Below are 60,770 nucleotides of genomic sequence, written 5' to 3'. Positions count from 1 at the left end.
CCTCTTCCTCTCCTCTTCTCCCCTCTTCCCTCCTCTCCTCTCCTCTTCCTCTCCTCTTCTCCCCTCTTCCCTCCTCTCCTCTCTCTTTGTCTCCTCTCCTCCTCCCCCCTCTCCTTTTTTCTCCTCTCCTCATCTCCTCTCTCTTCCTCTCCTCTCCTCCCCCCTCTCCTCTTTTCTCCTCTCCTCATCTCCTCTCTCTTCCTCTCCTCTCCTCCCCCCTCTCCTCTTTTCTCCTCTCCTCATCTCCTCTCTCTTCCTCTCCTCCTCCCCTCTCCTCTTTTCTCCTCTCCTCTCCTCCTCTCCTCTCTCTCTCTCTCCCCTCCTCTCTCTTCCTCTCCTCTTCCCTCCTCTCCTCTCTCTTCCTCTCTTCTCCTCTTCCTCTCCTCTTCTCCCCTCTTCCCTCCTCTCCTCTTCCTCTCCTCTTCTCCCCTCTTCCCTCCTCTCCTCTCTCTTTGTCTCCTCTCCTCCTCCCCCCTCTCCTTTTTTCTCCTCTCCTCATCTCCTCTCTCTTCCTCTCCTCTCCTCCCCCCTCTCCTCTTTTCTCCTCTCCTCATCTCCTCTCTCTTCCTCTCCTCCTCCCCTCTCCTCTTTTCTCCTCTCCTCTCCTCTCCTCCTCTCCTCTCTCTCTCTCTCTCCCCTCCTCTCTCTTCCTCCTCTCCCCTCCTCCCCTCCTCTTCTCCTTCCACTATCTCGATCCAAGGCCAGGCACAAGGAGAATGCAGGGAAAGCCGCAGCGTTTTGTAACGCTGAGACAGAAATGGGTCGTATGAAAACAATACGCATGAGATGAGATGTTTTCCCTTCATTGAAATTCATTTCAGCAGCAGCGGTTTGGTCTTGAGGTCTTCCAAACTTCTTCCCCAAATGAATCGTACTCTTTCTCTCAGGAGTTTGGCTTGTCCTGTTAAATGCGGACCCGAATTAAGACCCATGACCCGTTTTAGATCCTTACCCATAGTTTGAGCAACCAGGCTGCAGGCGGGCTTGAATCACCTCTCCAATACTCACTGCTGCCATTGTGCCTTTCCGCAAGGCACCGAAACCCGAAGCCGCTCCCACACTGTCCCCGAATGGCTTTTCCAACTCTCACTCCTTCTGACCAAAGCACCAAAAATAGATCATTTCCCCTTATGGGCTTCCCCTTAATAAAGAGCCTGCATGTGGGAACTGTGGGTCATTGCTTACGTTTATTTCTCAAGATAAGGGAGTGGAGCTAATGAAAGAGCCTGGAACTGACGTTAGAGCCATGTGGCAAGAACACAGATGTTTACTCAATGTGCACCAACGAAGAAGACGAACTGATGCAAGAACTGAAACTGATGTCAATTATTTTTTAAAATAAACATACATACAAATGGACAAAGAACAAAACATTTTCCTCTTCCTTTTCCTCTTCTTCTTTCACAAAATCAAGCAAGTTTCAAGGTTTCAAGGCTAGTTTTAATGTGACGTTTAGGAAAATAAATCGTTCAGCAGTCTTTGTGGAGGGATGTCAGGTAGTTTTTTTATCCAGTTTAGTAGTGATATAGTTCAATAAAATGCAAATCTCTTCTGAATGCAAACTCAGTGTGTACAAACTCATCTCAGCCCTCCTCAGACTTATAGCATCAGCTGACTGCAGTCACACACACACACACACACACACACACACACACACACACACACACACACACACACACACACACACACACAGGGTTGGGTCAGGTGCCTGGGCCCTGTATTTACCTAGTAAATCACTGGGACTCAGAGCCACAGGGCGGCTGAAGTGACACAACAACTGATAGCGGCACATAGCTGCATACCATAGGCTTGTATACACACCTACACACACACATACACACACACACATACACACCTACCTGCGTCATTGGAAAGTCATTACTCCCCGTCTCCTAAATCATTCTCCCATGCGTCTAAATGTCACTGAGGACACATTTTCCATATGTGCAGCAAACTGGAGGAGCGGCAGACTAAATGTTACAGAAGTATACTAGGCTTGTAACTGGATGATTGCTGGTTTGAATCCCAAAAGTTCAGCTGCAGCTGGACGAGTTGTAGCATTCAGATTTTTACTTCCAATTCATTTGAATGAGGCCACGAAAATAGCCTGAAAACTGACATTTAACACGTTGGTGAACAGATTCAACAACAGATCCTGCTAATGTGATTTTCAACTGACGTTTGGTCATATTTTTTAGAACATAATTTCCCCAGTGAGCTCATTAATAGACAAGAACATAGCGGAGGGATACAAGCCTCCGCTATGTTCTCTTCTATCAATAAAAATGCTTTTTGTCATGTGTTTTTGTCATGTTTTTGGCATAATTTGTCAAACAGGTCTATGGTATGATAGTTAGAATGAGCTAAAATGATTGTGACTTTAAGGGTATGAGTAAATAAGTGAATGAGTAACACTTTGCCCTCCCAGAACAACCACTGTCGATGTTCCCTTGTGTAAGCCACTTAAACTCCTCAAGGTCTGTGGAGTTTAAAAGGCCTCAAGGTAAAAGGCTAAATGTCCTGTATTCTAGTAAGAACTCTGGGTATAAGATCAATGTGCAGTATAGTCCTTCTTATTTACACCAGTTACAATGGGCTCACATTCACAGACCGACATGTTTTCCCCCACCAATACGTTTTGACTGGAATAATCCTTAAACTGACTGGTTTCCTGGATCCTAGAAGTAGAGCAGAGACCATCTCCACTGCAGCAGTTGTTTGGTTAAATGCCTTGCTCAATGGCATTTTGACCACATCCACACTGCAGCTGAAAGTGTCCCAATTTGGATCTCACAAGACACAGATCTGATGTCTTCTAATCATCTAATCAGTGTGAACAGCAAAAAGCTGCATGGAGTCGCATTTTCCAATTTCTATCTGAACCACATTGATATGTGGTACAAAATCAGATCCCGACTGAATTTGTCAGCGTTGCCATGACAATAGGTAATTCATCAGTTGTCAGTGAGTGTTAGCATGGAGGACAACGAAACACAGCAGCAAGCAAAAATAGACGACTTGATTGGTATTTGGGGAGACGCATCAATTCAGTCAAAACACACACTCCGTAATCGAAATGTGTTTGAAAAGCGCAGATATAAAACAAGACGTCTTTTGTTATTGTTACTCTGCGTGCACGTGTGTATTTTCAACATTGCTGATTACAATCAGACATCTAAAAAAAAAATCAGATATGAGCATCATGTTGGAGCTGAGCATGAAGGCCTGCGGTGTGAACGTAGCCTTTCACAGCCATCAGTTAAGGAGGAGAGAAGTATCTTTATTCACCTCTGTTGATTTCAACCTTCCTGTCACAAGACCAACTGCTCTAACAGTTAATCTCACCGCTGTTGATTTCCTCCGTTTTTCCGAGATGGCCGGCAGCAGGCAGGCGAGGGGGGGATGTCCGCCGTCTGCAGCGCAGCGCTGACATCCTCTAACTCGTACCTCACTTTCTCATCTGTGGTGCTGTGTTTCTTTCATAACAACCCTTAGAAGAATATGCTGTTGTCTGACTCTGGCGGGCTTTTCTCAGTTCATAGAAGTAAAGCGTCAAACCGCGGAGAAACCACCGAAGTTTCTGAGGTACTGTACTCGCCCAGCAGCTTCCTCATAACGTGGTACGACCCAGTGCAGCACTTTCCACTCAGTGGGTCTCATTTATCATAATATGATACGACTGTTGTCAGGCAAAAACCACACATCTACCAAACAGCTTGTCTTTCAGGAATGAAGAAAAGACTCTTGCTTATTTTCTTGTTGATCCCCATGCAGATTTGAAATTATACAATTGGGTTTGAACAGATTTCAGCAGCCCAAGGGTTCTGGATCCCACTTGACACATAATGATCATGTGAGGTTTCAATTCAAGAAAACACCAAAATTGCAGCCATGTGTTTTATTTTATTTATTTTTTTCCTACAATAGCAGCAATATGCCATTGGATGGATGCTTTTATTCAAAATGCCTCACAGAACTATGGGTGCATATGTTCTTAGTAAGCGCCGGTCCAAAGGGAATCAAACCCACAACCCTGGGCTTTACTGCAGCTACACAGGACTATTATTCATATTTGAAGAGTTCACTTCCAAAATGCTATATATCCATTTTGGAAAACTCATTGCCTGAAGTTCATCATCCAACATCTAAAATATAGAGGATCCATTGGGACGATCTGCGATATGAGGTTCACGATTCAATACAACCATGATACGATGTAATACATAAAAGTTCAATGACGACAAAGTATGACTGTGCAGAATTATGTTTATTTCTGAGCCACAAATCTTTCTAGCGATGGCATTGGTTTGCTAGAACGAAAACAACAATTTAAAAATGTCATTACAAAGTGAATGAGTAATGAGTGTAATTTGGATGCAGAGCTTGTGAAATTGTGATGGTCAAGCGTTTCATTTGTGATTACTACAGCAGAATAAAATGGAGCTAATATCGCGATTCATTTTTCTGCCCCACGATACGTACTGCCACATTTTTGTATTACGATATAGTGAATTTCGACATATTGTCCCATCCCCAAGTAACCTTTATAAAGTACAATCATTCCTTTATACTTTTGTGATATCAATAATTTTGAAAGAAAATTAGGTGGATATCTGATTTTAGGACAAAGCTCTTGAGTTATTTTTATGTTTGGTTAAAGTTCACCTCGACCCGCTCCAGCTGGACTAGGGATTCATTTGTCACTTCCCTGCTCTTTCTGTCATCGCGCAAAACAAAACACTGAACACTGAGCACGGCTCATTCTGTCACTTTGCGCTCTCGTTAATCAAAGTGCGAGAGTCTTTGCTGTGAACAAGAATGTGTTTATATTCTCGTACCTATTAACCGAACTCGGTGTTGACCTAAGCTTTGATTGGTAGTCGTCGCTCAATCAAACTTCACTTGGACGGCACACTGCGTACAAAAAATGTGCCGCAAAGTTGTTTCCCAATGTCGACAATGGACAGGAATCAGGAGAATAAAAGTGATTACGCTGGGTAAATATGTGTTGGCACATTCTGAACTATTTCTCTTTGACCTCTTTCTGCTCTTGGAAGCTTCTCCTGCTCTTGGCTCTGCTCTGCTATTCTCATGTATAAATAGTCAAGTTTATTTAAAGACACATTTCGCAATCAGGATTTTCACAATGCTCTCGACAAACAGTCGAAAAAAACATACGACTCTGTTTTACTTGGGCATTTGTGTGCGTGTGTGTGTGTGTGTGTGTGTGTGTGTGAAGTACATCATGTTCGTGAGATGTATGGCAATAAGGAGAGATCAAAGAGAAGGAGAGAACTGAAGAAAAGACCACATGGAGGGGGGGAGTCTCTCCTTCACAGCACTGATATTGTGGATACAGTATGCATAGCAGATTAAAATAGACTAAACAAAGACTGGTAGTTATTTGGCTGTTTCGTAACACATACACACACACACACACACACACACACATACACAAATCCAGCCGTCCTTTCTCTCTCTCTCTCTCTCTCTCTCTCTCTCTCTCTCTCTCTCTCTCTCACTGCTTCATGTAACATGATCTCCCAGGTCATGTTGGGACTGGCAGGCTCACCTGATCTCCACCTCCTCCCTCGCTGTTTTTTCTTTTTCTATACCTACCTCCCCTTCCCCCCCTCCTCCTCTTTTCTTGCTCAAGTCACTTTTTACAGGACAGGATGATCTACTTATGCAGATTTGAAAGTTTTTTATGGAAAAATGTACGCATTTTATCACTATACCCTAAGGTCCCTTATGCAGGACCATCATTACAAACACATGTTTCACAGCCAAGCTTTGTTCAAACCCACAGAACTTTATTTTAAATTCTAGTCAAGATCCAAAGATACTAAATGTGTCATGCTGAATTACAGGGTCTTGGGTATAAAATGATGCACAATCATCTAGATTGTTTTCCATTTGTTGTAATGGTGCAGCCATAAAAAAATGGCACCTTGGGTTTGAACATTTCACTCAATATAAGCAGCTGAGCTTCAATGAAGCATTGGAACAAGCAGATACAGAATATGTATGTGGCGCTGTGATGTTTTTTCTAACTTTGAAGCTACTTAAGAGGAAATTTAAGGGGAAACTCAGGGTGCGAGGGGTTTAATTATGAAGTGAGGCTGCAATACAGAAGACCGTCACATCCCCCTTTATTGAGACTCAGTAGATTGGCCCCATATTTGCCCAAATTAAATTCTGATGTTGGGTTTAGACACTGGTGGGAAACAGGAGGGGACGAACCAAAACTTGAGAACAAAATACAAAACTTTCTCCTAAACCGCAGCAAGCGAGCGTTCCGTCCAGAGACACCAGGACTCCGCAATGGAGGCTGAACTCTACTAGCCACTAAGAAGAGGAAATTTAAGTTAGTTCACTGAAATTTTGTTATTTTTTGTTTCCATTTGGGGCCCGCCAACGTGCAAAATTGCGTTGAAGCTGATTGCAGCTTAAATGTCTATCATGTTGGATGTGGATCATGCACAGAATCCCGGGTGAGGCCAAAGACCACCATTTTTGTACAACGATGCTCTATTCTATTCTGTTCTATTCTATTCCAGTCTGTTCTGTTCTGTTCTATTCTGTTCTGTTCTCTCTTTCTTATGTGCCCTCCTCCCATCTGTATCTCCCTCCATCCTCTTTCGCCTTCTTTGGTCTCCATCCTGTCTCTTCTTCCCTCCCTCTCCTTATCCCTCTCCTCCCTCCCCCCTTGCTCCTCTCCCTCCTCCCAATATCTGTCTACACCGTTCCCTCCCTCTCTCTATCATTCTCCTTATCTTCCCCTTTCTTTCGAGAGTATTTGCAGGTTTCAGTCAAATTTAATCTAATGAAAGTTCTGAAACTGTAAATGGGAAGTATAAGGAAAATGACAACAGGAAACTAAGGGACATGTTAAGGGACATGAAGTCCAATTGTGTTTAGTAAAGCAGATGAGATGAAAGAAACATGTTTTGCTTATTGTTCTGTATCTATGATTGGACAAGCAGTCACTGCAGACCTCTAATGTATTTAAGACATTTTAATACCTTTTAAGGCCTTAAATTCAGATTTACAGCTCCAATAGTCCGTCAAACACTAAACACTCTTATTATTACAGAATACAAATACCATTTACATTTTCAGTGTTTTTCAGACTTTTCAAGGACCCGTGGATACCCGGCTTTCTCTGCTCCTCTCCTCTCCTTCTTCTCTCCTCTCCTCCCTCCTTCCCTCGCTCCCTCTCTTAACACCTCCTCCCCTTTTGTTTGTAGGAATGCAGGACTTCAGATCAAGTTCCTATACTGTCAGAGAGAGAGAGAGAGAGAGAGAGAGAGAGAGAGAGAGGGAGAGAGAGAGAGATATTATTACCAGACCAGAGAGAGAGAGAGAGAGAAGGGGAGAAAGAGATTGGGATTGATAGAGAAAGAGAATATGTGACAGAGTTAAAGGAAAGACAAAGAGGACAGGAATGGAAAGGGAGAGACGTATATGTAGAGAGAGACTAAACAAAGAGAGAGGGAAAAAGAAAAACAAATTTGAATAGAGAGACAGAGGTTTTCAGAGGAGGAGAGAGAGGGAGGAAAGGTTTGGGATTTGTAGCTCTGGAGCTTCGCAATAAGAATCAGCGGCTTTGGGCAACAACAAGTGAGGTTTGTGTAGTTGGTTGTTGGGAAATGTGTTGACATGGGTTGGTTTAGGTAATTAGCACGTTGTTTTGACATGTGGTTGGGTTGAGCTGAGGTGTGAGGTTAGAGGAGCGGCCTGGAGCCAGAAGGTGGCCTGCCTGAATCCCAGACCGGCTGGGAAAGAGACTGAAAAATTCCCTCAGCTAAGCAAACTACTGCCGAAGTGCCACTGAGCAAGGCATTTAACTCCCGGTTGCTCTTTCTGAGACACACTGAAAAAGAAACACGCAGGCTCTGTAAATCTGGAAAAATAAACATTAAAAAGAACATAAAAGAAGTCTGGTAAGGTCAATCAGAAATATCTATCATTATATAAAATAGACACCTCCTCTTACAAAATAACAGATAGCACAAAATAACACAAAAATGATGGTGCTTGTTCAAGAAATGTAGGTAACTTGATTTTCCAAAGTGGTAACGAGTACACACACACACACAGCAACAACAAAATTGAGTTTATCAAAAATATACAGTGATAGTAGCTTAGCCCAAACAAACACAACTGAGCAAGAAAGAAAGAAAGAAAGGAAAAAGAAAGGAAGAAAGAGGGAGAGAGCCATGGATGGAGAGGTGTTGTGTTTCACTGCCTGTTTGTATTCACTGGGAACTGGGAAGTGAATAAACGTGTTTCCTGTCTCCTCCCTTGGGACCGAGCTCCTCCTCTCATCTCATCTCGTCTCCTCTCTTCTCCTCTCCTTCTCCTCTTCCCTCCTCTCCTCTCCTCTCCTCTCTCTTCTCTCGTCTCCTCTCCTCTCCTCTCCTCTCCTCTCGTCTCCTCTTCTCTCCTCTTCTCTCATCTCTTCTTCCCTCCTCTCCTCTCCTCTCCTCTTCTCTCCTCTCCTCTTCTCTCGTGTCCTCTCCTCTCCTCTCCTCTCGTCTCCTCTCCTCTCCTCTCGTCTCCTCTCCTCTTCTCTCGTCTCCTCTCCTCCCCTCTTCTCTCGTCTCCTCTCCTCTCCTCTCGTCTCCTCTCCTCTCCTCTTCTCTCGTCTCCTCTCCTCCCCTCTTCTCTCGTCTCCTCTCCTCTCCTCTCGTCTCCTCTCCTCCCCTCTTCTCTCGTCTCCTCTCCTCTCCTCTCGTCTCCTCTCCTCTCCTCTTCTCTCGTCTCCTCTCCTCCCCTCTTCTCTCGTCTCCTCTCGTCTCCTCTCGTCTCCTCCTCTCCTCTCTTCCTCTCCTCGTCTTTCATCCTCTCCTCACCTCGTCTTTCATCCTCTCATCTCTTCTCTCCTACTGTTGTCTCCTCCTTTGTCTTCATCTTCTTTAAGCTACATTAAAATGTTGACCTAAAAAGTGATACAAATTTCCATGGAATATTTAAGTTGTTGGCTATTACAAACAGTAACATTTTAGAAGCTATAATAGTTAATAATTGAATAATTGAAATATTGAGCAATGCACATAAAATGACTTTAAAAATGATTGAAAAATGATCAATTGAAACTGATTACTTACTGTTTTGCTCTGGATAAAGACGCTTTACTGGCGTCTTGGAGTCTAATCCACAAGATCTGTATTATTTTTTTTTTTTTAGCAAAAAAAAATCTTGCAATGTCCTTTTCCTTGGATTTTCTGTTGATGCAGATTGAGTTTCCCTTTTCTCTGTCTGTTCAGTCGCTGCTCATGCTAACTACCCAGTTCTTCTTCTTCTGTTGATTCCAAACAAACCAGAAACGTAAAACACATCACTCACTGTTCGGCAGTTTTAAGTTTCAACACTTGTTAAGATGAATGCATTTTATGCCGGGTATTTTTAAACTACACCTTTAGCTCTAGTTGATAACTTTAATATCGTCCTTTTTGCTGCTGGTCTGCCGTTGTCTCCTGGGGCCGGGAGTCTCTCCTGGGGTTCGGCCCTCTCACTTGACCTCTGACCTCTCACCGCCCGGTTCACGGCCCTCTCAGGGTGGCGCTCGGGGGTGACAGGGGACACGGTGATTTGGGCTGCCAGCTCTAAATGCTTCCACATGCTTCCGCTTTCATTGTGTGTGTGTGTGTGTGCGTGTGCGTGTGGGTGTGTGTGTGTGTGCGTGTGCGTGTGGATGTGTGAGAACCAAAGTGAAGGGAAAACAGAGTCGAACACAGCGCAAAAAAATTCCTCCAGGCCAGTTTGACACTATGGCACCATCATAGTTTTTAGGGTATGAAGATATTTCTACCCTTTATAAAACAACAACAACAACAACAACAACAACAACAGCAATTCCATATAAATATAAATATTAAAAAACATAGTTTGTACAAGTGATTGCAGCCTCTAAATTGTTAATGTTTTCTAAGTAAGCGGCTCAGGAAAGGTCGTATATGGATTGGCGAATGGGACAAAAATACAATATTTATGTTACAGTAAGACAAAGAAGCAAGAGTGATCACAAATACTGGTGGTGATGATTGTTAACCGTAATCGTCCAGCGATATTGGTTCACATTTTGCCCATGCAGCATGGTTTGTAGAAATGAATCTTGTTCCAAAAAAAAAAAATCCTCCAGGAAAGTTTTTACACTATGCTACCATCACAGAGAGATATTTATACCCTTAGTAAAAAGAAAAAAAATGAAATTTATATTGTACATAGTATTTAAGTATACTGTATATAGTAGTATATTGAAGTCATTTTTTGCAGAAATTAGTTTGTAGAAATGAGTATTGTTCCAAATATGAGATATCCACCGTTTGATATCTTATAAAATGATGAAATCATACAGTCTGTTCTTTTCTTAAGGATAGTAAGACATGTAAATCCTTAGAATATACAAAATAACACCATTTTTTTCTTTTACTGGAACCTCTTTATTTTACAACTTCAGTTATTTCATTGTTCATTTTGTATTCCCCAAAATGTAAATTCAGCGTTTCTGAGAAGAACTACAGATCTGTCCTGACAGAGTTTGCAGGCAGCGCAGTGTGACTCTGTGACCCCGTGACCCCGCTCAGGTTCTTGTTGACCCCTGCTACTTCCTGGTTGACCTCTCACAGGTCAGCACAGACAGGAAGAGGGTCATTACGCGCGTTTCTGGCCAATCAGAGGCCATTTACGAGTCAAATGTGTTTACCGAAACACGCAAAGACCAATTTGTGAGTGTCAGGACCACCTATTGTAGAGATGTGTGATTAAACATGAACAAATACCTCTTCCTCTCCCTCTTTCTCTCTCTCCCTCTTCTTTGTAAGCACTCTTTGAACTCTTTTTTTCTCTCCACTCGTTTCCAAATATCCAGGCGGACAAACACACACACACACACACACACACACACACACGCACACACGCACACACACACACAAACACACACACACACACACACAAATGAAACAGGCAAAGACCAGTTTGTGTGCATCATGACCATCCTCGTACGATTAAACACAAACACATACCTCTCTCTCTCACACACACACCCCCTCTTTTACCGGCAGACAAACACACACACACACACACACACACACACACACACACACACACACCTTCTTCCTGTAAAGTATGACAGTAGGCTTGTCTGAGTTGCTCTCTTGGTATTTGGTTATACATGTCCTCAGGCCGAGGCTTAGTCACTTCAACAAATCACAACAAGTAAAGGTGTTATGGCTAGCGGGAGGGTGAATACATAACACACACACACACACACACACACACACACAAAACACAGCACAACAACAGCAGCTCACAACCCTGTCTCAAGCGCTCCTCACTAATACGTTTTCGTTTTAAAACGCATAACTTTTGCTACGTTTACGCCTAGCGTCCACACTACTCCGGCGTTTTCGGACCCCTAAAACGGAGACTTTTGAAAACGCTGCTGACCCCGTTTTAGTTCGAAAACTCCGGGATCGCGTTTTAGTCTGGACGGGCGGAAACGGAGACTTTTGAAAACCATGACGCAGACACCCACGTTCGCTTCCTGATCGGGTCTTATCAGTCACGACGTCCGCCTCGACCGCCTTATACTCGTGTGTTACTGTCAGTAACAGTTCCACCTCGTCGGTCCAAGCAAAGAAATCTCTGCTCGTACTTTTCGCCATTGCTGTTCTTCCTCCGTAGTATTTTCTGCAACTAAGCAACCAACCGCAGAGTAGACAGTCTGCTTCCTGTTTACACCGGCACGCGCATGCCCAGTGTACGTGAATGGTCATGTGATATGCGTTTTCAGGCGTGTTAGTATGGACGGAGATTATTTCTGAAACGCTCGTGTGGACGGAGATTGTTTTAGGTTTGAGTTTTAAAACGGCGTTTTAAAACGAAAACCTAAAACGATCTAAAAACCTATTAGTGTGGATGTGGCCTAACACTTCCAACGTACAGTATATATCAGTTTTTGGGGGTGTTTGGTTTCTCCTCCACAGCGGAGTTGAGTGCACTAACCCTTTAATCCACATCCGCATCAGAAGTAAATATTATGGTGAAGACTGCCAGGAGTCAGACAGAGCCCCACTGTACTATGAATAGATCCCATGTGTAGTTACGCATCTCTGATTTCACAAGGGTTTCTGTGCGTGTCTTATCTGAGCAAAACAGAGATTTGATTTAATGAGAGTTAGTTCTACTTGTCTGTTTTGGTTAGAAATGAAGAGTTGGGATCCCCAGAACTTGAAAACAGTGACACTGACTCTTACAAAATGATTTATTACACAAAATGAAAACAAATTGTATTACTTTTTAAAGGATAGTGGGTAGCTGACAAAATGATTGACTGTTATAGATGGGATCCTCTATATTTTAGAGATTATTTTTGTTTGTTTTATTCAAAATGGATAAAAAGCATTTGGAATACAACTGTTCAGATGCACTGGAATCATTGCAGGTACTTGAAACAGCGTTTAATTTAACTAATCAGGTGCTTTCACAGTTTAAAAAGTGGGAGAATCACACGCAAAGTCAGTATGAATTACAGTAAGCGCTCCTTGGATTTTCCTGTTTTCTTCTTTGGTTGCTATTTCTGTCCTTGTCTCATATCTGGGAATAATAATCCAAAAAATACACCGAAGGACACGCAAACACATATTACACTCACCCAAAAAAAATCCCAAGAATCCAAACACATGCACACCCACGCCCCCATCCCCACCCACTCACTCTCATTCACGCACGCACACACACACACACACGTACACCAACACCCACACAGCTTGACCTAGTTGAGAGGAATTCGCTGCATTAAGGGGAAAAAAGGGGGAAAAGGTTTTTCAGCACGTCACCGGCGTCTGCGGCCTCGTCCTGTGAGTGCGGCTGGATGTTCTGCCTGGCGCTGGCTGCTGTTTGCTCAGGCTGAAGAGGCTCTTTGATGGCCGGCTCGCGTGCTGCGGGGCTGTGGACTCAGGAGGCTCGGCTAATCCTGAGCCTCGGGTCTAAAGCTCCGTCTCAACACAACACACGCACACCTGCACAGAGACAGAAGCACAGATAGACACTTTTTCATTTCATTTAACGCTCTTTAAAGGCATACTGAGCAGGATTTTCCCCCTTGAAATAGCATAAACTCATCTAAAAACGATCCTACTCAATCATGACTTATGGTAGGTAGTGTGTGACAGTGTGTGTGTCTGTAGAGCCCCTGCCTTCTGCCTGGATTTTCTTATTTCTGAATGTTCGGGACGTTTCTGGGCATTTCTGGCAGCAGGTGTGTCCGCCTGCAACCAAAACCACTGCTGAATCGTTTTATATCTAAAAGCCACGCTGTCCAAAGTAACTGGAGTTTGTTCAGTGTGTGTCGTGAGCTGGCAGCTAGCTACTGTTGTTAGTGTAGCTTCTTTGTAGTAGAAAAGCTGATACCTAGCTAGCAGCTAAGCTAACTGGCAGCTACCTGTCCAACAAAAAACAGGCCAACTCCATCGCTCTTCATCCCCAGCCTCTCCCTCAATACTCACCAACGGGTGAAAGACAACACCAGACTCACTCTCGTTTTGGAACGAGCCTTGTCTGCTTGGTGTTTTGCCTCACTGTACTTTTTTTGGTACTTTTTTACTGTTTTTTATTGTTCTGGAAACAGCGTTCAGTTGGTGTGCGTTATTGAGATAGGGACGCGGGATCGACTTTGAAAGTTGTGTTTACAAGCCACAACCGGCAAAATCCTACTCAGTATGCCTTTAAAGATGCTATGAGTAGCATTTTAAAACATATTATCATTGTCAAATTAATTGTGATACATTGGTGTAATTACCGTAAACAAATGAGACCATGGTCGAGATGATTGGTAGCCTCTATCTCACAGGAAACTTGGTTCTTCACACACCTTTATCGAAAGACAGGTGCGTATGAGAGGACATGGAAGCCTACAGAACATGCAAAGAGACTCCTGCACACTGTCTGTACTTGCTATTCGTTCTTCGCACGTACATCCTCTATCTCACGGCAGTGGGATTATGTTAATCAAAGTTAAAAGACCACATTTCCCATAAGCCCTGTTGTTTCCCGTCACTCCACATGTCTTTGTGTTCTCTCCCCCCCCCCCCCCCCCCCCCCCCCCACACACACACACACACATAGGCTAGACACGCATAGGCATGTGCGCACATTACACACGCATGCAAAAATCATCACACGAAACATTTCACAGAACTCACGCTTCACACACGCAATCACATTCACACTCATGCCTCAGAAACATACACACACACTATTGCACAAAAAACACATTCAAACACATGCATGCCACACACACACACACACACACACACACACACACATAGGCATATACTGGCACACACATACACACAACGAGAGAAAGAGAGGGAGAGAAAGAAAAAGAATCGTATTACTTTGACTCCATACATAAAGTATGCTGCATTTACCTCTTGATGTCTCCCCTGAGGGTGGGGACTCTCCAACAGCCTTTAGTTAGCTTAGCTGTTATCCCACCCGCCTGACCTGAACCCTGGGTCAGAGTGCTGGATTTACTGTACCTTCAAACACACATGGTGTCCATTTAGCCTGACCCATACAGGAGACCCCGAAAGTCTAATACCTCATCCACACCTCAAACCTGCTCTCTCCGGGAGATTACGGTGTCAAGTCCAATTTATTTCACTCGTGCTTTAATGCGAGTAAAGGAGACAAATACACTTAAAATAAAAACAAGCGATAAAAACAGAAGTGTGAAGAAAAACAAGCACATTTTAAGATATGGGGCCAGAACTTGAGTGCGTCTATGCATGCATTTGTGTGTGTGTGTGTGTGTGTGTGTGTGTGTGTGTGTGTGTGTGTGTGTGTGTGTGTGTGTGTGTGTGTTTGACCAAGTACAGTGTCAGCCCCTTAACTGCAAATATCAGGTCTTGGTTTCTTCTTTAAAGTCTCTCCTTAAAACATATTTTTATATAGATGCGTTTATTTTATAATGATATTTATTCTTATTTTCTATTCCTTGTTTTGATCTACTTTTCGATCTATTTTGACTTCATTGTTCTTGTTGCTGTAGTTGTGTTTTTATCGCTACTACTTTCTTTGTATTTTTAATCTATGCTTTTATTTGTTGTTAAGTGCTTTGTAACAATGTTTTGAAAGGTGCTATATAAATAAAGTTTATTATTATTATTATTATGTTCGTGAACCTACTCTTACAGGTTGCAGTCCCATTCAAAAAAAGGTCAAACATCTAGTAAAATGCTCTTCAGTCTCTACAGTAAGAGAGAGCTGAGTTGTGTGACGGACACGATGCTTTCTGATTCCTTAAATGTCCTTAAATCACGTTGAACCTCTGTCATATTTGAATCTTATGTATTATAATGTATTTAGCGGATTCAAATGAAGCATTAAAAACTGTGTAGATGTGTGTGTGTGAGCATGTGTGTGCTCACACGTGTGCTTACGTGTGTTTCCATGTGTGTGAGAGTGGGTACATGTGTGTTTGTGGACTTGTTTATCATCCGTTTTTGTCACTGGTCATTGTTCGGCGGGTCACACCTCTGTGTAACTCCATCCTCCCCGGGCTCCGGCTGATTTGGAGAACAATGCAGGAGGTGAAACGCGTTTGCATTGTTTCAGCGGTGCACACGGGACGCCGGAGCGCCTGAGCGGCTGTAAAACGATCCTTACTGCCAACCATCCCACACAGGCTCGCTTACAGGTGAAACTCAACAGGAGGAACTATACAGTGAAACGTCTCAGCTGGGGAACGGCTCAGCAGCTCTTAGGAAAACACTGCAAAACCATTTTGGCTAAAATGCAAACTTAAAGTACTAGTCTGTGACATTTTCATGTTGATAAATGTCCATTTTACTTCTCTCTGTCACCCATTCATATAACACAATAGTGATTGAACACAGCCAGTTCATGAAAGCTTTTACATTTGCTGTTCTGGTAGCTCTTTCCTGGGAAAAATCATCTGCCACACAAGAAGTGATGCGTTTTCTGTTTCCATCAGCAGCAACAGTGGTTTGTTTGTAATAAACAGAAGAAGAACTGGGTAGTTAGCATGAGCAGTGATAGCCACCATGGCTGAAAAGACAAAGAAACTCAAACTGCATCAACAGAAAGTCCAAGCTCCGCCCACACTGTTTGATTGACAGGTGATCTCTGGGAAGTGCAGTGCAGAAACACCACAGCAATGAGGCTGAGCAACAAAGATGGAGACAAAACAAAACAAAAAAAAATTCTGATATAAATATTAAACATACAAGGCTAAAAGATAAAGATAAAAGTAAGTAATCTTTCTTGGAGCCAGAACAAACCGCTTTATACATAATGCTAGTGGATCAATAAAGCATTTTATAAAATCCCGTAATTACAAGCTAATTATCATCATTCTAAAAACACAAAAGATTAAGAGGAACCTACATTTAGATTTAAAGTGTGCGTCTCGTCATAGTAGTCATAGTAGTAGTACTATAATCAATTTCATTGTATTGAATCGTCCATTACTGTTATCAGTAATTTATCGTGTCTTGGATCAGGTCAGTCAAGTGTGTCGCTGCTGAGAAAGATTCACTAGGTTCAATTCATCTGTATAAACAGACAGGAGATAACAGACCGAAGCTTCCAGCTAATAGATTACATCCACATTTATCACAACGGCTAATTTATAGCTTTTGGAGATATATATATATATGTAGAGAGGGAGAGAGAGAGAGAGAGAGAGAGAGGGAGAGAGAGAGAGGGAGAGAGAGAAAGAGAGAGTGAGAGAGAGAGAGGGGGAGAGAGAGAGAAAGAGGGAGAGAGGGAGAGAGAAAGAGAGAGCGAGAGAGAGAGAAAGAGAGAGGGAGAGAGGGAGAGAGAGACATTGCTGTTCAGGAAATTCCAGTCATTCCTCTGTAATTCCTCCTATCATTGCCTCTGTCTATCTCTCCAGTTGCTGCTCACACTCACACACGCACGCACGCACACACACACACACACACACACATGCACACGCACACACACACACATATACACACACACACACGCAGAGAGAGAAAGAGACGGACTCTGTGTCTTTCTTCTCTTCTCCTCCTCCTTGTCAACACTGCGTCTGTCTTCCACCTCTCACCCTTGACCTCTGACCCCGAGCGAGACTTAATAACAGGAAGTGATTGACTCCCAGCAGTTGATGCTGCAGCGGGAAGAAAAACGAGGTGAGGACAACACAGTCTGTGCCCATCAAAGACAGGAGGGGTGTAGAGGCTCATTTGGTTCTCTACTAAAGACGGGGAGGTGTAGAGGCTCATTTGGTTCTCTACTAAAGACGGGGAGGTGTAGAGGCTCATTTGGTTCTCTACTAAAGACAGGGGAGGTGTAGAGGCTCATTTGGTTCTCTACTAAAGACAGGGGGGGTGTAGAGGCTCATTTGGTTCTCTACTAAAGACAGGGGAGGTGTAGAGGCTCATTTGGTTCTCTACTAAAGACAGGGGAGGTGTAGAGGCTCATTTGGTTCTCTACTAAAGACAGGGGAGGTGTAGAGGCTCATTTGGTTCTCTACTAAAGACAGGGGAGGTGTAGAGGCTCATTTGGTTCTCTACTAAAGACAGGGGAGGTGTAGAGGCTCATTTGGTTCTCTACTAAAGACAGGGGAGGTGTAGAGGCTCATTTGGTTCTCTACTAAAGACAGGGGAGGTGTAGAGGCTCATTTGGTTCTCTACTAAAGACAGGGGGGGTGTAGAGGCTCATTTGGTTCTCTACTAAAGACAGGGGAGGTGTAGAGGCTCATTTGGTTCTCTGCTAAAGACAGGGGAGGTGTAGAGGCTCATTTGGTTCTCTGCTAAAGACAGGGGAGGTGTAGAGGCTCATTTGGTTCTCTGCTAAAGACAGGGGAGGTGTAGAGGCTCATTTGGTTCTCTACTAAAGACAGGGGAGGTGTAGAGGCTCATTTGGTTCTCTACTAAAGACAGGAGGGGTGTAGAGGCTCATTTGGTTCTCTACTAAAGACAGGGGGGTGTAGAGGCTCATTTGGTTCTCTAATAAAGTAGAAATGCCTCAAAATATTTAAAATACAGGTAACTGAGGGCACAAGTGATGGCCAGTTAGAAGGGAATTGGTTTTATTCACTTGACAGCTATATTTGATTTAACATCACACTCAGAGAGGAAAACTCAGCCCCTCATCATTGGTATACAGGTGTTGTCATTGACATATCTCTCTGTTTCTGTTGTCAGACAATTGCACAACTATAAAAAAGTGATTTGATCAAGGGTCACAAAATGCTAACAGCCCAGAAATTACCGTTAGCCTTGGTCAGCCAGTTAGCATTTTGTGACTTTGGGTCTATACTGTCCTCTCTTTCTTCTTTTAGAGAGATCGGATGGTCAAAAGTTTGATCGCCGTAGCAGCCAGTGTGTCAAAGTGGTCACTTCATGTGTAATACTTCTTCACTGAACTGTTTCATTTTCATGAGGGAAATGACAGAAAGCACAAAAAATGTGGTTGGTTGTCGATGGCCGATGTCACCAACAGTCAATCAGCAGTGGTCAACTTTCTTATGACGACTGACTGGTCGACCACCGTCACATTGGGTGAGTTTCTTGTGTTTGTTCTGATCTATAGTAAATAAAAGGTATAAATGGCCTTCCAGGGACTAGTTGCTTGAGTTGATGGCGGTGTGTTCGCACAGTAAAGTCACTTCACATCAGCAACGTCAGTCCTTTACATCAGATCAGCTTCCATGATCTAGAAAAGTGAGCATAAGCCCAGACTGCAGCTCAGTTCTTACATCAAAAATGTGATAAGTACTATCTAAAAAGTCATCTAATAACTCTAATAAGGGGAACAGCTGCAGCTGACAAAGGTTAATTTCCACGTACTCTAGTTACAGTTTAAGGTAGTTCATCATTTTTGTGGCATAATATTTCATTTCTCTCTCCTAACTTTCCAGTGACTCGAGTTTCTAAACTATGAAATAAAACAGAAGTGCCTTGAAACATCGCCTGTTAAAAACCACAAGCTTCCCTGTAGTAGTTCTTATATCAGTTCCTCATAATAACTCAGTAAGGAGAAGTCAAAGGTATGTTTAGGTCACAAGGTTAGTGAGTTTTGTTCTAAAATGAGATATCCACCATTTGAATAAAAAAATGACACCTACTCTCACAAAGTGATTGCTCCTGATTGTTCACCCTAACCTTTACACTATATTTTAGGTTTTAGTCATTTAGCTGATGCCGTTATCTAGAGTTTCTTACAATCAGGGTAGGAAACAGTTACCTTACGAACCAGTAATCCCATTAAATAACCTTACATTTACATTATTTCACCCTTTTATTCATGCAAAATCCCCTTAAAATTGATTAAAGGAGTTGTTAATGGAGGAGACCCCATCGAAACCACCTTAAACTCCCCTTAAGTTTTTGACTCCTTACTTTCTAATTTGATGTAAAATTCAGGGAGACAGGAACTTTCCATTAATAACTCATTAATAACCCTGTAAAAGGCATGAAAAATCCCTTAATTACTAGAGTCTCCACAAATCAACCCATGACAAAATCCCTTATAAACCCATGATACTAACCTTACTTATTTAAAGCTGTGTTATTGTTAATGGATAATTTGTGTTTATGTAATGAGAAATAAGGACATTTCAGGGATAAAATTAAGGGGTTTGGTTTCGTAGTGGTGGCAGAGTAGCTGATAAAACGCAGAATTAACCAGCAGGTTTTACTACTTCAACAGCCGGATAGATTTATTTTCGAACAGAATAAAACATCTAAATGATTTAATGAATGATTGATTATCTGTAAAAGTGACTGGTGGTGCAGACCAGCCATAGCCAAGATTTCTAAGCATTTGTTTAGTGGCTGGTGTTAATTTCCCATCCTGCTTATAATTGTGCAACAGCAGAATGAGTGTAAATCCCTAGATTGCCAATATTGCCAGTAGATCACAGAGCTGAGCAACAGCAGAGACGCAGCGGTAAAATGAAACAGCTGTTTAATAACTGAAAAATGTACATATGCTATTAAAAAGCTGTCAATAGACTGAGTGCTAAAGAATTTCAATAGCGAACATTTATACATTCTTTGGCATATACTTATAACTACACGCAATGAAATCCCGTTTCCTGAATTTTATTGAAAAAGTGGATCGGCCTAATTTCCCCACGGTGAAGCGAATAATTGCTCGATTCTTATTTCTGTCCAATTGTATGTGGAAATACTCCAGGGAGAATAATGATCTGCGGCAATAAAATCTCATAATGGTAAACTAGAATCCAATACTAATACGAATCTTTAATGAGCTCTGCTGGGAAATTCACTTTTCACTTGCGGGGTCAGAGGTCAGGGTCAGCTGCAGCACAGCACCTCTGGAGCCGGTGGGGTTCAGTGTCTGTGTGTTTAAAGGAATACAGTACGTTTTTGGGAGATTGGTCTTTTGGTCAACTTGGCCGTTAAATGATGAGAACACAGACACCAAAATCATCCATGTGCCCCTGGTAGATCATTCGCTCTGGATTTCCATGCTAACACTTTAGCATACAGTGTGTTGAGTGATAGAAGGTGATTAGCATTATCTCCAAAGTGAGAAAATGAAAACTTGTAGCAGCTCTAAAGCTAAGACTCCCATCGCCTTCCTATGGAAACAGGGAAAGTCCCTCGCAGTTCAAAACAATACTTTATTATTTTTAACCATATTTCGTGTACATTTTCCCAGTCTCCTACACAAACTGCCAGACTTGGCCGCATATCATTTAAAATTACTTTCTATTTAGTGTTAGAGCTGCTACATGTTGTTATTTTCTCACTCACGTTACCACAGCAACACAGTCACGCAAAATTTGGTGAAACGAGCATGAACTCTGAAACACAGATTATGTGTTGTGGATGCAAATAATGTGAATACGTTCCTCCACCACTAAAGGATTATCTGACAATAACATACATTTTCACATGTTCTTCACATGAAAAGGTTAAGTAACAGTTAGGTGTAGTGGAGTGAAACAACTTCAGTTAAGGTTAGAGTTAAGATTAGGGTTAAAGTTAATGTTAGGTTTAGACAGCTGGAACTTTGGATAAGATTAGGCAGCTAAGACTTGGTTTTAGCAGCTTGGTTAAGGTTAAGGTATGGTTTTGGTCATGGTTAAATAAGAAAAACTTGCTGAAAATGAAAACTTCACTCACAGTAGAAAACTTGTCATGAGTTGGGAATGGAAGGTAAATGTCTCCACACCCTTACTTTCCACTGTGTGATTACAATGTCAAACTCCTGCCTGGTGGGGAAACATATGTATTTTACCTTTCGTGCACGGATCATGTATTTGCATTTTAAGACATAGTGCTTTCATGACATTGAGACCAGGCTGTATTGAAGCCAACAGGGAACACATGGATGATTTTGGCGTCTGTGCTCTCATCCCCTAACAGGTAAATTGACTAATGGGTCAATCACCCCAAAACCTTTTTTTTTTTTTATTCCCTAAGTGAATCCACTTAAGCAGGGAGGATTGTTGCTGAACCTCTGGTTGGATGACCTGTAACCACCAGCTGCTCACTGATCCCCAGCCTGTTTGCAAAACAGTTTACAACATGAGGAGGGGAAGGGATTACAGAGGAGCTGTACATTTCCCGTGTCCTGACGTGTGTGTGTGTGTGAGCATACATGCTCGCATGCATGTGTGTGTTTGTTTAGCGCAACGGAGAAAAAATGTCTCAGAGGGAAGGAGGGAGGAGGGAGAGAGGAGTGTGTGGGGTGAGCAAGTCCAAAGTTCAGGTGGGTGTGACGTTCACCCCCCTCCTCCCCCCTCCCTCCCCTTGGCTGATGACTCATTTTGAGTAAAGAAAAGAGAAAAAAAACACACACCTCTTCAGGCGAAGCGGGAAAAGAGGTGTAGTTACGGGAAGGGGTGGATGAAACAAAAGGGAGAGGGAAGTGGAAGAGGGATGGAGAAAGAAAGAAAGAAAGAAAGAAAGAAAGAAAGAAAGAAAGAAAGAAACAGGGAGAATGGATAGACAAAATCAACAATCAGGGGTGTGGGGGAAGAGTGAGAGAAAAAAGGAGTGAATAATAGAGGGAGAGAGAGAGAAAACGACTTTCCACAGAAAAAACGAATCATATTCTGCGGGTCACGTGTCAAAAACCTGCAGTTAGAAAGAGGTTTTCTGTGAAATGGAGACAGACCACTTTCGCCGATCATCTTAAATTATGTATTTCTTTAGATGGATCAATAAATTCCATCAACAGACTTTAAGTATAACTTAATTTATTGCTTAAGTAAAATAATAACAATAGAAGGCCTGTAGGCTGTCATAAAGCTGTAATTTATCTTAACAAGTTAACTGCATTTGAGTAAATCAAAGCTGCAAAAACAAATTCAAGTAAATGAAAACAACTCCATAACCACATTATAAGATGCTTGGGATAGAAATGTAGTATTTCTTTAATGCATAAATTATGTTTGAAATTGCTAAAGCCATGCCCAATATAACCTATTAATCAAAGGATAATGTTTTAAGATTTATTGTCATAGTTAACATAGGTCAAATATGACAAATTACATCACACCACAGCTGCTTTACCCTCAGTCAAATGTTTTTTTTTTTTATGCAAATAGAAAAAGAACCACTTTTTGAACTGTATACACCAGTGGTACTTTAGCCAGAGAAGAAGAAAACTGGACATAAAAAACTGAAACATGTCCTGGGGAACTCTGAGGGTTCAGTAGATTTCAATAAAATTGACTCTATGTTGTAAAAATGTCATTTGAGGGAAAAAGTTTTTTTTTGTCAATAATGAAAGTATGTGATGAATAGAGATGGAAACACATTTGGTGAATAAATAATGGCGTAGGCTGAGTTCAATCTCACTGCACAACAATTCAAAAGGAAAGGTCGCTCCTGTGTATAAACCATTTGTTGTCTGGCCATTACTGGAGTATTGCTAAGTGCATTTCTTTGTCTTTATGTGTGAAAGCATGACATATGGCCAACATTAGCTGACTCCCCCCCCCCGGCCAAAAAAAACAACAATAACAACTTTCCCAATAATCAGCAATTTTCAAAATATTCACAATTTTTCTGGTTGATTTGTTTTTCTTTTCTGACGACCAAGAAGCATATTCATTTGTTTTAACACAACTGATGGAAGCACACCTAATTTGCATTTCTGCTAAATTAGCTTGACAGTTGGATGGAAACGTAGAATAGAAAAACAGAATCAGAAAGAAAGAAAAGGAGAGGGAGATTTAGAGACAGAGACAGAGAGAGGCAGAGAAACACAGAGAATAGCAGACAAACAGAGAGGGAGGCAGAGGGGTGAAATGACATTTTGGCGTCTTGCTTCTGTTTGATGTCTTTCCGGCTGAAACAGGATGTTGGGCGGGACATGAAGTGGGGAGGGATCATTCAAAAATGGTGTAAACCGATGGGATAGCGGTATCCGTCAGGGAGAGAAAAGCAGTTTTATTTGAAAGGGGGGATTGTTCAAAAATCTGTGATATTATTATTGGTTGGAATTTTTATGTTCGCCTGCTGGGACGCCATAACCACTAAAAATACACCGTCTTCCAGGAGGGTGGCTTTGATATAAAAATACAAGAATATATATTTTTTGTCAGTGTTTTTGGCCTGTATTAAATTAAATAGGTGTGTATATAATGACGTGGAAAAGTAGCGAACGAGGTGGAACATTTTTCATTTCGTTGTGATTTTAAAGAGGGAGAGAAGAAGGGGGGGGGGGGGGGCGGAGGGGGGGCAGAGTCAGGCAGGTGCAGCAGGAACAGTCATGTTGTTGCAGACTGTTGTTGCAGACACTTTGTCATTCTTTCCACTAGGATGAAGTTAAACTACTGCAGTAACACTCCCTGGGTCTCTCTTTCTTATTAACGCACACACACGCACACACACATACACACACACACACACACACACAAACCCACACTCATGTACACACACTCACTCTCTCTCTCTCTCTCTCTCTCTCTCTCTCTCATACATACACACACATTTATTATACCCTATGCCACACACACTCACTCTCTTTCTTATTAACACACATATTAACTCATAAATACTCTCTCTCTCTCCCTCACACACACACACACACACATTTATTATCCCCTATGCCACACACACACACACACACGCACATACACTGACATACAAACAGTATACTCATATGCACTCTCTCTCTCTCTCTCTCTTTCTCTCTCTCTCTCACACACACACACATACACTGACATACAAACATACAGTATACTCATATGCTCTCTCTCTCTCTCTCTCTCTCACACACACACACACACACACACACACCTACACACACACATACACACACACAGCGCAGTGTGGAGGCATCCGGGCCATCTCCTTGTCCCTTTAATCCAGCTAAGCAGCTTTGGACTCAGAGAAACAGTGAAGGTGTCTCACTGACTCCCTCTTCCCTCTGGTCCGGCTGGAAACTGACTGCTTCGTCTCAGTATTTCATACAGTGAGTGCTAGAGGTTAAAAATATTTTAAAAGTGTCCTGCTGCAAATGGGTTTTCATTAGTCCCATAGCAGCAGAAGTCACAGCCGCCGCTTCCCACTAGCAGCTGTTTAGCTGCTGGTGGGAAGTATGGGAAGTATTAGTATGAATACTATCACCTCTTTCTACACCTATATTTATACTACTGCTACTACTTACTACTACTCTTATGATGACTACAACTAGTACTACTACTGGTACGACTACTAGACTACGACTACTAGACTATGACTAATACTACTACTACTATTACTACTATAACTACTATCACTAGCTACTACTACTACTTCTACTATGACTACTACGCTACTACTACTGTTACTGCTACTCCTAAGACTATTTCTACTACTACTACTACTACACTATGACTACTAGTACTACTACAACTAGGCCTACTACTGCAGCTACTACAAATAGAACCATTACTAGGCTACTTATACTACGACTAGTACTACTACTATCACTAGCTTTCTACTACTACTATTTCTTCTTCTATTATTAGTACTACTACTGCTACTACTACTATGACTACTATTACTATTACTGCTACTTCTACTACAACTACTATTACAACTAGTAGTAGTCTACTATTAGTAATGATACCAGTAGTACCATTTTGACTGCTACTACTACTGCTATTTTTATTACTGCTACTTCTACTACTACTAGTACTAGTGCTATGACTACTACTACTTCTAGTACTACTACTAATATGACTACTACTGTGAGTACTTCTACTACTACTACTACTACTACTTACTGCTATACTTAATACTATTTCTACTACTTCTACTGCTGCTGCTACTACTACTATTACCACTACTTCCAACACTACTACTACTATTACTATTACTAGTTCTACTAATACTACTACTAATACTTCTTCCACTACTACTATTAAAACTACTGCTGCTGTGCCGATTACTGAATATCCCCCGCTTTCCCCAGCGTCAAGGAAAGTACACACACCGTCTTTTCGCCCTTCGCCAAAAAACACTCAGGAGTTTTTCCTCATACATCTGAAGTGAGAAATGGCTTCAGAAAATGATGACAGGTTCACACTGGCAGTTCAAAGGCTCGAGCCATAAAGGCCTGTCATTGAGAAGGAGCTGGCCGGGGGCGAGGCCGCGCACGGCTCCGCTTAGGAAGGCACGCAGCTCCTCTGAATGTGGGTTAACTCACTGAGCGCTCGAAAGAAAAAGGAAAAAGCACACGCTAAAATTTCAAACGCTTTGCAGGTGTCCCGCCGTCAGAATACCTGACTTTGTTCTCTGCTGTTGTAAAAAGAGAAATGGGATTTTTACGAGCCGCTCTCTTATGTAAGCAGGTAGAAGCACGCTTTCTCTTGGGATGGATGGGAGTGAACTGGCCTCAATAAAAAAACACACACAAAAAATGTACATATGGGACGTATCACAGCAAAATCGAGGGAAATGAACATAACCCTCTGCTTTTGGCATCAATTTATCATCGATCACAACTGTGGTTTTGGATTCGGTGATGGGAAAATTCATTTTAAAACATGTCATCCGCTCTATATGAGAACTTTACTGAATGTATGTATGTATGTAGTCTACAGTAATGCTGTAATATAGTCTCCAGAGACAGTGGGGTGCATGAGATTATGTATAAGACTCTAACTCTACTATTTAAAAAATGCAGCGGCAGAAAGTTATATTTTGCCCTCCTATTTGTGGTGTTGTCACTTTCATCTTCTCCTCTTTTCTCCTTGTCCTACATTTCCTCTCCTCTCCAGTTCTCTCAGCTCCTTCTTTTCCTTCTCCTGTCTGCTTTCCTCTCCTCTCCTCTCTTCCCCTCATGCTCTTTCTTTTCTCATCGTCTCCTCTTCTTTCCATTCCTCTCCTCTCCTATCCTCTGTCCTCCTTTCCTTTTCTCTTCCTCTTTCCTTTCCTCTTCCCACAGATCCTCTCCTCTCCCCTCCTTGCCTCTTCTGTCCTCTCCTTTCCTCCTCTCCTCCTCTCCTCTCTTCTCCTTTTCTTTCCTCTTCTCCATTGCTCCGCTCCTCTCCTCTCCTCTCCTCCTCTCCTCTCTCCTTACATTTCCACAGCCACCAAACTTTGGGCTTTGAATCGTGACGATAAGGGTTGAACAAAAAACAATAGAAAGTCAGGTGCCTTTGAAAAAATGTAGCCTCTTTGTCCTTGGATTGTGTGTGTGTGTGTGTGTGTGTGTGTGTGCGCGTGTGTGCGTGTGTGTGTGTGTATGTGTGCATTATGGGAACACAAACCACACAAAGTACAGCTGCCTGCCTGACTACCAACCATCAAACAAAAAAAAAAATCTTTTCAAAACCAACCTCAAGAACCAGCGGAGAGATGATTAAATTCTCCATGCGAGGAGTTCAAAAGCAATAAAAAATGAAATGAAAACACGGGCGGTGCGCTACACAAAAGGCCTCATTGTTGCTGGGCACAGGAATGCGTGTGTGTGTGTGTGTGTGTGTGTGTGTGTGTGTGACTGCGGGCAGGGGCTGTGAGGAATTTGAGTTTTTGCATGCAGACAAAAGATGGCCTATGACTAGGAGGGGAGAGAGAGAATGCTGTGAGGCTGAAGCCTAGCAACCACAGGGCCCAGAACAGGGGAGAGAGAGAGAGAGAGAGAGAGAGAGAGAGAGAGAGAGAGAGAGAGAGAGAGAGAGAGAGAGAGAGAGAGGGGGGATGAGGCACAGAAAGGGAAATAGAAAGATAGCAAGAAAGACAGAGAGAGACAGCAGCTGTGTTTCCATCCAACTGTCAAGCGAATTTTAATTGATTTTTTGAGATGTCACAAAAAATATAATTGGACATTATGTGTGTTTCCATCAGTCTGGTTGAAGCAGAAATCATCCATGTGTCCCCGGTAGAAGACTGACCATTTATCAGTAAAAAAGTTGTTAGTTGTTTGATTATATGGCCTGTAGATTCATAAATTTAAAAAAAAAGGAACATCATTAACTCAATATAGCTTATGTAGTTTATTTTTGGAACTATTTCAGGTGAACAACCATGTATCCATCTGCTCTGAAATGTTTTTTAGCTGTACACAGTCTCCCATCGCTCAACATGTTGACTTCCTATGGAAACAGTTTCAAAACAGAACATTGTTTTTGTATCATATTTCATGCAAATTTTATTTATAATTATTTACCTTTTAGTTTTAGAGCTGCTACAAGTTCTCATTTTCTCACTTTTGAGATCATGCTAGTTGCCTACTATCACTCACTACAGTGTATGCTAATGTCAGCATGGAGCTGGATGATGGACACATGGATGATTTCAGTGTCTATTTTCTCATCACTTCAAAAACAAAACATATCACATCAAAACAAAACTGTCGCTCCTAGACAGTCTCCCCAGAACTTGATGTGTTCCTTTAAGCTCCTGGTTGGTCTTGGATCTGTTTGGGAGGGAAGAGTGGAGAAATGGAGATCAAAGGGTTCCAGCAGAATGTTGATATTATGGTCAATGATCAATCAGTCTGCAGAATAGCAGTTAACAAAAGGTTATAACTTTAACACACAAGCATAGACACACACACACACACACACACACACACTTAAACCCCTTGCCATACAAACTCTCTCCCTCTGTCTCTCTCTGTTTCTCTCACACACACACACACACAGACACACACACACAGACACACTCAACCCCTCATTTCCTGGAATCCCTCGTCACCTGACCTCTGACCTCTGTGAGGGTGTTGACAGATCCCCCCCCCCCCCCCCCCCCGCCCCGACTTCCTCTGTGTCTGTGTGATTTATTTTGTGAAGGGGTTTCACTCCAAAATAGTATCATTTCAGCATTTTGAAAAACGATTATCTCATATTCGTTATCTCAAACTCATTACTCAAAACTTCATGATTTCATCCTTAAAAAGGTTATTTGATAAGCAAAGGCCTCAGGCTGGGTTCATTCTTTTTTGAAATACTGGAATTATCGCTTTTGAATGAAACTCTACATGTGGGGACTAAATTAAATCATATTACTCAACACTATGTTCTATGTTCATTTTGGGGAGAAAATGCTACTCTAGAGACATTGAGTAAAGGCAAAAAAAGCTAAATTCACCAGTTAATATTTCTAAAAACACAGCTGATTCCCTTCTCAAAAATACAACCATTTTGGAAAATCTTAAGATTACTAAGATTTCCCATAATGGAAGCATCAGAGCTGTGTTTTCAAATGTGCCAGTTGTTTTGAAGGCCAACATATTAGAAGTGTCAAGTGGCACCAAACCGCATCTAAACTGTTTTGTAAGTGAAGGCCTTAAGATGATTCGTAACTTAATAGTAATAGTAATAACAGTTATAGTAATAAAAAAAGACATTTCTGTTCATGACTATTGAATGTCATATAGCAACCTAGTTATGTGTGTATGAGTGTGTAATTGAGGAGTGTAACTGTCAACTCTGAACTGAAGAGCGGAAATATCATTCAAGATCTTATCAAACATCAAAAAAATGTACCTGTGTGGCTACGACATTTTTACAAAGGTAAATCAAATGAACGATGAATGAATCATGAGTCGATTCACGAATGTCGGACAGCCCGAAAGTTAATTCAAAGAATCTGTCTTCCTGCCACAACTCAGAAGGATCAGGAGGAGGGAATTTGGTCTAAACATCACTGGTTTCAGTCTAGAGGTAGAAACGCTAGAAGTGTGTTCAAATGCACCGATTGTTTTCAGTTACCCAGCGCGCTGAAAGCATCGAGTGGCACCTTGACGTCTGCTCCGGACTTGGTTTGATTTTGGAGTGTCAGCGGGACCACAAACATCAGATTTTTTTGAGGTTTCTGGAACAACAATGACCACAGATCTAATATGAGGCAAAAGGACATCATGTATGTTTCTAGCCTGGTTCCAGACTCCTGAACCTCGTCCCGCCCACTTTTCAGATTTTGTAGAGTGATTCAGAGAGTCTGGTGTTTCCCTCGTCAACAGCTTGGAGAAACAATCAAGCCAGATCGATGCAAATCAAACTAAAGTTGGTGACGTTTTCAACCTGTGCCACATCCAGACAGATCTTAATCACAAAATTGGAGACGGCCATGGATGATATAGACACAGATGCTATCGAGGCTGTTCATCATCATTCTTGGTAAAGTTGGTAAATCCGCTGGCCATGGATATAGAGACTAACTGGCTGCAGCATCAGTGTGACTGAAGTAACGTCAGAGCGGCCGGAAACGTCAGTCACTAGATTGGTTCGGGGAAAATCACCCCCCCCCCCCCCCCCCCCCCCCCCCCCCAAGACAGAAAACAACTAATGAGAAGGCAATTTCAGGCTGAATAATGGAGCGGGAACGAAATGGCCATTCAGTCTGAATATCAGGCCGGTACGTCTCTAATCTTGTGGAGAAGAAGGCTACATGAAGCCTAGACATGGAGGAGGAAGAGATTATCAAGAAAACACAAAACATGACACATTAATGCCACTCACTGTGGTGTAGAAACGCAGACACAAATCAGGCCATGCGTCAGTTATCACTCACGTGTTTGAGCCTCAAGCTTTTAAATTAAATTTACCTGCACTCCACCAACAATAACCAACATTAAAATCAGAGTATCAGGAAGAAGGAAAGAGGTGTGTGTAGATGCAAATCACCTTGAGGAAACAGGCAAATAGTTACATGCTGGGAACTTCCACATGACGTCAGCCTCACTGAGACCAAATCGCTTTTCACTCTGACAGCAGAGAGACCTCAGCAAAAACTCTGTGACGTGATGGAACTTGTCTGTTCGCCAGTTCTCCTTTGGGAGTCGGTATGAGAGAGAGAGAGAGAGAATGAGAGAGAGAGAGAGAGAGGGAGAGAGAGAGAAACAAAGAGATATAGAGGGAAAAGAAGAGGGGAAAAGAAAGTGAAGGAGTGGGAAAGAGGGGGAGGAAGAGAGTCCAAAATGTAAATCTATCATTTTGGGGGAAAATAACTTGTTACCTAAGATATGTTATTATTTTGTCAACCAAGTATTTAGGATACCTACTATCTTTTAAAGAAACAATCTGTAAAATATATATAAATGTCCATTTCACTACTCTCTATCGCTGACTGATGTAACACAATAGTGATCCAACCTATATCCAGTTCATGAAAGCTTTTACATTTGTTGTTCTAAACACCGAGTGTCTGGTAGGACTTCCCCGGAAAAAATCCTTTGCCGAAGGTGTTTCCAGTTTGTTTGTAATAAACAAACAGAAGAAGAACTGGGTAGTTAGCATGAGCAGTGATAGCCACCATGGCTGAACAGACAGAGAAAAGAGAAACTCAAACTGCATCAACAGAAAGTCCAAGCTCCGCCCACACTGTTTGATTGACAGGTGATCTCTGGGAAGTGCAGTGCAGAAACGCCACAGAAATGAGCGCTTAGCACCAAAGATGGAGTAATAAAAAAAATAGAGGATCTCGCAGAGTAGGCCTACCACTTTAAAAAGCACTACAATTACTAAGATTACTAATAATCTTTTTTTTCTTGTTTTTTCAAATAGTGGCAATTCTTGTATTCCTCCTTGGTTCAGTTTACTGTTTTGAATCCAGCACCTGGGGGGAAACACCACAGATTGTGTGAGGAAAGAAAGACAGGAAGAGAGACAGACAGCGAGAGGCAAAAGGAGATGTTGAAATATTCTCAAGCAACCGTCGGTTCCCATAACTGAGATGCTCAGTGGGCTGAAGGGAACTGATGGATGTGATCGCAGAAACAACACACTGCCTGGAACAACACGCTCTGGAAATTCCCATAAACTTTCCTACATTGTCATGGACTTGTACCGAATAATTGCGAGGTAGCGTGTGTGTGTGGGTGTGTGTGTGGGTGTGTGTGGAGGGGGGGTGGGTGGTGTGTGTGGGTGCAAAAAGACTGTCAAAACAAAACAGAGATAAGAAAGGTATGTGTGACTCTATGTTGTTGTATAAGTTCAAAATATAGGACACACACAGACATGCATGCATGCATGTACACACACACACACACACACACACACACACACACAGACACCCACAGTGCTTACAAATCACCAGAATCAGTTGCTTACAGTTTGTACTTTTGCCTCACATTCATCTTTTGCACATTTCATTATTTTGTTCATTTCGACCATCCTGTCCCAGGATCTTTTCTACTGACTCTACACAATCTACACATAATGATAATGCTAAACAGATCTACATGTATCTGTTAAAGCAGAGGTTCTCTAAAATTTTCATGTTCTGAATAAACACACATTAGGGCATGAAACCCCCATTTGATAAGATTTTGTCCTCATCTCAGTTAGTGAGGATGGGATTCTCTTCTCTGTTGCAGCTACACTTCCTGATTTATGCTGATGAAACGGATGTATTATTGCATGAAAATCTTGCCTAGCGCAGCTTTAACTTTCATTTTATCAGGAAAAGTCGGCTTGTGACCTGAGCATCAATAGAGGTGGAAAGTAACTAAGTACATTTACTCAAGTACTGTACTTAAGTACAGTTTTGAGGTACTGGCACTTTACTTGAGTATTTCCATCTTGTGAGACTTTATGCTTTTCCTCCACTACATTTCAGAGGGAAATATTGTACTTTTTCCTCCACTACATTTATCTGACGGCTGGAGTTACTAGTTACTTTGCAGAATAAGGTTTTACATTCAAAACATACGATGAGCTCATAAAATATGTTGCATTGTTAGAGTTTAAACTCCCCAACAGTATATGGAGCAGTTAGACCGACAACATTAAAATACTTCTTACAAGTTAATGCTTCAATAATTTAACACTCTGAAAGGGACCGTTCTTTTACTTTTGATACTGAAGGATTTGAGTATTTTTTTCACCACTGAGCATCAATGATTCAAATCCCCACTAAGAAAATCTGCAGCATGGATGAGACACTGCTGCTGAGGCACGTAACTCCACAACTGCTCCACCTGAGCCGCTCAGTCTCCAGCAGTAGAAGACTGTGGTTCTACTGGGCAGCGTGCGCTTCACTAAATAAATAAAGGTTTTAAAAAAGGTCTGGGAGCAAATCAAAGTTGCAGCAGCCTGGTTTTACCTTCGTCTCTTTCTCTTTGCCCGACCAACACCTGAACAAATAACAAACCCTATGCAAAGTTTCCCTCTCTGCCCTTCAGACTGGTATGATTCAACCTGTGTGTGTGTGTGTGTATGAAAAAGAGAGGTAGCATAGTAACAGACAGCATGGATACGTGCGCATTTGTGTGTGTGCATATGGCAGAGAGTGAGAGAGGGTGTCTGAAACTGTGTGTGTGCATGTGTGTATATGTGTGTGTGTGTGTGTGTGTGTGTGCGTGTGTGTGCGCCACTCCCAGCCCTCCTGTATTCGTCAGTGTTTGCCGTCACCTGTGAGTGTGTTTTTCCCTGCAGCACATCGGACGACAGGCAGCAGCTTGTCTGCTGGCTCTGTATGAATGTCAACAATAACACACTCACTCACACACACACACACACACACACACACACACACTCGCTCACAGAGAATCTAGGTTTGTGTTCACCAAATGGCACAGTGTATTTTATTCTCTGCATCTGACTTCTAAGCTCATTTATAGTAAGCATAACCCAGTTTTAGAATTTAAGTGTTGTATGAATGCTGTAAATCTAGTTTGGAAAAAAAAATCATTACTTTTAAGTTCAACCTCCAAAAACTGAAAGATAGAGTTTAAAAATGTTATGATTTTGTCAACCAAGGACTTAACTTACGCACTACTCCTCAAAAAGTCATGTCATTTGTATGAATTTCTTTGCTAGCAATCATTTAGTGAGAGCAGGTATCATTCTTTCAGATGGTGGATTTGTCTTTTCTTTATGATTCTGTATTGATCCCTCAGGGGAACTTCTCTTCTCATGCAGGGAGGATCAGAGGTCAGAGGTCAGAGGTCACTACACCATCCTGACGCTCAATTGGGAATGAAACTCTTCACATGTAACCCAAAACAACACCTTTCCCTATACGACCTTAAATATATATCATTCTGTATGTCTTACCTACTTAAAGATGCAGTCTTATAGTAACTTATAGAACTTGTAGGTTATACCTTTCTTTCTATGAACCTACATATTGTGTTCTAATGGGACCTCAGGAAGACTAGCTGACACTCTTTTGTACAACTAATGGGAATCCTTATTAATAAACAAATAAACCCAACACAAGTTATAGTTACTTTACTACTCCATACATAATCCAGCACAACTTTAAAAGCATTTCTTCCCACATGCGTCTCCTGCCTTTGTGCCGGCAACAATAAACGGCAGAAAAAGGCTCAGGTGAGTCCGCTGCATGAGACACAAAAGAGGAAACTTGAGACCTGGAAACTAGTCAGAGGACTGGGAGAGTCGTGACGTGGCTTCACAGGCAACAAAACCAAGACTCTGCTTTATAGAAAGGTACTCTGATTACATGTGATCTTGGAAATGATCAATAACCATCGGGCGTTCTTTACAGAGAGTATGATGACATGTTCAGTATTTTCAGGAACAAATGGCTGAGATAATTCAATGATTTCTTGTTCTAAATGCTGTTAAGCTCTGAGATTTATGCCGTTTATGAGATTTCCTACTGTTCTGTCTAAACCAACAATTATGTATTTGTGTGTGTGTGTTTGTGTGTGTGTAAACGTAAGACAGATGATGGAGCTACGAGTGTGAGCATGTCTAATATGCCTTTTCCACATGCTGTTCCCACTCTGGAAACATCTAAAAAAAAAAAAGAAAAATATATATCATTACATTCACATTGAGCTAATAAGAACTGGACAGAGACACCGTTTTAAAATGTTAATGTGCATAAAAATAGCTTTATTTCCAATAATAAATCAGAACCTGCATGCAGAAACCAATGATTCATTGGCTTCTCCACTCCATTGGTGATTCACATGTGGTGTTTGTGACATTAAGCAGCAGAACATATCTCTCCCATGCTAATTGACCAGACCTGGGACCAATTACCCTTTGAAACGCATTCAACTACTTCTCTGGGATCGACTGGTCTTGTCTGAGACAGCCGAGCCGGTTGGATCCCCCCTCTCAAAACACACAACGAAATGGATTCAATTGCTGGGATTGACTGATCATGTCTGGATCCAATCAGGGTGGCATCAGGTGGAAAATTCAAACTCCGTCCAGCTTTAACGCTGCAGACCAAAGCAATCGCTCCAGGTAATTGGAAGGATTATAATTTGACATGCATTCAGTTAGTTTTCCGGGGTCGACTGATTCTCGCTGACACACTGGAAACAATCAGACAGACCTGCAAAACTACAAACCCCGCCCACTTGCCACTACTGGCAGACTGAAGCAAACGACCCATATCAGTATTTTCCCGATTTTGTTTTTCTTGGTGGGATGGAAAGGCCTCGAAACTCTCAAGTAAACCTGAACTAAGGAAACAGTTTTATATTGGGCAGCAGGGTTACCCACACTGAAAATGCCCCTCCAAATAAATGTAAATTTTGTCTAAATTCCAGTCGACCTGTGTTCAGTCTAATCGCGTTCCACCTTGGCTGCTAAGAAATGAAACTGACCAATCGTCAAAATTAACTGTACAAAGTGAGTGAGTTTCCGGTCCTATGGGGAAACACTGACGCAGTAACTGACACAATTTCAACTAATCAGCCCAGGTCTGCTACTGACAACATGGCTCATCGGCACAACGTCCCCTGAACGACGAACGAACGATTAACACCGACCACATAAGCAATCCTTCTTCTACAAAAAAAAAAAAAAAAAAAAAGAAACATAACAAAAACATAAATACATAGCGCTTCAAAAAAGTCTAAAAGATAATAGAAACTCTTACAAAATAAAAACAAAGTTTCAAAACTATTTGCTTCTGAGAATCTCAAACTAGTGTATATAAAACTTTTAAAATCACATATACAACAGCTTAAAAAGGGGGAAAACACCCCAACCTGAAAGAAGGCAATAAAATATTTTGACAGTTAAATTAATACAAAAAAAGGGAACAAGTTGATCTACTGACAAAAAACAAAAAAACACTGGAGAACAATGAGGAGAGGATGAGTTAGTATTAGCATTGGTAGTATCAAAACAGCTTTCTCCAGATGTGAAGAGAGCCCACTTTCATTCCAAGCATTTACAGTAAATCACATTAAAATGAAACGTTACTGGTGGGGGAAAACAATAAAAATAAAAAAAGGAAAACAATTTGGCATTTAAATATTTGGTAGATAGTTTTTTTTTTTTGTTGCCAGGAGGTGGCTAAGTACCAAGTTAAACGTTTTTTTCCCCCCCGTTGGCTATATACAAATCCTTGGTAGACCAGTCTGTGTGCTGCGCCTACAGCTGTCAAATACACTTTATTTAGCTGAGAAAGGTGAGCATCAAACCTATTCATACTGGCTTGCTCGTAGATCCCATAATGAGTGGATATAAAACTAGCAAACTGCCGGTGTAGCTTATTGGAAAAGCATCGAACCCGTGGTTTTAAAACAAAATGTACCGTTCGTTTGCTTGAAAAGCACAGAACCCCAAAACTACCAGTTTCTCCGATTACAGAGCGAAGATCCTTTCCACCAAGGACCATTTAGGTGAACTTGAAACTCGCAAGCCTCTAACTCAGTACCAGTTGATGGATAAGCAAAGAACCAATGAGCTCAGTGTGTATCTCAATGGTCAGGCATGGAACAAAACCTTGCAGGTAGATAAAGGCCAAGCTGACATGAATCTTAATCTGAAAGAGGGTCAACAGCTAAATATCCATCATGTTGTTGACTCTTTGCTCCCTTCACACAGGATTGAGCAGTTTGTGTGTGTGTGTGTGTGTGTGTGTGTGTCTGTGGAATGTGGGTGTGTCACCCTGTAGGAGCATGTTGGTTTGAGTCCAGTCCAATTCACCATAATAATAAAAAACAGACCCTGGAGGCACAGCAATAATAATTATTATAGTGGTGACACATCTTCCAGGCTGTACTGAGGACAATGCTTTGCTATCCAAGTGTGTGTGTGTGTGTGTGTGTGTGTGTGTGTGTGTGTGTGTGTGTGTGTGTGTGTGTGTGTGTGTGTGTGTGTGTGTGTGTGTGAGTATGTAACCTGGGTCATATAGTAGTTTGCAAATACTTTTTCTGGCTTAGTTTAGCTTACTTATCTGATGCTAGGTGCCATAGTGATGGGATTTCCCCCACATAGGGAAAACCAAAACATGGCAGAAAGTTTAGACAACCACAGGAAAATATTTGAAAATCAACTTAATGCACTCTTCTGCGATTGAAAATGTACCTGAATTATCTATTGTGGTAAACTCTGCTCATCCAGTGCAGGCACAACGAGACAAATGCCAAGAAATATTTGCAAATACTACTTGACCCAGGTCTGACGTGAGTGTGTAATATGAAATGTGATGCCTTTTCTCTCACGGTAATTTAACGGATGACCGAGCGTACCTCAAAGAATAAAACTACACAACGTTACGGTGATATATTTTCAGATCACTATGGAAGTTCATTTCAACAACGCGTGAACTTAATTCTTTCCCATCATAAAGGAATCTTTAATAAAAAAAAAAAATGAAATCTTTGAAATCTCGCTGCATAACAAGGATTTCTTTTAAAACAATAAACAGAAGAAAAAAAAATGTTTAACTTAAAAAGTCGTTCGCTACAGTAATGTGAGAAGCTGTAGCACCAGATCAGAGTCCAAAAAATGAGGTTCAGAGAAAAACAAGGAGGAGGAGGAGGGAGGGGAGAAACAGGAGAGGGAAAATAAATAACTGGACTGTCAATGTGTACCATAATGAGAAAATGTCATTGCACAGTGTTAGTGTTACAAAATGGAGGATGGGGGGAAAAAGGGAGGGGAGGGAAAAGAGGGTAAGGGAGAGTTACAGTTCTCCAAGTCCTCAATTGTAAAGTTCTGTTGTTTTTTTCTTTTAAAATATGGGGACAAGAAATAAAAATAGCAGAAACAAAAACATAAATCAAACGGTTATCTTGTTGTGGAAATGGTCCACTCCTGTTGCTCCTTTTCCTTGTTTGACAGAACCAAAAGACAGGGACAAAACGGACAGTCCAACAAAAGCGTCTGATTGGTTAAAAGAGCACCGATAAAATTAGTTGAGTATCAGGGAGGAGGAGTCAGTCAATCGATTGTGTTGTTGGGGCTTCTCTCCCGATTTGTCGTTACCGAGTATCACTCCATCGACCCGACTGTATGGCCAGACGAAAAGAGAGGAAGAGGAGGAGGAGGAAGAGGTGGAGGAGGTGTGGTGGTGATGAGGCACTGTGGGGCCGGGTGGAGGCCCTGATCAGGTTTTTTTTAAGGGATTTTTTTTTAGGGATGATAGCTGGGGAGGGGGAGGGTCATGGTCTACGCGTAGATCTCCGTGGTGGGAGCCTTCTTGTAGATGGGCTTCTTCCCCAGGTCGTAGCTGCCCTCGTCCTTCTTCTTCATGCGGTAGATGAGCAGGAGGATGAGGAGCACGGCGAACATCAGGCCCACGGCTCCGCCCGCAATCAGAGCTGCAACAGACAGACAGACGAGAGAGGCGTCAGACTTTTATTTTTTATTTATTTTTTTTAAAGTATGGGAGGATGAAGAAGAGGATGAGGACGCAGCTATCTCAGTAATTTGAGCCAAATCATAGTGATTACTAGTGGTTCAGATCTGAGGAAATTATTACTCTTAACTGTAATTATAACTGTTGCCTATCACTTTGGTTTTGAAGCCACACTGTAAATGCAGCACATCTCATTAAGATTCTCGGCTACCTAGATAGTGTGAAGGTGATATGATTCCCACATTTCCAGTCCATAATCAATAACCTATTGGAGTGAAGAGGAGCAGCAGCATGGGAAGTCTCTTTAAAGATGCTTTCACCACCATTTAAAATAAAAAACAAGATACTGTCGACATCATTTTGCACGCTCAAACACAGCAAACGGCGTCTGTTAGAGATGCGTACTGACCTGCGAGGACCTCTGTCTTGTTAAAGATGCTTTCGTCGCTGGCGTGGGACATGAGCACGTTGGATGGGTGCTCCTCGCTGGGCTGCCCCTCGTTCTTCACCAGGGGGATCTCGTTGCTCTTCTGGACGATGTCCACCTCGTTGACAGTTGGCCGCACCGGGCGCTCCACCTCTGGGATCTTGTTGTCGTTCACATCAGGCTGGGGGTGAAGGGAGAGGGAGGAGCATTTTAATTTAGAACCGTTTGATTCAGTTCGGTCCTGTTGTAACGTGGGTTTCCCCAGTATCTTGCACACTCTGTATTGCCTTTGTGATTACACTAATGAAAGAAAACCAATAGAAAATCAGTAGAGAATCAGTAGAGATTTCTCACCTTGGCTGATGGCTTGGCATGCTCTTTTCTGATTGACACAGTTGTTGCTGCGGAAAGGAAAGAGATTTTTAATTTACTTAATAAATAAAGACAACCATATTAATCACAGAGAGAATGGGATGGGATGCACAAAACATATCTACCAACAAAGAACTCACTACAAACTAACAACTTGATAATGAATGAAGAAGCATACCACCACAATTGCAAGGGAAACATGTAATTTCTCTATCAAAATTTTGATTTCAAATACTGATCAATTTGATGTGAAGCATTTGTGAAGACCAACCTCCGTCACCAGATCCAGAAAACTCGTCGTACTCGTCCTCGTCGTCGTACAGCGTGTCGGGCTCGTAATCATCGTAGTCGTCTTCGTCTTCGTCTTCGGTGTCGGTGAAGCCGAAGTCTGAGCCGTTCTGGGAGTCGCCTGACGACGCAAGGTCGTCAGGGTGTGTTGACATGGCGACGGTCTGTGTGGTCCTCATGGGCATCCACGTCTCCGTCTCCCTCACCTGCTGGGACACCAGAGGCACAACGGGGGTTAGAGGGATACGCTACTCAGACATTTACAACACAGCGGAGCTACTATGACTTTCCCCTGGTGATATTTAACAAGGGTGAGCGCCTACTGGGAACCTTGGTTGAATGTCAGACTGAAGGAGTCTGGGTAATAGTGAGGATGTCATTGAGGCTACCAAGAACAGAAAAGCAGCGAGAGCAGGGAAACGGTAATCTCTCATTACAAATGAAAGAACTATATTGACATAAGTACCCGGAATCTTGGAGAGGAAAAACCCCAGAAAAATCACTATAAGCAGACTGGGAAATTACCATCAACCACCAAATGATGGTAAATTCTGTCTGTGGTTGGTGGTAGAAAAACGTCTCCTGCCCTGGATACACTACTCAGGCAAATGATCAGGAACGCAAAGAGCAGAAAAACAGTAATCTCCCGTTCCAATTGCATGGGAGTTATATGGCCAGAGACAACCGGATATCCTGAAAAAACTGAACCTGGGTATTACAAGAACTAATAAACACACATCCATGTCTCTCTCTCCCCTCACCTGATGCCACACACAGAGACAAACACAGGGGTTTGACAGAGAAAAACCACTATTAGGTGGCGACAGCTGTTGCCACAACTTCTTCTGCTACAGACACACACACACACACACACACACACACACACACACACACAATACCACAGGGTATGAAGGAGGGTTGGTGGGAGATATACAGACACATGTAAAAATGTACTGGTGCTCTCATTCCAAGTCTGATACAAGCAGTGGCTAAATGCCTGCAATGTAAAAGTACACGTACATATATGTAAGAGATACATAGAGAACTACAACTAACTAGTGCAGCTCTCACACCACTCAGAATAAGACAGTCAAAGCGACATGATCAGTGAATCTCAGTCTGCATTCCTACCTTGAGATTCCAGATAAATATGAACCAATGAGCGCAGAGTGACACAACTGAGCAACTCAGCCAACCAACCAGATGAACTCTCACCTAGACGCTGTGACCCTCAGTCATGACAATATAAAGTAGAAAGTGACTCAGATAACTGCTACACCTGGGTAAAAAGGTAAGCGTGTCTTTACCCTTGTCAAGACAGTTGCGGTTCATTTCGAGCCTAATCGCTGAATAAATGAAACGCTATGATATTTTTCTGTGGTGGCTTGAGCATGGCACCAACACTGCCAGAAGTAGGAGCTCCATTCATTCAGGGACCATCAATGTTAAAATTGCATTCACTGTAAGACACTGTGAATAAATGTGTCCATCAAAGTCAACACTTCTCAGCCTAGGCATGTGCCACATTGTCCTCCCTGGCCAGAACTTTAATCAAGCTAAATGGAAATAGGCTAGTAGGGAGATAGTAGCCAAATCACCCCCCAACTGGCAGGTGGCCCAAATCCACGAACTCCTTTCCTGGCAAGAGCCCAACATGCGCTTACGGAAAACAAAAGATGCTCCTTCGAAACCCCAATCTCACCTTGTCCACAGGCTAACAGGTCCTGACAAGATGGCAGACTAGACAGAAGATTGACCCAAAATGGTCTCCCTGAAGAAAACAAGCTTTTGCCACCCTGGCAGCAAGCTTTCTGAGCTCCTTTTGGGGCAAAGCAGTAGTAAGGCATTAATTCACATGCTGTAAAAAAAAAATGGGACTTGTACAAATGTGACATCTATGCCTACACTATGGATTTCCCAAGCTTGCGTCCTAGAGCTAGCCAAGCCACTACTGTCGCTCTAATCACTATGAAGCTTAACATAATGAAGAGACATCAACCTCTCTTAATCACATTAGCACACTTAATTTCATTGACCATTTGCCCGGTAAGCAGCGTGAATGGGATTAAGACACAGGGCTGAATGTGCCCACAAACACACACCTCCATCAATCTAATTATCATTACAGCACAATCACACACACACACACACACTTAATTAGCATTAGGCCTACATTAAACAGAGGGATGGAGAGGTAAAACGAGGCAAGGGTATGTCAAGGGAGAGAAGCTTAACACCAGGTCCTGAATTTTCAGGCCTGCAAAACCCCAAGGTTTTCTACTTTTCTACTTACCAAGGCTTTGCTACTGTTTGCACCAAGTCTTTGGTTATTTGTTATCTTGGTGATGTAGAAATTGAACCTTTTTCTTTGCACTCACTGCAAGTCACTCCAGATGAGTCAACTAAATGTGTAAATAATAATATACATGCAAACGAGGTGAGTAACTTGATATTCTGATGAAGACATTTGGGCAAAACATCATATTTGGTGGGAAATCCACACCATAGGAGCATCTATTGAAGTATGTGGAATTTACTTTTGACTGTATGATAAGAAACAGCCACGCTTTAAGCATTCTTGAAGCAAGGAAAGAAGAATCAAGATAGGAGAGAGAGAGAGAGAGAGAGAGAGAGAGAGAGAGAGAGAGAGAGAGAGAGAGAGAGAGAGAGAGAGAGAGAGAGAGAGAGAGAGAGAGAGAGAGAGAGAGAGAGAGAGAGAGAGAGAGAGAGAGAGATCAGTTCAACAAGACAAGCCTGTTTCAATCAAAACTTCCATTTATCAAGAAAAAAGCTCCCCAAAAAACACATTGGAAACATGCCTGGGCACCCCACCACATCCTCACACACACACACACACACACACACACACACACACACACACACACACACACACACACACACAGCTGTGTGACATCATGAGTTCCCCTCATAATTACTTCCATCTGACTCTTTTAAAGTCGAGATGAAACGGCATTTCGAGAGTATCTAACTTCCGTATCGTGACGTATTTCCGAGTGAAACAGGAAAGACAGGTGGGACATAACGTTGGGAGGAATTTGATTTGAACGTTGAAAAGTGGGTGTGTCATAACACCCGAAGACACACCGAAGTACCATGCTGTTGCTAGCTAGCTAACTAATGAATCTTAGCCTCTTAGCTCTGTGTGCTAAAAGTTGAAGATTGATTGATGGGTGGATGTCATGATATTATTGGTTGAAATTAGTTACGGGCATGCTTACATAAGCACACGGCATATTTTGTTTTACAGGAAGAAAACATGATTGAATTTTGATATAAGAATACAATGAAATTGATTTTTGGTATTTATTTTGGCATATATTGTTAAATAGGTGCACAGTATGACCAGGGATGTGATCTAAAAGGGTTAAAAAGGCATTTTTCATTTCATCTCGTCTTTAAGGGGTCTTAATTTTAAGGGCAACTGGTGGCTAAGCCTGCCGTGTGTGTGTGTGTGTGTGTTCTGAAATGCTTAGTGTAGTAATAGTGTGTGTGTGTGTGTGTGTGTGTGTGTGTGAGAAGGTAATCCTCTCTGCCTCTCCCTTTAAAGTAGCCTATACGACTTGAGGGAGGGGAGGGAGGGAATGCCCCATTGTTACTGCTCAGAGGCTTCAAACGGGGGTGGCCATTTTAATGTGACTCCTCTTTGCTACAAGGTGGGTCGCCAAGACTCCTGTGCCCCGTTTTTGATTTCCTTTCTACTCTCAGTCTCTCCCTCTTTCTTTCCTCAGTCACTCTATTCTTTTCCTCTGTTCTTTCTTTCTGCCTTCTTTCTTTTGGAATCTCTTTTTGACTCTTTTAGTTCTTAAAAGACTTTTCCTTTTTATGACTGTCTCTTTCTGGCCCTGTGTGTGTGTGTGTGTGTGTGACTCTCTTGTCCTCAGACTGACAAAGAAACACTGTTTCAGAAGTAAATCCAAAGTAGTCTTAAATCCTCCATTATGTCCTCATTTAAACCCCATACATGGACGCAGGGAAGCTGTGAGTTACTGAGCGAGTGTGTGTTGCTTGGTTGCTTCCAACAGTGTGTATGAGCATGCTCGCGTGCCTTTGTGTGTGTGTGTGTGTGTGCGCACCTAATCCTAAGCCGCAAAATGGTGACTACTGGCTCTTCATTTCCTCCCTGCCATTCAGATGAAGTCGACTCCTGCTGAGGCATGCTGGGACGGACCCGCTGAGTCACATTATAGAAATCGCCCTCATTGAGACAATAATGTGGAATCATCTGAGTCAGGCTCATTCAATCGGGCACGGCAGTATGAGTCAAAATCATCCGAAGGTCTGACCTATTGTGCAAGGATTAGTAAGGAGTTTTCCTTTCAGGCAACAACACCAGGTAAAATATAATTCCCCAAGGCATATCCTTGTCATCATGCTTTAATTCATGCTACCTTGTGGGTATAAAAACAAGCAGGTTTACAGTGGGGCTATCCACACCTGCTGCACACTACAATGTGGAGTGGACAGAGGAGGGAAAAGGAGATGCAAGGATTAGGCAACATCCACAGAGACTGTCCTGTAAGCGGAAGATAGCAAGTTCAATCCCCACAAAAAGCCAAAGTGTCCATCGCTGTCGAAGTGTCCTTAAATGCCAATGAACTCCTGCCTGCTCCAGGGATGCTGCTCCTGACCTTTGACCCCTCTGATGAGATGTGGACATACATTCACGTTCCAAAGAGACAAATTCCTAATTACACTACGTGCTACCTGGCGAGTGAAGTGCTCGGAAAACAACAATGCACCGTAGCCTTACTGGCTGACTCAGACCTGTCCCGACAGGCCGAGCTTTTCTCAGTAAGAAAGAGAAGTAGTAGGGAAAAAAAAAAGATCAAAAGCGGAGTCTGAAGAAGTTTTGTTATGCTGAAGTAATGATGTCAGTCAGTGAATTTACTATCAGATCTGGGGGATATTCCATCCCTACTGTACGCTTCCAGGAGGCAAAACCAGGATGGGATGCAGGCCAAGGCCCTGCCTGCCTGCCTGCCTGCCTGGACAAAAACAATCTCACTCTGTTCCAAATTCAAGGATGTGTTCAGGATAACACACACACATGCACACCCACAAACACACCAAAGGAGGAAAATGGGAGTCATTTCACACACAGTTTGTACGCCTTAATAGCCTGAAGACCTATTAAAAATCCTGCAAAGACACATCCCTACTATCCCTTTCACACTTTGCAGGCTACATTAACTCACTCCCTTACTCCATAGTATGGGAGACAAAATCTGCATGTGTTTTGAAGCAACCATCTTTCTAAATCCACACAGGCCGGCCTGCCTGGTTAGTGCCAAGAGAAAGGTGATAAGAGCCTGGACATCGTGCCTGGGTCTATGCAGCAGCTTCATAATCAAGGCAACATGAAAATCAGTCTCACAGGTTTTTAAACGCCTGAATGAGGAGCTGTCGGATTTGTTTAGCCGAGATCCATCAGGCTTGGCTCCATATCCTGCTGGTCTAATACTGGACTAATACTGGACTACCGCCTTTTGAGCACTCATTTAGTTAATTTTGACTTTGCACTAACCTATTATATGATTTAATTGTATTTTTTTGCTTATGACTGTTGTTGTATGGTGTTTGTTTACAACTTTTGATCTGATGAATTTCAGTGTTAATGGGATTAAATAAACAGGAATATTTTGGGGTGATTTGTGTTCTAAAGACAAAAAAACAAGGCTGACCAGTTGGCCATCAGTCTTCAGAAAATCTTAACACAGTATTTCCTCTGTATTGCTTCAGCAGTGGTGCACCACAACAGCAAGAGCATTGCCAAAACTGCTAGAAAAATATATGAAAATAACCATAGAGTTTAGCCAGGATTCCTTCTAAAACAAAAGTGTAATCCTAATTCTACAACCAGTAGGAATTGATGTTTGGGACCGATGTAGAACCAATCACTAAAATTATCCCAAAGCACCACGGCTGCATAAAATCACAGAGTAAACACTGTCCAGCCCTCACATCTAGGCTAATTTCTACACAACAAAAACAGCCTTGATGGGCTTAGCGACACAAGTCCGGCTATGTGCGTTCCAGCACAACACAGTTTGGACCAGAGGGAAGCCACAGAATGAAACAGCGACAAGGCATTGGCTAACACAACTTCTTGGAATAGCGATTTCAGAGGTTCGGACGCCAGGCGATCACCTTCTTCAGGAAAAAAAAGGAATACAAATGTAGCAGGAGAATAACAATAACCTCAGCTTCATCTCCATGTAACTGCACAGGACATTGGAGACATTGGAAACATAATGACAACCTCAAGAGATTCAGAGTAGAAACCAACTTTCCAAATTTAGCCTACTTTGCAGGTGAGAAAAACACGCTAGGAGGAACTGGCTATGTGATGAGACTTCCTCATCGAGCTGAGAGAAATGCAACACAAACCAAGAACACTTAACATCAAAGATTCAGCTTACCTACCATCCTTAAAAAGGTAAAAAGTACCGTAATTTGTTTTCATTTTGTCCTATCAATGTTTTTGTAACAGCAGGTGTCACTTTTATCAAACAATATCTTATTTTGGAACTAAACTCTTTGTTTACTCCAAGTTGGTCGGCCAGGTGCTTTTTCAGCCATTTTACAAGGCCACAGATGACACAATCAGACCACCATTTTGTCCTTCCACCAATGAATCACAGCTTTATATTCTGCCTAATGTGCAGCAGCTGATAAGGGGCTGGACATGATACGACCAAACCAGAGACTATCAGCCACCCAAATGGATTTCATGGAGAGAAGTGGAAAACAACATTTCTGTTTGTCGTCACGCAGCAAGACCGGCTAATAGGCTAATCTTGTACCATACCACATTACCACAAAACAACAGGAGACAAACTATAAGCCACAAAATAGGCAAGACATATGCTTTTTTTTTTTTTATCAAGTGAAATTCACTTATAAATTATGCAAGAAAAAATGTAAACAGAGAGCTCTTTTCCAAAACGATATGCTAACCATTTTGGGGACAAATCATAACCTGGAGTTTTGTAAATATTTGTAAAACATAGAGGATCCAGTCAGTCAAAGCATTAGCATTTTGACAACCAAGCTCATTTGTTAAAATTTTTCACTATCCCTCATTTGATGATGATCAATGAAAATCTTTAAAATGGAGATAATCAGTTCAGATAATCCTTTATCTGGGACTATTCTTTGTTTAAGCATGAACCCTCAATTGCAGTATTAACAGAGTTCATTTCGCCTATAGTTAAGGAATCACGCTGCATTAAAGCAAAACACCCTTGAGGCTCCAGTATGGGGCAATCGACCATGTGATCTAGACATCATCAGATATCATGAAACAGGACTTGGTCAACAGGTTGACACCCATGTGGTATGAATTAGACCATTGTGTCTATAAAAAGAAGAAACTCTAACAAAAGAGACACATCTTTGGAGTTTAGACTAATTCTAGCATGGAAAACAGGTTAGCCCCAGTGAGTCGCTGTTTGGTATGAATGGGAATACTGTACATAAAATAGAACTTGTTGCTTAAGAAGGAAACACTGCATTTCTTGGCTGTAGACCATTTCCTTTTTCTCTCTATGAAAGGAGCTGCTCACATCACGAGCTATAATCTCTCTGCTAACCCAATCAAAAGAAACATTCATGACTAAGGCGACGTTTCCGACATGAGAGGACATTGTTGTCATAAGAGGCTGAACTGGGCGAGGGGGCACGACTAGGGCGGGAAATTAACACCATCCAACAGGCAAATGCTGGTACATTTTGACTGCGGTTGGTACATTTGTCTACTCTACCAGGCACGTGTGCAGGTACTCAACATTTGTTTTAGAATATCTTTTGTTTGGCTTGAACACGATGCTCTGGCTGAAATAATGAAAAAGTTAAGATTCCTGTCCCACCATGTATAGTACAAACTTCTGTATTTTGACTTTCAACACCTCAGTTCAGGCTCTGGTGAAGACACCATCCTCTCCTTGTTTATCCTGCTTATCCTAGCACAGAGGTCCTAAACTTTCCAGTTCCCAGTTGTCCTGAATGCACTGAAAGGCAGTCTGTCAAGACACCCGCCACCCAGCCTTTGGGTCTGTCCCTTCCATTGACACCAAACAATGCCAGTGGACGCCTCAAGAGCATATCAATGACCAAGGTAACCGGGGCTAAGCCTTCAGCAGCCCCCCCCCCCCTCCCCCTCTTCATTAAACCAGGGAAACAATCCCTCCATCTGCCAACACAGAGAGAGGCATCTGTTCCATTCACACAGCAGCGTGGAGGAGGCACAAACTATGAAAAGACAGAAAAGAAATACCAGCATGCAGGAATGTGCTTCCTTATTCTTTGTGATGTCCGATGTCTCTTGACCTTTTAAATAAAAGACAATTATTGTTGTTTTCCAACCTTTTTCTCCTCTCATGTGATATTCAGATAGCTCTTTGGTCTGGGATTAGGGCCAAATGAAACTGGAATGCAAGGTTTGATTCACAAAGTTAGGGGAGCTCAAGTCAAATGTGCTACATCTGGTGTAATTATCATAGACCTAAATGGTTTGGCTGCTAAATGAAGCAACCTGATGTTAATATAACAAGTAAGTAAATAAACTCTTCCTTTCTTCCTGTTTTCTTCTTCTTCCTACCTCTCCCTTATCTTTCATCTCCCCTCCTTCCTTCTCTCTTTACCTCTCTTCCCTCCTCACTCCCTCTCCTCCCTGTTCCTTCTCCTTACCCAGTTTCCCTCTCTCCATTTCCCATACTGTCTCTGCTCTCTCTCTCTCTCCCCCTCTCTCTCTCTCCCATATATATGTCGGGTGATACTTGAGCCTGTAGGATTTGCACTGTGTATTGTGTCGCCTGATCTGCTCGTGTGATGCACTCCTGACCCCTGACGTAACTCCGCCAGGGGGAACACACACACACACACACACACACACACACACACACTTCGGTGAGACAAACAGGCGGATTTCACAAATCCAAGGTACCCAAAAGACCTCATACAGAGTTTTCAGTCATTACTTACAATACTAATAGTATACTAACAGCAGTGGCTCTCATATCTTATGCAAGGCACAGCTGCTCCTACATATTGTCCTACACATGGCAACTGACTGACTAGCTCCATTGTGGGCCTCATTTGCCCTTTGATAAACACCTAGAGCAGAGCTGCGTGGTGGGCCTCACTGGAACTCAAAGACATGCGCACACTCAGACAGACAGAGACACACACGAATACACACAAACACACACCTACCTCTGCCTTTTGCTCTGACAATTGAGCTCTAGATTCCTTCCACCTACTCCCCGTCTATCTATAGCCGTGTTGCCACCTACCAGCGCCATGTGAGACGCTCTATGGCAACACTGCTTACACTGAAGCCACAATTGCCTGGATCCTGGCAACACACAGATGGGAGATGGGCTTCAGATGGACATAAATGAATACTTAATTGGGAAGTAGGGGTCTAGACTTTGGGACCTAATTAGTGACCTATATGATGTGTTATTTGTCATCTAGGCTATTACACTGTGTTGAGTAAATCAGGAGTCTTTTGTCTTCATTGTAGGAGTAAATATTACTCAGCAAACATTTCACTTTGGTATGACTTATTTTCTATTCAACTCTGTTCCTTTCCTTGCCATTTAAGATAAGGCAGAAACTGTACAGAGGGGCCAGCTGTGTGACAGACAGTGTTGATTCAGCCTCCGCTGATAAGCCTAATTGAGTTTCGATGGTCTTATCGTAATGACGTTATTGGTTGCTTCCTCCCGCCGATGAAGCCATCCGGCATGTCAATTGGATGATTCCCCCGTTATTACCAAATCCATGACTGATGGACAAATAAGCCAAAGGCCCGTAGCGAGTCGAGTCTCTTATGGAAGCCTTGCCTCTGTAATGTCTCCCTAGCCTCTTCTCTTCCAGCTCTTTGATGTCACTCCCTCGGGCGAGCATATCGCTGCCTTGGATCAAAGACGTTACAGACCAATAGACTAGATGTAAGCTACTGAGGGGGTTATTAACGGCGATAGGATCGGCATAAGGCTTTAAAAGGCAGGAAATAATGGGAGAAAAGCAGGGAAACAGGAAATCTACAACTAAAATGAATCAATTTTGTGTTTAATAAAATCCTGAAAAGAAGCTTGAAAGTGAATCATGCCAGTAAGCGCCAGTAAACCGGACTATTTATAGGCTACTTTTCAGTTCTTTGGACACATGAGAATACCCATTCATTACTGGCGGAAGATTATTAGACACAATAACTCCTATTCATTTCTAACAGGAGATTAGGCCTACTGTTTGATTGCACCCCTTCATTCTGCTGAGCCAGGGGTCAGTTCCATTTCAAGTTCATAATACACAAGTAGTGTGGCCTTCACTTAGGCTTAATTTAAACATAAAAAGGGCCTTTGTCAGTTATTTTGAATTTCTTGAATCCATTTCCTGAATTAAGAAAGTCACCAGACACAGGATGGGTTCATTTTAAATTTAAGCCCAACCCGCATTCACTTTCAACTAAAGTCATTTAACACATCGTCGATGTTTAACAACTCATCCTTCTCTCATCCTGGTGGTTAATCTTTAACTCCACCCGACCCAAAACAAAGTGTGAGCTGGGAATCCACCTGAATCTCTGCGTAGGCCGTCTCATATTCTGAATAACTAGCATCAGAGACAAAAATTCAAATGGAATCCTGTTTGGCATAAACTTCTGTTACTGATCAACCTGCTGAACCAAAGAACATGTACTTTGACTCAAATTTAGGTGAATACCTTTGACTTTAAAGTTATTTTTGAGCCTAGAACTTCCTTCAACAACATTTTTCAGACGTCAATAACTAGGTGTGCACTGGCACTTTTTGGTCTGCGTAAGTCCACCGTTATCGCAAAGGCTGAGCACCACACCAATAAATACACACCGAGAGGCAGCGACAAGTGCAAAAAGAACACACTAGTAAGGTTCACGTTTGTTAACCGCTTACTGATTCCCATCCAAATCACATTTTAGATTGCCAGTGAACCAAATCCATTTGTATTTTACTCTTCTGTCACATGATTAGTCGTATCAACTTTTGTATATTTAGCTGTCTCTGCTCTAAGACTGTAAAATGATAACAATTGATAACTTCGTAATGCATAAAAAGAGACTGGTAGCAATGCTGCCCAGTTAATATCTGTTATAGATTGTATGCAGCTATGTTGACGCTTTTGTTATGGTTGGGGGACTGAGGAATGTGTCTCTCTCTGTGTGGGTTGGTTAAGTAGCTAAGACCTTGGCTACACAGTCAGCCACCACATTCCTCCATTCTCTACAATGGAGCCAAGCATGTACACACACACACACACACACACACACTAGAAAGAACTCGGGCCAAGCCACCACAGACTACTGTTATGGTTCTTCCAGGTTCATTGTTCATATTATGACTTCAGGCTACACTAACTGCTGTACTGTCCTGTGGTGAAGTGTTTCTCAAACTGTGGGTCAGGACCCAAAGTGGGCCGCAAGGCTACTTCTCGCGGATCCACACTTGTACTAGCATGAAAAATATAAAATTCCCAATCTTTACTGATGGACAATACTAGCAGCACTGCTATGGTGGAAAAACACAACAGCAATTTCAGTGTTTTTTCCCTTTTCCTTACTTGAATTGAAAGTGAGTGAGTGACTCTTGGGCTGGTGAAAACCGTTTCAAAAAACATTGTATAATATATTAATACACTGACGTCAGTGAGTGATTAAAACATCATTTCAAAAATGGAGTGTTTGCAGATTTATGGTTTTCATCCTCAAGAGCAACGTCTACAGTGTTTTTGCCCCATTCACAACATGTGGCTCAACATGTGGCTCTGCTCTGAAGCTCCACTAATTAATTACTAAGGGAAACACTGGTACGCACAATAAGGACCGAGACTACCGCAAGTTAATCATAGCTGAATTATGTGGATTTAAAAAGGGACATGGCAGCCTCTATTGTTGACAATAGACTTAGTGACTGTGGTGCCCACATGGGCTGACTGAGTAAGCCATCGGTGGTCTAATGTAGGAATAGAGGTAGACCTCACACACTATAATACACACACCAACACATACACACAAAAGCTCAGAGACACACACTGTAACACATGCACAAGGGCACACATAAACACACTTTAACACTGTGACACACACGCACACACGCATGCGCGCACACACACACACACACACCCCACATCAAAGAGGTACTGTATTAGTGAGGAGCATTTGTCAGGCAGGATGGCTGAATAAGGGGAAACCCTCATACCACCCAACAGCACTCTCTGATCTTTGGTGGCTGTCTGTGTCTGTGTGTGTGTGGCCTAGATGAAGTCTGACAGGAATGGAGTCAATTTAGTTTCAATTCAGGAATAAACACATTCCCACAAAACACTGAAAACCATCAGACTCGTTTCTTATTGTTCCTTCAGAACAACAACAAAACAACAGGAGAGATTAATACTATTGTCACTGAAAAGTTGCCATAAACACCATAATGAAAACAGGCCTAATTGAGAATAAATGTTCTGTCACTAGTAAATGAATAGCTACTTCAGTTCAGCCTCCACACTGAATTGATTGAAATGACCCATCTCATTGATCTGAACTGAGTGAGATGAACCTGTCCATGAGGTCAAGTCAGAGACTAATGGCTTCTAGATGGCCGTCACCACAGACAATAAAGCTGAGCTCACTGACCACTGGCCATGCTGATAAACTGCTGAGATACACAACTCCAGCTGTTCAAAAAGATAAAAGCAAAATGTTGATGTAGAAAGATGAAAAGCCCATGTATCCAAAGTTATGCAACAACCTACTGATTTTTTTCTGCACTCAAAGATGGTGGTCAATGATAGTTCAATGTTTCTTAAAACTTCTTAAAAGTGTGACTTGCATAGTGGCATATAACCTCATGCTACTTTAAACAAAAATGAAACAGGAGCCCATGTGAACCTTAATATTCAAAGCAGGGATAAGCCATTTTGACTATTTTCACATATCATACTCTGCAATTTAATCTAAATATTCCTCCATTTTTCAATTCAGCCACATCTGTTCTCCTTGGGAAAAAAAGAAGTCAGTGCATCAGCGCTGATAGTTCCTAACAGCCTGGCTTCAGGCCTGGAATAACCATCTGTCGGAGTATGACAGAGTGGCCCGGGACAGTAGAGGCAGGGGCTACGGGGCCGACATCAAACGGACTCCCTTCAGGCTAAATGATACATTTCCCAATGGAAACACAACCGGGCTCAGATTCCATGTTCGGCCCTGGCCCCTCTATATTTTCACTATCCCACCACAAAGCCACAACAGCTTTCCTTCCAAGAATGGGGGAGGAGGCAGGGAAGAAAACTGCCGAGCTAGCCTGCATGTTCCTGGGGCTGCGTTTCCCAGGCTGTCGCTGTAAATAAGAATGTGTTATTAGTCAACTTATGAGAGTTAAAAACACACATACAGTATATACCTGCACCCAGGTCCTAGGAGGTCTGGAATGTATTAAACTGAACGTGTTTTCATGGGGCAGAAAGGATGCAAAAATGTTGGATGAAAGTGATATAACTACATAGGTTTTGAGGGTTTACTTCTGCACCACATATATTCATATAGGCCCGTCAACTGCCAGAATATGTAGCGGTTGAAAGGGGAGGAGGGAGGGGAGGAATCAAATTCTCGACTCCTCTCCATCACAGGCAGGAAGGACAAAAACCTCCTCTCCCTCTGCCAACATTCCACGGTGCAAAGGGATTTTATAGACCAGCGGACAGCAATGCAGGAACCATTATTACATCCTAGTGATACTATTTATCATGCTCCCTCTCTTTCTCTCCCTCCCTCTCCACGTTCTTTCACCGCACAGGCATTCAATTCACCCCATCATGCAAAAAAAAAAAAAAAAAAGAGAGAGAAAAAACTTCCTTTACAAAAAACTGGCTCATTCTCGTGCAAATGATTGGGGGCTAAATTCAAAACCAGTAACATTCCAACAAGATATAACAAATGGCTCCAAAGGCAGCAAGCTGAGGTTTGGTGGTGCAACATGGATTAACTCTGGGGCAAAGAGGATTTTTTTTTGTGCCCTGATTAACTACCAAAGTTGCCATCACAGACACATTCTGGAAATTGAGGTGCTCATCTTGGAAAAACTGGCATAGTGGTTTTCATTTCAGCTTGCCAACGGTTTGATGGACAAACTGAAGGTAAATCTTGTCACACGCCTGTTCCTAATTGTGTCACAAATAACGATATAACAAAGTTGGTTGGAGTTTAATTCACTTTTAACCCAATCAATTCAAACTTAAGTGAAACTGATTAATTGGTTCATGATAAAGCATTCAAAAACAATTCAATTTTGGATAAAATACCCTTTCTGAATTGGCTGAATTGAAAGTGACTCAACCCTGCTTGGTCTTTCCAGAGTGCCTTTTATTTCACCCACCAAAAACAAACAATAACTTTCCTATCTTTCACCTTCACCCAGCACTTTGTCATGAAGGATATCTTGACACACAGGAACTTGCATTCACATGTGCAGCCATACATGGTCAGAAAATGCTGAGGTCAATGGAAAAAGGACTAAAGACAAGGATTTGTTTGGCCCAGTCCATCTATGACAAACTGATAAGGTCATGTAAAAGGGCCTCGCTGGCCGCGGCTCAGCACATCTCACAGAAATCAAAATGGTCACCGCGCAACAATCTGCTCTCCCATACACAACCATTGTCAAAACTGACGAAAATAACAAGTCAAATCAAATTTATTTAGACAGCATTACAGGGCAACAAGGCCAAATAAAGCATCAACTAGCCCACAGGAAATTATAAGCCTCTTGGCACGCTCGCAGCCCATCAGTTAGGCCAATTGACAACAAAGCCAATCCAATCACAATACATTCCAATCATGCCTGCGGCTCCCAAAAAGGTCTTTTACATCTCGGAGCGTTTTCTATTGTCGGGCAGCAGAACATTGTATCGATTAGCTGGGAACTTCAATCCCACATTCCAATAACGACCTCAGTGGGAAGAGAGAAGAAAAGACTTGAGAGGGAGGGAGGTGGAGGGAAGGATTGTCATAGTTCGGGGCTAAGTAGCCATCAAAGGAAAGTGAAGCTAAAAAAAAGGGTGACCAAAGAGAAAAGGGGAGAAAAGCTGCCAAGCCCCTACCTAGGAATGACAATTGATCAGAGAAAGAGAGAGAGAGTGGGAAAGAGGGGTAGAGGCAGAGCAACAGACTGAAAACTAGAAAGAGTCAGACAAGAGAAGCAAAAGCCCAAAGAGAATGAAATCTAGAAAAAGAGCATATTTTAAAAAGGGGATGGTCAACCCAGTTAAACATGTTAAGTTTCTTCTTTAGCATCACTCTTGAGTTCTATGTTCATCATCCACCAAGATTTGAGCGTTCCTAACATTTAATAGCTGTTATCAAATGGAGCTTTTGGCTGTTGCATTTTCTACTGTGATACAGTTCAGAGAGCTGCTGGGCCTTCCCTCTGAGAGAGAGAGAGAGAGAGAGAGAGAGAGAGAGAGAGAGAGAGAGAGAGAGAGAGAGAGAGAGAGAGAGAGAGAGAGAGAGAGAGAGAGAGAGAGAGAGAGAGAGAGAGAGAGAGAGAGAGCGTGCGGCAGCTGCTTAGCGGCCAAACTTGATGAATTTCAAACCTTTTACACAAAAGTTCAGTCTAGTTTTAACTAAAACATTCGGCAGCAAAAAATAGCCAATAATTATCAGCATAGATTAGCCGTTGCGGTTAAAAACACACGTTGCTATGAACCTCGGTCGAGCAAGGTTCACTGTAGACTGGAGAGAGAGCGGCGTGTTGAGGTCGAGTTCTGATTGGATTTCCCCACTCTGACGTGTGAAAGGTGTTTTAAATCCGCAGCAAACAGAGAAATCAACTGATTGGCTTTTCTCAGCATAGAAACAACTTCAGATTCTCAGTTTCGTGTTGTTTTTTTACACCAACAATGACAGAAAAAAAAACATTTTAATGAGGAATTGCATATTTTAGTTGGAGCACATTTCAGTGGGAAAGCAGTAGGTGAGCGCTGTCCTAACGGAGCTGACGCTAGGCGAGCTTGCAGTCGTCCGGCATGGGGAAAGTAGTGTCCCTTATGAAAAGGCCCCGGGGCCCTATTGAGACCCCTCCAAGTGTGCAAAATCCCCAAGAGGGCCGGTCAAGGTCACCAAAGGTCACATTCCACAGGGGGGAATGCCAAAAAAAAAAAAAAAAGAAGAAGAAGAAGGGAGCAGGAGGGAGGGAGAAGATGAGGCAGAGTGAGCAAGCAGAAGCTACATGGCTTTGAGGAATGTAATAGATTGTGAAGGCGAGCTGGATGCAACCACTGTGTGTGTGGATGTGTGTGTGTGTGTGTTTCCTTGGATAGCGACTCACTTTATAACACTAAACACGCTGGTGGAAAGAAGAAGCCTGAAGGCAACTGAAGTTCAGACCTTTAATCCAGAAGGCTTAGTGCGTTTGTGTCTGGTTCCATCATGGGAAATTTCAATGTGTCACGGTACGTCACACTGAAGTGCACAAGTCACGACTCCTCCCTCGTCTAAAACTACAAGTGGGGATACAGTCTGGAATACGGCAAAAACACAGGGAATGTGTTATTTCAACGTTTACGTCTCGTCTGATCTTTTAAATTATTTATTATAGCCTCATTGTCTACTTGTGTATATAATTTTCCTTCAGCTGATGACAACCAACTTCCCTAATGGAATTAGTAGGGAACCTGCCTATCATAAAAATTAATTGGAGTGGTGTGTCTAAAAAGACCTAAAATCTTGAAGAAAAACTTAACAGAAACAACAACAACAACATAACCAACACATTAGTGCTTTACTCTGCCTGACAAGACTGTGACAGATCAAAGGAACTGGTTTCCAAACAGCCAGAGGGCAAACGCACACACTAGGAGGTTTTAAAAAGACCTGCCCCAAGTACAAGAATATCTACTTATCTTAAATCAGTATTTGCTGCCCCAACACAAATCTTCCAGATTTACGAGCTTCAAGAGAGCAGCTGAAGAAAGCCAGTGTCAAACCTGGGCTAAATCTATTTCATAAAACATATGTGAGAGTTGTGTGTCCTGACATCCTGATGTAAAAACACACCTCTACTTATTGTACTAATACTGTATGTCGAACAATGCCAACCAAATGTACTCAAACCTGAAGGTAGTTCACACTGACTGGTAAAGTCAGCGTTAGGCCCGCAGCTATTCACCCTTTCTAGCAGATTAACACTCAACACACCATCTGTACTTACTGACCAGGCTCCCACCCCCCAGGGGCAGGGTGTGTGTTTGTGTGTGTGTGTGTCACTGTGTGGGTGGCATCTAGACAGCCCCTATTACCATTCCAGCCACCGCACCCACCCCCCCCCCCCCCCTCACACACAGGTTACATGCAACAATCACATGGCCTAAGAGAGGTGTCAATGCCGCACCGGGCTTCAGATACAACAATATTTATCTGTGCATCATAAAACACTGGAGTAACGACAGTAATGGATGCATGTGAACGGGATTGTTAAACTTGTTAAACAAATTGAGGGTTTTGTGTCTTAAAAAGCAGAAATTCCTGACTGCCAAATCAGGAATTATCACATTCTTGAAAATAAAGACGGGCACTTATGACAACAGAAAAAAAGGCTTAAAACCAGACTTCAAAATGTTTCCGATACTTTGCAAAATAATGTATTTAAATGTCGGCCCCTTTCCCTTTCAGTGGCTCCTCAACACACACATTCTTTTGGCATCAAGTCAGCCTTTTTGCTTCTCATAAGAGAGCAGATAGCTACTCTATCTCAGAGGTTCCCAAAGTGGGGTTCGGGGGCCACCAAGGGTTCTGGAGGGGGCTTCCAGGGGATCCCCAGCAAAATGAGGAACAGCATCATTTCAACATAATTTCATTTGAAGATAGAGAAGAGAGGATGTTAAGGGAAAGACTTGAGGTTTCACTGTTAACTACCCCCCCCCCCCCCCATCTACAGTATAAACAAATCATATCCTACAACAAACAATCTTATAGGAAGAGGGAGGTGATTCAGAAAAAATCTTATCAAATGAAGGGCTGCAGTCCATGTGTATCTATTGGGTGTGGGGGGTTGACATTAAAATGTATGGGCACCTTTGCTCTATCTGCTGATCAAAAAGACTCATTCATCTAAAAAGAGCAGCCCAAGTGCCCCAGTGATAGGCCCATCAGAGGCAGGCAGGGTGACTGACGGACGAGCCAGCTACCCCCATCTGGGCCCCATACTGGATAATAGCAGCAGACTAGATGCCTCTCTGTGTCCCTTTCCCCAACACCAACACACACTCACTGGACTCCAGCCTAAAAACTAGCACTGAAGCTAGCTGGCTAACAACAATAGGGCTCAGTGATTATCTAACTAGCCAACTCTGAAAACTGTCCAACTTGTTCTTCGTTAGTTCGAAACTTAACAGCATGCGAAACAGTTTTAAAAGCAAGTTGTGAGGAACCTGCTTAAACGTATGGCTAACCTAGCCAGCAAGGTACTAACATATAACGCTATATATCGTTACCAACCCGACCAACTGGAAATTCGTTGGTTAAAATGTTGTGAAAGTTGAAGGTAAAACTTCAAAAGGTGAGAAATGTTTGGTAAACAACTTACCGACTCTGAATAAACGGAGGCGAATAAAAACAACACGAGGCACACTTTGAGCATGGTTGTCCTTAAAGTAAAAAGTCTTGAAATGTAAAAAGTCGAAAATACGTTGAAAGTTGAGTTTATTGCGTTGAGAACGTCAGGTAAGGCTGCTAGTAGGTACGGGAGTCTTCTTTCCAACAGTTCCAGAAAATCAAAAGTTCACGCTGTCCACCTTATCACCTTGAATTTCCCTTGCGTAAACGCTGTATATCCTTTCTCTCCGGTTACTGATCAACTATACTGCGACTCCCCAGTTTGATCGGCTCTATATTTTGGACGTGGCTAACTCTCTCCCCACCCCCGCCGTGACCGGCGACCAATGAGCAAAGCTACGCTCTCCCTCCCTACTCCCCTTCTCCATAATTTACGGTAAACCCCGTGGTCGCATTCAACAGGTTGGCCCCTCCCCCCACCACAGTACGTCAAATTAGCCAGAGTTAGCAGAGGATATAATCGGAAATTAAGTAATTTACCTTCAAAATAAAAGCACAAAATTGATTACTTATTGGAAAACACCGGAAGTTGAGCGCTGTTGGCTTCAAAATAAAAGCGTTAAATAAAACAATAAAAGCGTTCTCTGTTAAAAGAATATGTATTGGGGGTGTGCAGTACAACAAAAGTCGTTCAAGGGAATCAAAGCAAACATTTATAATGTGTTGACACTGTGTTTTGTATAATAGGTAGCCCAGAAGTAAGCCTATAAAACAGCAGCCTTACCAATCAATCAGTAGGGTAAAATGTTGTTCAAAACATTGTTAATTTTATATGTGACACACTTTATTTGAGACCATTTGATAAAGAACATGGTAAGACTAAATATCGAATATTCTTGAATAGCCTAAATAGCCTGAGGCAGGACAGCATTTCAATTGATCATTCTGTAAATGTTTGTCTTCGTCTTTACAGTTGATTCATAACTAGATAACAGTCTAATAATGGGTAGGTTTATGACATGATAATTGCAATGATAGCATTGTGTGATAAGGCTGTGTTATCTTATGCCAAGATAACAGCCTGTTGGTTGAAGGTGTCTCCTCTTGAGCAAAAAAAACGAAAAAAAAACAAAAAAAACCTGTAGTGATCCTATGATAATACAGTACAATCACATTGTCCATTTCGTCTCAATAAAACTTAGATTTTTTTTTTTTTTTTCGTTTTTTCCAACCAAAAAGAACTATTATAAGCCTATAAAGTTTAGAAGGATGCTATACAAATGGCACATGATTGTTATAGTGACCCATAGGAGACAAAAAAGTAGATTAAAATACTATAAACTCACTATTGAGTACCACAGACACACTAAGTCCCTATAGGAACATTACAGAAGATATAAAAACACGACAAGTACGATAAGGAAACTGTAAAGTCACTAATGAGAACCACAAAGTCCCTATAGGAATATTATGTCAGAGTCACTTTTGTGTTCGTTTTGTTTTCATGATGACTGTTACGGTAAAATAGGGAAGCCGGTTGCCCCCGGGGGGTTTGTGCGCCGCTTCACGGAAATTTTTCACCGACTGACGACATCTTCCGGTAAAGAGTCTGAGAGTCTGTTGGCGCTCTCTCTCTCTCTCTCTCTCTCTCTCTCTCTCTCTCTCTCTCTCTCCTCTCTCTCTCTCTCTCTCTCGCACTCTCTCTCTCTCTCACTCTCTCTCTCTCTCTCTCTCTCTCTCGCACTCTCTCTCTCTCTCACTCTCTCTCTCTCTCTCTCTGCTACAGTCAGTCTGGAAACCACAAAGTTCTCATTTCCATCCATACGCAAAGCGTTATTTCGCTTTCCAGAGTTTATCTGTGTCAGCAACAACCGTCATCGCTTTCCTCTTTCGGTTCCCCTCTCCGCTGCTTTATGATGGATTAGACAGCATTACTTGCACTTTTTCCAGCCCAACAGTCGTTGCATAACTTTACAGTATAATGCGGTTATAGCCTACACATCTACAGCCTGCTGATTAGCCTACATAAATCACCTCCAGTGTGTGTGTAAAACAGTTGTGCAATATTCCTATAATACTCCTATAGTGACCTATAGTGTGTATGTGGTTCTCAATAGTGAGTTTATAGTAACCTTATCGTACTTTGTGGTATCTTTTATCTCTTATAGTATCGCTATAATATTCCTATAGTGACTTCGTGTGTCTGTGGTACTCAACAACGAATTTATAGTGACCTTATCTTACTTTATGGTATCCTTTATCTCCTATAGTATCACTATAATATTCCTATAATGTTTCTATAGTGATTTATAGTGCGTCTGTCATACTCAACACTGAGTTTTTACTGTAGGCTACTTTATGGTATTTTTTTAATTTCCTATGGTATTACTATAGGATTTTAAATGCAAAGTACAATTTTTACCACAGTCCTTTTTCTTGTGTGTGTGTGTGTGTGTGTGCGTGTGCGTGTGTGTGTGTGTGTGTTAGTGATAGAACTATGATATCAAATGTATGTGAGTTTAGTGTATATATGTGTGTGTGTGTGTGTGTGTGTTGAATATGTGTCTGTTGGTAGGCTATATTCCAGGTGTGTAACGTTCTCCAAAAACACAATCTACTGCTCAAGGCTTTCCCCTTCAGAGTAGATAACACCCACCCACCCACACACACACACACACACACACACACACACACACACACACACACACACACACACACACACACTTTCAACTGGTGTATCTGGAAAAGCCCTGGACAAAGAGCTATTGTAAACAGTGTGTGTGTGTGTGTGTGTGTGTGTGTGTGGTGTGCTGCTTGTGTATCAGTGGTTCATTGTATTTGTATTGGGTTTATATGCATAAGGACAAATATAAAATCAATGGACAAACATTATCACTCGCATTGAACTACAATGATTCCAGCTTCTGCAAATTTCCATCACCAGCAGAAGAATGAGTTATGGGTTGAGGAAATTAAAAGCAATTCTGATTGAGTGTCTGTGTGCATGTGCATGTGTATTGTGTGTGTGTGTGTACTGTGTGTGTGTGTGTGTGTGTGTGTGTGTGTGTGT

General features: G+C 42.2%; 1 protein-coding gene and 1 long non-coding RNA gene across 3 annotated transcripts; both read right to left on the bottom strand.

The window, feature by feature from the left end:
* Positions 1-27,584: 27,584 nt before the first annotated feature.
* LOC144539309 (uncharacterized) lies at positions 27,585-30,729 on the bottom strand. The gene is made up of 3 exons (XR_013504854.1): positions 30,605-30,729; positions 30,110-30,255; positions 27,585-27,897 (listed from the first exon to the last, which is right to left on the bottom strand). It is a non-coding gene; the product is annotated as an uncharacterized LOC144539309 (long non-coding RNA).
* A 3,531-nt stretch (positions 30,730-34,260) lies between these two features.
* Positions 34,261-58,048, bottom strand: sdc4 (syndecan 4). Of its 2 annotated transcripts, none has more exons than XM_071916344.2 (5): positions 57,732-58,048; positions 39,077-39,302; positions 38,788-38,834; positions 38,416-38,614; positions 34,261-37,968 (listed from the first exon to the last, which is right to left on the bottom strand). In XM_071916344.2, exons 1-5 carry the CDS (start codon positions 57,783-57,785, stop codon positions 37,817-37,819), a joined length of 678 nt encoding a protein of 225 aa, XP_071772445.1. In that variant the 5' UTR covers positions 57,786-58,048; the 3' UTR covers positions 34,261-37,816. The 2 variants fall into 2 exon arrangements, with proteins under 2 accessions (XP_071772445.1, XP_071772446.1); XM_071916345.2 differs by having other exon boundaries at positions 39,077-39,299; positions 57,732-58,046.
* Between the last annotated feature and the right edge of the window lie 2,722 nt (positions 58,049-60,770).

Source organism: Centroberyx gerrardi, chromosome 5 (genome assembly GCF_048128805.1).
Source record: "Centroberyx gerrardi isolate f3 chromosome 5, fCenGer3.hap1.cur.20231027, whole genome shotgun sequence".
Classification (NCBI taxonomy): Eukaryota; Metazoa; Chordata; class Actinopteri; order Beryciformes; family Berycidae; genus Centroberyx; species Centroberyx gerrardi.
This window is presented reverse-complemented; position numbering and strand designations above follow the sequence as displayed.

What these genes read in the sequence shown, in the direction of transcription:
- sdc4 (XM_071916344.2), bottom strand. Translation starts at nt 57,785, where the DNA reads ATGCTCAAAGTGTGCCTCGTGTTGTTTTTATTCGCCTCCGTTTATTCA. An exon ending in CCTCCGTTTATTCAGAGTCG is followed by an intron (nt 39,303 to 57,731) that starts GTAAGTTGTTTA and finishes CTGGTGTCCCAG; the next exon opens with CAGGTGAGGGAGACGGAGAC. An exon ending in TTCTGGATCTGGTGACGGAG is followed by an intron (nt 38,835 to 39,076) that starts GTTGGTCTTCAC and finishes TCCTTTCCGCAG; the next exon opens with CAACAACTGTGTCAATCAGA.